Consider the following 72,089-nt stretch of genomic DNA (forward strand, 5'->3'; position numbering starts at 1 on the left):
TCAGGGTACTGGCGAAAATATCGCTCAGGCATCCACTTAGCATCCTCAACGGGGTGGTTCTTAAATGTAAGAAGATAAATAGGATACGAGTTTCCATGTCTCGTTTGAGTGATTTGTTGATCAATGATCTGGTCTGGCTGATCTGGTCTGGCTCTAAGAGCTGGGTCTCTCCTTGAAGCAATGGTGCATCGTCTAAAATAGGTCGAACTGGTGGGTCTCCATGGAAAAGTTTCAGGAGGTGCACATGAAAAGAATTATGAATTTTCCAATCGGGTGGTAATTCGAGCTGATAGGCATTGCCATTAATGTGCTTTAAAACTTTAAAGGGACCATAGGACTTAGGGGTAAACTTAACTACAAAGTGTGTCTCAATACTCTTAAGTCTGCGCTTCTCAATACGTAACATAACTAGGTCACCTTCAACAAATACAACTTTCTTTCTACCCTTGTTTGCACGTGTAGTATACACAACTTGAGCATGCTCGATATTCTTTTTGACAGTAGCCAAAATACTAGAGAAATCTTTAGTAAATCAATCAGCAACCTCTACTTGGTGCTTAAGGTGGGTCAATGGAGTAGGAATGGTCTTTCCACAGACAATTTGGAATGGAGATTTGCCTGTAGCAGAGTGCTTAGTGTTATTGTAGGCAAATTGTAATATGTGTATAAATTTGTCCCATTTGCCTGGCTGACCAGACACGTAAGCACGTAACATGTCACAAATAGTATTTTGTGTGACCTCAGTTTGGCCACTAGACTCGGGATGAAAAGCAGTGGAAAAATCTAACTTCGTACCAAGATTATCAAAGAGTGCGGTCCAGAAGTTACTACAAAATTTACTATCCCAGTCTGACACGATTACTTTTGGAAGGCCATGGTGTATAAAGATGTGCTTGATGAACAAATGAGCAGCCTGAACTACGATCAAGGTCTTCTTACAAGGAATAAAGTAAGCCTGCTTGCTAAATCTATCAATGATAATCCAAATCATATCAAAACCTGAGCTAGTCATAGGAAATCCAGTAATAAAGTCCATAGAAATCTGCTCCCATGGGCCATCAGGAATTGGTAAAGGCATAAGTAAACCTTGATATTTGCCCTTGTAGCTCTTGACTTTTTGACAAATAAGACATTGTGCAACAAAAGTTACAACATCAACTTTAAGCTTAGGCCAGAAAAAATCTTGAATTACAGTCTGATACGTAGCAACGACGCCTCTATGTCCCATGTAGGGTGGCTGATGTACCTCTTCTAGTACCAAGCGTTGAAATGGTGCAGTGACACACAAGCGCTTTTCGTAGAATAGATAGTCATTATGAATGGAATATGAGGCCATAGGGGTGCTATTAGCTTGCTTAATCTTATGCCAGATTTCTAAAAAGTCTCGATCAATAGGATAGTCCGCCTTCATAGGCTCAAAAGGGTCTCCCTCGATGACTGAGATATTATTTATGCTAGGTCGATGGCTCAGTGCATCGGCAACTACATTGTCTTTGCCTAGTTGATATTGGATCATAGGTTTAAAATTGTCAATAAAGGCAGCCCATTTAATGTGCCGATCTGAGATCACCGGCTGAGTAAGGAGATGTCCAAGACTCTGATGATCATTCTTAATGAGTAACTCGGAACCCATAAGATAGTGTTTCCAGAGTTTAAGGGCATGCACCACAGCGGCTAATTCTTTATCATATGTGGAATAGTTTAGCTTTGCTAGTTTTAATTTACGTGACTCGAATGCAATTGGATGGTTATCTTGCATGAGCACATCCCCAAAACCCTGTCCACTAGCATCAGTAACCATGACAAAGAAGGGTCTCGTAAAGTCCGGCATGGTCAAAACTAGTGTGTGTGTCATTGCACCCTTAAGTCGTTGAAAAGCTAGAGTGTGTTGCTCACCCCAAGAGAAAGCATGAGTCTTACGCAGTAGTTCGGTCAATGGATGTGCCTTGTGTGCAAAATTTCTAACAAATTTGCAATAGAAACTACACAGACCTAGAAAAGATCGTAACTCATGGTTATCTTTAGGCTGTGGCTAGTTTACTATCATTTCTACCTTCTTGGGATCTACTCGAATGCCTTCAATTGAAACAATGTGTCCAAGATATTCAATTTCAGGCTGGAAAAAAGAACTTTTCTCTGGGTTGGCATATAGTTGGTTCTCATGTAAGAGAGCGAAAACAAGATCCAAGTGCTTCTCATGTTCCTCTCGACTCTTGCTATAAATCATGATATCATCAAAGAAGACTACCACAAAGTCTTGATAGGGTAGGAAGATACGATTCATCATCCGACTAAATGTGGCAGGTGCATTGGTCAATCCAAAAGACATAACAAGAAATTCATAGTGACCAGTTTGGGTTCTAAAGGCAGTCTTAAAAATATCAGGCTCGATCACTCTCACTTGATGATATCCTGCTGACTTAAGATCGATCTTGCTAAAGATTGTAGATCCTTTCAACTTGTCGAGAGATCATCAACTCTCGGAATGGGGTATCAATTTTTCATTGTGATTTTATTTAAGGCACGATAATCGATGCACATTCAAAAAGTTCCATTTTTCTTCTTGACAAGAAGAACGGGTGCCTCAAATGGTGAGCTACTAGGTCGAATTAGGCCTCTAGCTAAAAGATCTTCTATTTGGGATTGAATCTCTTACTGCTCAATAGGATTGTGTCTATATGGTGATTTACACGGTGGTGCGCTACTTGGAATAAGGTCAATCTTATGATCCTCAGGTCTAGATTGAGGTAGGCCAAGGGGTAAGTCTTCCATAAAGCAATCGTCATAAGTAGCTAGAAAAGGATCCAAAGGCTCTTGCTTAGTTTTCTTAGTCTCACGACTAGCCTCAATCTTATTGACCATAACCAAATATGTCTTTTCATGTTTGCACAAAGCTCTTTTAGCTTGGGTATGTGACAATATAGGCCAAGAGGGAAGATTCTTGTCGCATTCTAGAGTCATAGTCTCAGTGCCTTGAGTCACAGTAATGGTGCGTTCAAGATAATCAAGTTTGGCATTATGATCGACATGCCAGGGCATCCCTAGAATGAGATCTTGCTCATGCAAAGGAGCGACTAAGAAATCGTGGCTCTCAACTAATGGCCCTAAAGTCACCTCAAGATCCTTAACCATTTGCAAACAATTATAATTTGATCCTTGAAAAGTTGATTTGACTTTATATTTTGTTTTGATGGTTGCGAGCCCTAACTTTTCAACTAAACGTTGCGAAATGAAATCATGGGTGCTTCCATCATCAAATAAGACACTATGTTCTTTTCCGTGCAATAGTGCAGTCATATGTAACAAAGAAGTATGAAAATAAGATGCACTTTTACCTGAATAACACTTGCCTGAAGGGGTGTAGTCGGCATCTTCAGTGTCATCGTCCTCATCCTTGCCCTCTTGCTTGAAAGATTTATCATGGGATCCATCATCAATGTAGTTGATCCGTGCAGAATTGTTGCGCTGACTATTACCATTGGTACATCCATTGGTTCTCCCTCCATTGCCTCAGTTGTTGTTGGTAGCATTATTTGCTTGGGTACCTGTCTTGTGTCTAGCAAATGGATTCTTTGGACATTCATAAGAGTAGTGTCCCTTCTCTTTGCATTCATAACATGTGACAAGTTCTTTGGTTCTTCGATTAATACGTGACTTAGCAGGTTTCCAATTAGACTTACCATTATATCTACCAACTTTACCACTTACACCCTCTTGCTTGAAGTATGAAGTATGCTTCTTTGCTCGAGGGGTGCGAGTAGCAAAGCTTCTTCCCTGCTTTCTTTCTGACTCTAATGCCAAATCCATAGCATCAAAAGCTGTAGATGGTCGAAGCATATGTACATCAGCATGAATAGTAGGGCGTAAATCCTCAACAAAGGTACGACATTGCTCCTTTCGGGACACTTTTTCAATGGTTTGCAATTAAGGTAGAGAGGAAAGATATTTCTCGGTGTATGTGTCCACACTCTCATTATCCAACTGCCTCAATCTTCGCCATTGCCTACGAGTATCCTCTTCAAATTGTGTAGGTAGGAAGTGCTTCTTGATTTTATCTTTGAATGCTTCCCATGTCTTTGGAACATGAGTGCTTTCGGCAACCACACTCCACCATAATTGTGCACTGCTTGACATGTGACTTGCAGCAAGTTTTACCTTCTCGATCTCTTCATACCGTTCTCCCAAAAAGTATTGATTGAAAGAACTAATCCATGCAAGCAAAGCTTGTCCATCTCTTTTACCATCATATTTCGGAAAAGAAAAAGTTTTGTGATTAATGAAGGAACGCAAATGGAGACAAGAAGTGAACACCAGTGAATGGATGTGCTCACACACGAAAGCTCCAACAGATGTTCAATAGATAAGAATACAAAGTACTTGGCATATATAGTGACCAAGTAGAACATAAAAATAAACCAAGTACTAGACTAGCCTACAAGGTCATATCTTTGTATATGTCTACAAATCCCCCCTCAAAGATATGACTGAAGTACTCTGGAAACGTGTCAGAAGTACCTAGGGCACCTAAAGTACCATGGTTGCACAAATTCATCCATCAGGATATAGCAACCTATGGGGTAACACATGAATAACAATGTCATTTTATAACCCCCCCTGACATTGTTGTTATATCTCGTATCCCCAAGCCGTGTCGGTGACGAGTAAAAAGTGGAGCTGACAGGCTTTTAGTGAAGATATCCGCCACATTATTCTCAGTAGGACAATAGATAAGATCAATGGAGCCATCCTGTATACAATCCCAAACATAATGATAATGATTCTCAATATGTTTCATGCGGGCATGAAAGACAGGATTTTTCCCAATGGCAATGCAACTCACACTGTCACACAAAATGGAAGTGGCCTCACCATGTTGTGCATGATGCAAATCAAACATAAGCTTCCGTAACCACATTGCTTCTGTAGTGGCTGCGTTTGCTGCTCTATACTCTGCTTCACTAGAGGAAAGAGAAACACGGTCTTGCTTTTTACTGAGCCAAGAAATGCAAGCTGAACCCAATGAAAAACAATAACCAGTGGTGGATTTTCTATCATCCATATCCCCTGACCAATCTGAGTCTGTGAAACCACTCAGAGAAATGTCACAATTTGCAGCATAGTGCAATCCATGAGTAAGAGTGCCCTGCAGATATCTGAGAACCCTCTTGGCTTCTTGCCAGTGTGTGACTGTTGTGTGACTGTAGGACAATGCATAAACTGACTTAGCAACCCAGTGGCATGTGCAATATCAGCCCTGGTAGAACACAGATAGATAAGACTACACACCAATTGTTTGTAAAGTGTGCCATCAAACTTCTCTGCTGTGTCATGCTTTGAAAGCTTGAGTCCTTTGGTCAATGGAGTGGCCACAGGTTTGCAATTTTCCATCTTAAATTTCTGCAAGAGACTCTTTGCATACTTTGTTTAGGACATACATATCCCTTCTTGGGTTTGCCAAAACTCAATACCAAGACAATAGTGCAAGAGACCCAAATCTGTCATATCAAATGTCTGACACAATGTTGTTTTGATGGTTGCAATTTGCTGATTACTACTGCCTGTGAGTAGTATATCATCCACATAAAGAACTAAAATCAGCAAATCTGATTTTTCTTGCAGAACATAGAGGTTGGACTCTGTATGTGTGTTCACAAAGCCTTGGGACAGCAAATACTGATGTATCTTGTGATACCAAGCACGGGGTGCTTGTTTTAACCCATACAATGCCTTGCGTAGCCTGCAAACCTTGTGTTCTTGTCCCGTAACTTCAAATCCTTGGGGTTGCTGCACATAAACTTCCTCTTGTAAATCACTGTTCAAGAAGGCAGTCTTGACATCCATCTGAAAGACGGGCCAGCCATAACTTGCAGCAAGAGAGATGACAGACTGAATGGTAGTCATCTTGGCTACTGGAGCAAATGTTTCCTCATAATCCACTCCCTCCTCTTGGGCATACCCCTTGGCAACTAGCCGGGCCTTGTGTTTTTCAATAGTGCCATCTACATGGTACTTAACTTTATAGATCCATTTGGTACCAACCACATTCTTCCCAATGGGCTTATCAACCAAATCCCATGTGGCATTCCTTTCAATGGAACTAATTTCAGATTTCATGGCTTCCTGCCATGCGGGATGTTTCATGGCATCCTCAAATCTTTGAGGTTCAGTTTCAGCTGCTATAACTGAAGCCATCAAAGCATAATTCACCTGTGATGATGCATTCCTTGTGGCTGTCCTGGTCCTCCCTAAAGTTGGCTGAACATTAGCCTCTTTGAGGGTCAACCGTGCCCATTTTGGGACTGAATTTGCAGTACCACCACTGGCTGGACCACTGTTGGTATGGCGAGGTAAAGGATTCCAAACATGTGGCTGTCCTGCCCCACTAGCTGGCTGCCCTTCTGGAACATTTGAGGGAAATCCCCCCTCAACATATGGGAACTGGGTGAGCAGGATAAAGACTCCATCTCATTACTATCAAACTGAACAATATCAAGAGGCACATCATCATATGGTGGCAAATCAACATTGACCGGTTGCATGGTTTCATTTTCAACAAAGACAACATCTCTACTGATAATAATCCTCCGAGTAACAGGATCATACAAACGAAAACCTTTACTCTCAATACTATACCCCACAAATATGCATTTGACACTCTTGTCATTAAGTTTAGTTCTATGTTGAGCAGGAATTAGAGCATAAGCAACTGACCCAAAAATTCTGAAGTGATTTACCTTGGGCTTGTACCCATAGTATGCCTCAAATGGTGTCCTGTTAACCAAAGCTTTTGTTGGGCATCTGTTCAAGATGTATGTGGCTGTAGTAATGGCTTCTCCCCAAAATCCTTTTGAGATTTTCTTGAATTTCAGCATGCATCTGGTCATTTCTACAAGAGTCCTATTCTTCCTTTCAGCAATAGGATTGTGCTGGGGTGTGTATGGCACAGTTAAATGATGTTTGATGCCATATTCTTGCAAATAGCTTGCAAATACCTGTGAAGTATACTCTCCCCCTCTATCTGTGTTGAGTGTTTGTATCTTGGAATTGGTCTGATTCTCAGCCATAGCCTTGAATATCTTGAACCAATAAAACACTTCGGATTTGTTCTTCATGAGGAAGAGCCATGTAAATCTGGAGTAGTCATCAATGAAGGTAACAAAGTACCTTGCCCCTCTATGAGTAGTAACATTCATGGGGCCACAAACATCACTGTGCACTATTTGCAATGCTCTTATTGCTTTCACATCACCTTTCCCATCCTTTTTGAAAGGTAAGCAGTGCAATTTGCCAAGGGCACACCCTTCACATACTTCATTAACTGGCTGCTGTAATTTTGGCATTCCAATAACCATGTTGTTGTTAAACAAATAGGTCAAAGCCCTGTGATGGATATGGCCAAACCTGGCATGCCATAAATCACCCTGAGATACACATGATACAGCCATAGCATGCTGATTATAAGGCTGAGCATCAAGCTTGTACAGCCCTTTTTCATAAGTGCCTATAGCCACAATAGCATAACCCTTTTTAGGATCCTTAATCCTGCATTGGCTGCCTTGAAACTCTACCAACATATGTTGATCATGAGCAATGGAGGAAACTGAAATCAGATTCTTCTTCAAATCTGGAACATACCAAACATCACGGATGTATTGTTTCTTTCCTGAACCATCCAAGAGAATAGGAACATGTCCCACTCCCGTGATATCCTGAGTGGCATCATTAGCACAAACAACATGTCTGCCATGGACTGGTATAATGTCCTCAAACCAATCTCTGTGAGGAGTCATATGCTTAGAAGCACCACTATCCAAGTACCAAGGATCAGTGGTGGCCAAAGATGCATCAATACCCTCTGACACTGGCTCAATAAGAGCATGAGCATGTGTAGCATGTGACATACTGGGCTCCCCCCCTGTGTCAATGATCTCATGATCCACAACACCAAAGGCAAAGTCCTTGTCATCCTGGGCATAATGTGCATGAGAAGAGGCATTTGAATTTTCAGCAGGTGCCACAAAATTACTGTTTGGAGTCCCCCTCTTCTTCTCATTAGCAATCCTCTTCTGACACTCGGCAATGTAATGACCAGGCTTTTTGCAATAGTTACATTTACCCTTTTTCTTAGAGGTGGGACTTGCCTGAGAACTTGCATTTGCCTCACTTTTGGGCTGAAATCCATTGCTGTTTTTTTTGTGAAAGTATCCTCCTTTTGACTGAAATTTGCCCTTTCCCTGCATAGCAAGAGCTTGCTCACCTTGGCGAGATGAATGAGCAAAATTAGAGGTTCTTTCCTCTCCTTGCAGGAGCAGCCCTACCAACTCATCAAATGAGACAGGTGCAGCTCTAAGCATGATAGACAAAGAGGTAACAAAAGTGCCAAATGACGGAGCCAGGCTATTGAGAGTGAGAGTGACCAACTTTTTGTCTTCTATCTCCTCATCAACGCCTGCTAATTGATCTCTAAGATCAGTAATCTTAGCAATATGCTCTGCAATTGTTTGCCCTTCTTCCATCTTCAACTCCTTGAGTTGATTTATCAAAGCTAGCACTCTAGCTTCATTTTTGACCTGATACATACATGCCAGTTTAGCCCAAGCATCTTTAGCATACCTGCAGGACTTGATAGTAGACATAATGTGCCTCTTCACTGAGAGGGATATCAAAGATAAAGCCTGGGCATTTCTTCTATCAAACCTCCTTTGCTCCTCCAATAGAGCAGGAGTAGGAGCTGTGGATGTAGATGTGATGGATGAAGATGAACTAATTGCAGCAGTAGCTGGCCTAGTTTCATCACCACTCACAATGTCCCACAAGCCCTTGCCAACCAAAATATTACGAAGCATAAATGACCACAAGGCATAGTTTGATCCTTCCAATTTATCCCCTTCAGTGATAGTGCCAAAGCCTTCAGAAAGAGACATTTTTCCTGACAAATAACTGACAAGAAGATTTGGGTGTCCAAGAAGCAGGAAAAGAGCGCTGAAGCAAATCGATTTGAAGTAGGAGCTTCCGAGGTGGATGTCAGTTTGATTCGGGGCTGGAAATTGCTGAGAAGAGCACCAATGTAGCAGTAGATGAACTCGTATTGAAGAAGATGGCGGCTGCTGCTGAGAAGAGCATCACTGCAACTATAGGAGACTGCTGTAGGCAGTAAAAACAGCAAGAGGAGATGCCGGAAAGTGCTGGAAATCAGGGCGACCTGAAGTAGAAGCCCTCGGGCTCAAGAGCGACCTCAAAAAGAGGGGCGAAGTGAAGGCGACCTGATCTGAAGCTGTTCGGGCTGAAGTCTGAAAATCAGCAACATTGGTTGTCGACCAAGTCCTGGAGAGAGGCGACCTGAAGAAGACTTCCCGGGGCAGCAAAAAAACTCAAGTTCTTCACGACAACTGACTGAAAAACGAGCTGGAAACTGAAGTGGGCTGAATGTAGGATTGAGAGCAACACGAGGACACGAGAGAACTTGCCACAAGACGGAAGGCAAGGCTGAATCTCGGTTCAAGTGACTGACGCTCTGATACCACTTGAAGGAACACAAATGGAGACAAGAAGTGAACACCAGTGAATGGATGTGCTCACACACGAAAGCTCCAACAGATGTTCAATAGATAAGAATACAAAGTACTTGGCATATATAGTGACCAAGTAGAACATAAAAATAAACCAAGTACTAGACTAGCCTACAAGGTCATATCTTTGTATATGTCTACAATTAATCTTACCAGACTTCTTCTTATCACGAAGCTTGAGTGCTTTCAAGATGGCCTTTCCCACGTTGTCTTCATTGTTGGACTCATGTGAAGGAGTAGTGTCATGATGTTGTCGTAGTGAAGTCTTCACATGTCGCTTCTTTTTCCTTTGATGTCTCGTCTTGCTTCTTCGATGCTCACTATCACTGGTGTCTGATGATTTGCTGCTTTCACTTTTTTCATCGTCTCTGTCCTTCATACGCTTCTTTGTGACTTCAGTCATCTCTTTTAGCACTCGATTTGCGCATTCTTCGTTGGCTTTATGCGTGTCGCACATGTTGCGCATGTACTCAAGTTCCTGCTCAAGGTCCCGTGCATGATGTTTCCTTGCATCTAGGAAATCTGATGCATGCATAGGTTCCTCGTCCTCAATCGATATAGGTGGCTTCCAAGTTGTCGTCACTTGGCGTAGAGCATCTTCAATTTCTTGACATTGTTGCTTCTCATACTGATAGCGTTCTCCCCATTCTTCCTTGATAAGTGTCATCGGTGTTGAACTTCTTCTTAATCGATGGTGATTGTTTTCTAGATCCTCATCATGATGTAGATCTTCAGGATAACTTATCTCTGATGGAATACGTCTTCCAGACATAGTTAAGTATGTGCATGGTGCAAAGAAGAAATCACTATGAAAGGAAATACACACAAACACAAGACTTATCTCAATTCAGTTTCCAAGCTTTGAAAGTAGCTATTTGTTGAATAGTATCTCTGTGGGCTCTCGAACTCACATGATTCCAACAAGTGAATCCACGTTGCAAGGTACAAAGCAAAGCTCATGTCTGAATAGCACTTGTAGACTACCTCCTACTCTTGTGAACACTTGCTTTTGAGATTCTCCTCTTCCAAAATCCGTTGGGTTGCTCCCTTGTTTGCACTTTTGCCTTGAAGGATATCTTTATGACTAGGAACTTCAAAGAATAGAGAAACAAAGTGACTTGACCTAGTGGATAGTCACCAATTGTTATGTAGACTTGAGCTAGAACAGTACTGGGTTGGGGGACCTCTCGGGAAGTTTTAAAAGCAATCTCCCAAGGCTTCCTCACATGCAGCCAACTGTGCCTTTAGTGCCAAGTATGCCAAGGACTATGCCTTGGTCATCGCCTTTGTCGTACGCTTGGAGGAGCTAAGGTGCAGGTCTGCATTCACAGACTTCGACATGTCTACGTATGGCCGACTTCTTTTGCTGTGATTTTTTTCTTTGCCGCACATTTTCTTGCCTGCAAGCTGTTCTGCGCTGTTCGCTTCTGCTACTTCAAACTTCGTTGCGCTCTTGTACGTGGTGTCTGCAATCTGATGCATGCTACAGTTTCTTGTTCGAGGACACGGGCTGCGTGTGCTTCCCGTGCTATGAACGATGAAACCTCTGCGTGTGTTTCCCGTGCTATGCGATGGGGAACGCTCGCAGAAATGTGCAAATCCTTGAAAAACACAGCAACACTCTTCAAAAATATGCACAAACTCTCAAAACTCACAAATGGAAGAGACAGAACAAGCGTGCTGGGTACAATCTCCCCCCATAGGAGTGGTGCTCTCCTTCCACCTCCTATGTATTTATGTATATTTCTCAAAAAAGCTTCCGAGCAAAAATCATACAAAAGCATCTGTGCTTTCCTCCATGCCCCCTTTTACAAAAAGCCCATCCACCTTCTAGAATGGCTGGCTTTTTTTTTTAAATAAAGCTTTTTCTAACTTTAGTTTATACACTTAGCCAAGCCACTAATATTCCAAAATTCAAATATGTACATAAGCTTTTGTAATATAAAAAATTAGGCATAAGCCTTATTCATCCCCACATCACTGGAGTTGTGCCTACGCACCCCAAATATGGCAGGATCATGCTTGCCAGATGCCATCGCCTGATCAATTACTCTTCACCTAGATTCACACGATCAATAGTAATGAAATATTTCAAGCATAAGATAACCTTGGAATTAATCACCACAATCAATCAACCTTTCAGTATTATAGCAATGCGAAATCAATAAATCATAGATGAATGGTGCACACATGCAACACATACCATCTCATGGTGCGCCTGATACTACACATGAATAAAATTGTATGGATGGTGCACACATGCTACACATACTGTCATCGTGTAAGTGGTGCACACAATGCTACACACTCATACAACCGCAGTCATATATCCAGCCATGTAGGAGCACACATGCATCACTATGGAACTAAATACTGAAGGATTAAATTAATGGGATAATTCCAATTCTCGTAACATCTACGACGGGAAACACTCGCGGGACCTGCAAATCCTTGAAAAACACAACAACACTCTTCGAAAATACGCACAAACTCTCAAAATTTACAAGCGAAAGAGACAAAACAAGCGTGCTGGGTACAATCTCCCCCCATAGAAGTGGTGCTCTCCTTCCAGCTCCTATGTATTTATGTACATTTCTCAAAAAAGCTTCTGAGCAAAAATCATACAAAAGCCTCTGTGCTTTCCTCCATGCCCCCTTTTACAAAAAACCCATCCACCTTCTAGAATAGCTGGCTTTTTTGAAAAAATAAAGCTTTTTCTAACTTTAGTTTATACACTTAGCCAAGCCACTAATATTTCAAAATTCAAATATGTACATAAGCTTTTGTAATATCAAAAATTAGGCATAAGCCTTATTCATCCCCGCATCACTGGAGTTGCACCTACGCGCCCAAAATATGGCGGGATCATGCTTTCCAGATGCCATCACTCGATCAATTACTCTTCCCCTGGATTCACATGATCAATAGTAATGAAATATTTCAAGCATAAGATAACCTTGGAATTAATCACCACAATCAATCAACCTTTTAGTATTATAGCAATGCAAAATCAATAAATCACAGATGAATGGTGCACACGTGACACATACCATCTCATGGTGCACCTGATGCTACACGAATAAAATCGTACGGATGGTGCACACATGCTACACATACCGTCATCGCGTAAGTGGTGCACACAATGCTACACACTCATACAGCCGCAGTCGTCTATCCAGCCATGTAGGAGCACACATGCATCACTATGGAACTAAGTACTGAAGGATCAAATTAATGGGATAATTCCAATTCTCGTAACATCTACGACAGGAAACACTCGCAGGACCTGCAAATCCTTGAAAAACACAGCAACACGCTTCGAAAATACGCACAAACTCTCAAAACTCACAAACGGAAGAGATAGAACAAGCGTGCTGGGTACAATCTCCCCCCATAGGAGTGGTGCTCTCCTTCCACCTCCTATGTATTTATGTACATTTCTCAAAAAAGCTTCCGAGCAAAAATCATACAAAAGCCTTTGTGCTTTCCTCCATGCCCCCTTTTACAAAAAGCCCATCCACCTTCTAGAATAGCTGGCTTTTTTTTTTTAATAAAGCTTTTTCTAACTTTAGTTTATACACTTAGCCAAGCCACTAATATTCCAAAATTCAAATATGTACATAAGCTTTTGTAATCTCAAAAATTAGGCATAAGCCTTATTCATCCCTGCATCACTGGAGTTGCACCTACGTGCCCAAAATATGGCGGGATCATGCTCGCTAGATGCCATCGCCCGATCAATTACTCTTCCCCTGGATTCACACGATCAATAGTAATGAAATATTTCAAGCATAAGATAACCTCACCACAATCAATCAACCTTTCAGTATTATAGCAACGCGAAATCAATAAATCATAGATGAATGGTGCACACATGCGACACATACCATCTCATGGTGCACCTGATGCTACACATGAATAAAATCGTACGAATGGTGCACACATGCTACACATACCATCATCGCGTAAGTGGTGCACACAATGCTACACACTCATATAGCCGCAGCCGTATATCTAGCCATGTAGGAGCACACATGCATCACTACGGAACTAAATTTACTGAAGGAAAAACTAGCTTTCGCCCTAAGGCCATCTCTGCCTTTCGAACCTCCGACGAGACGAAGGCCTTCCACACTATAACTAGCCCAAAGATGAGAGAAGCATAGCTATCATACCAACTGGGATAATGCCATGACCCCATCTGAGCACCCTTGCTAGTATCAACAACCCATTTAGTGATCTCCACCCAAGAAGCATGACATTGAAATAGCTTAAGAAGCTACTTACACAGTAAAGGAGTATTGCTGAGGACCACCCTGATTCTTGGGGACCTTCAAGGTATCCTTCTTCCCACATCCCCTAGAGGAATCTCTCAATAACTTTTTAAGCTCAACCCAATGGCTTTAAAAAAAATTCCACACAAAGGCCAGGTAAGTTGTAGTAGCAACAAACAACACTATTGCATGATCACGACATGAGCATTCCAACCTAGGCATCTTTCCTTCAATTTTTCTCGAAACCAAAACAAAGCATTGCTTCAGAGAGAGGTAAGCACAAAGGGGCACCCAAATATCTGACAATTGTTCCTCTCTGCACCTATTTAACCGACAGATCCTCAGCCCACCCTCAAAGCAAATGTTCTTTTCTAGCTGCAAACAAACCCTTCAACGCCTCAAACATATTCTCAACTTGCTCTTGATTTTCCTCTAATATCATCCAAATAACTAGGAGTCAAGTTGCTTTCTTAAGGGCAAGACCACCCCCATAATGCTCCTGTCCCCTACACCCTTCTTAAAGAAACCTATTAATGGGGTAGCACTTGTGGCAAGCAATAGGGGGATAATGGGCATCCCTACCTACAAAGATCAAACCTACCCACTACACCACCATTTAGAAACTAGGTCCGAGCAAGCAATCCTATCGAAAAGGAAGAGAGCATTGCATAGAAAAAGCAATGAAATACATCTACATGCATATTTGTACATGACGTATTTCTACAATATCAGTTTAGAAAATATCTTGAAAAAGCTCCATGGAGCTTGATCACCATGTAAATGTCAGGGTTATTGCTTCATTTTTCAGTTCATCTTGGCTCTTTGCAATCATCATATAGCACTTTGCAGTTTGTACATAGCACATTGCATTTAGTAATTAGTAGTTTGCACCTGAGTTGTTATCAAGCCGAAACTTGAGACCTCAATCAGGTACATCCAAAATTTTGGCTTCAAGAAGATCATCGCCTTACTCCCTATAGCCTTGCCGCTATGATGCCTTGCTTGCCAAAATACCTTTTTAGGCTTGCAAATCACTCTACAGTGGAATGCACCAGCTGTAAGAAAACAATACAACGTTTGTGCTCAATAGATAACAGGATCTCGTATGCAAGAGAGAAAAGCAGATAGTATGGAGAATCAAAAATTTGATTACTATAGAACTGATACAATAGATGGCACTGCCTCCCAGCCATGCGCTCCTGTGTGAGAAGCTTCGATGGTGTGTTGGAAACAGTAGAGGACGGAGGCTGGATGCTAAGGAATCAGGGTTGCTATAGCCAGTGATGATAATGGGCTTCACGGGCTTGCTCTTATATAGCCACCAGTCATAGTCGGTTAGACCCAATTGGGAGACCGACCCAGTTGGCCCAAAACGGCCGACTGGAGGTCGGTCCTGAAATAGGCCACCGACCACACGTTAGAACCGTGGCACAAAATAGAGCAACTGACCTATGATCGCCGTTTGGCCCAGAGCCATCCGGGATCATCATCTGGGGCTCCAAATGGGCCCCGCAACTCAAGAATGGGCTGCCTCAAGAATGCTCCATCTACCCTCAATGCGGTCAGTCATGGGATGCCTTCCCGCACTTGCATGTAACCTAGTTGGTAGTGTGCCAACTCTATTTGAAGCTGTCCAGCCATCAAGCCACACATGGCCCCCATATGGTGTCCAAACCAGGACCTACCGGATAACCGAGCTACTCAAATGCCTTCTCCTCATATGGGGGGCTTACAAGTAAAGTTAGCTGGCTCCCGCGTAGTTACATGAGAGTGGAGCATTATCTAACACCCCCCCTCAATGTCCACCCGCAAGTGAACTTACTTTTTCGGCCCATCTCCAGCAAGTCTCTTCCAAGAGCCTTCATGAAGATGTCTACAGCATTCTCTGTAGTCGGACAGTACACCAAGTCGACCTCTCCATCCCTGAAGAGCTTGCGTACAAAGTGATATTGAATCTCAATGTGTTTTGTGCGAGCGTGGAACACAGGGTTCTTGGCAATTTCCATGCAACTCTAATTGTCATATGATAACTGCGTAGGCTTGTTCTGCACTGCACCCATGTCCCCTAAAATCCTCCTCAACCACACTGCCTCACAAGAAGCAAAACATGCTGATTTGTACTCAGCCTCGGTAGAAGAAAGAGCAACTGTGGGTTGCTTCTTGCTGACCCATGACACAGCTCCAGATCCAAGTGAGAAATAGTAACCTATCACTTATCTCCTGTTGTCCACGTCTCCTGCCCAATCTGAGTCACAGAATCCAGTCAAGATGTTGCCCTTGGTATAGGTGATGCCATAATCAAGTGTGCCTTTGATGTATTTCAACACCCGCATCCCTGCCCTCCAATGGTTCTCACGGGGCTTATTGGAAAACCTGCTTAGTACACCAGTCGCAAAGCTGATGTCCGGCCGCGTGTTACACAAGTAAATCAAGCTGCCACAAGCCTTCTGTACTTCGCTTCGTCCACCAGTGGTGATGAATCCTCATTTGAGAGCTTCACATCAACCTCCATAGGGGTGCCAACTGTCTTGCACTCAACCATGCCAAATGCCTTTAGTATCTCGCCAGCATACTTCAGCTGTGAGATGAAGATCTGTTTTGGCTCTTGCCAAACTTCAATCCCCAAACAGAAATGCATCAGTCCGAGGTCTATCATTTCAAACTCTCTTCCTAGCAAATGCTTTGTCTGTGAGATCTTCTCTTCATGGTTCCCTGTTATGACAAGGTCGTCCACATAAGGGACCACGATCATACACCTACCTCCTTCTCTATAGTTATACAAATTTGCATCAGATGGGCTCCTCTTGAACCCGTTTTGCAGAAAGTAGGCATCAATCCGCTGGTACTGTGCATGTGGGGCCCGTTTCAGCCCGTAAAGTGCCTTCTTTAGTTTACAGACTTTACCTTCTAAACCGGGGATCACAAAACCTTGTATACCTCCTCCTTGAGATATTTTACATCCATCTGAAACACGGGCCAAGTTTCTTGTGATGTTAAAGCCAAACACTGCGAATTGTGGTTAGTCGAGCTATGGGAGCAAAAGTATCCTGATAATCAAAACCATGTACCTGTGCGAATCTTTTTGCCACGAGCCGAGCCTTGTACTTATCCAACATGCCGTTGGACTTGTACTTGGTCTTGTACATCCACTTGGTGCCGATTACCTTGTGTTTTGGTGGTCGATCCACAAGGTCCCAAGTGTTGTTCTTCATTATGGAGCCATACTCCGACTGCATAGCCTCCATCCACCTATCATCACCCTGTGCCTCTTCTTGGGTTCTTTAGCACGGATCACCTCTATCATCAAAGCGTAGTCGACCAAGTGTTCCTGCGCCCTTCTTTGCTCCTCTAATCTCTTGGACTGGTGGTGTTCGGATGGTTCCTCCTCAATGGCTGGAGGTTCTCTGCCGTCCAAAAGCTGCTTTACCCACTTCGGGAATGGCCGTTGCCATTGTGGTTCCACAGGCTCTTCTTCCTCTTCTTTATCTTGAATCCTCCCAAGCACCGTTGGGGGAGTTCAGTCTGCTGTTGGTGGTTGTACTGAATGGATATCCTAGTCCTGGTTGTCAAGGAAGGAAGCATCCTCCTCCAATTGATGCGGCTGTTTTGAGAAGACCACATTGCGACTTACTATTACCTTCTTGGTAACAGGGTTATCGAGACGGTAACCCTTCGCCTCTTCACTGTAGCCCAAGAAAATACACTTCCGGCTATTCGGTTCCCATTTGGTCCTATTAGCATCAGGGACATGCACAAAACAGTCACATCCAAAAACTCTGAAATGTGCAACTGAAGGTTTCTTACCAGAAAAGGCTTGCAGTGGAGTCATCCCATTCACAACCTTCGTGTAGCTACGATTCAGAATGTAAACTGCCATGTTACATGCTTCAGCCCAGAAAGTCTTTGGCAAATCTTTCCCTTTCATCATACTCCTGCCCATTTCGTAGATGACATGCATCTTGCGTTCTGCTACTCCATTTTGCTGTGATGTATGTGGCAGGGGTTTCTACCTCTTAATCCCGTGACTTTTGATGTGAACTCACCACCTCTGTCTGATCTTAACTTCTTCATCTTCCTTCCCGTTTCTTTCTCGACCATTACATGCCATTCTTTGAACTTACTAAAAGCCTCATCTTTAGTCTTCAGGAAGTATATCCATATCCTTCTACTGTAGTCGTCGATCAGCGTCATGAAGTAGTAGGAACCACCCAAAGCTTCCGTCTCCATCTTTCCGTAGAGGTCCGTGTGAACGAGCTCTAGAGGAGCCTTTGCCCTGCTGGTCTCTTTAGGAAAGGGCTGCTGATGCTTCTTGCCCATCATGCAAGCTTCACATACATCGAGCAGATCTGTAATTTCTGGTAGGTCTGCAATCATTCCACTTTTATGCATCTCCTTTAAAGAACTAAGGTTTAGATGACCAAACCTCTCATGCCACGGCTTAGTGTTCTTCACATCGGCTCGAGCACTGAAAGCTGAGAGTTCGTAGATGTTGTTGCGCCGCGTACCTTTACCAATGACCTTCCCTTGAAGATCCAAAATCTGTGCACCATTCTTATCGAATTGAACTTTGAGGTCCCGATCCGTGATCGCAGAAACGGACAACAAGTTCCTCTTGATATTTGGCACATAAAGAACATCGGACAATTGTTTTATAACTCCATCTGACTTGAGAGCAATCATACCTTTTCCTAAATTTACTGGACATTTTGCATCATTGCCGACTGCTACCAGGATGTCATTCCCTACCGGATGTAGAGAGGTATACCAATCCTTCCGACTGGTCATGTGGCATGATGCACCACTGCCAATAATCCAAGGTTCATCCGCAGGTACATGAACTGCCTCCGTGCAAATCTCCTCAATTGCTACGAACAGCTCTACTAGTACTGCCTGCGCGCTGTTGCTGGAAGCATCACACTGAAATCCTCAAAGTTGAGGGGTGGATTTTTGTTCTGCGTATTTAGCGCCGTAACAAGACCGTCGTACTTTGGTGGGAGAATTCGTATGCACCTTCGTGCTAGATTCTCACTGGTGATGATGATGCCAATTGCAGTCATCTGATCGTGCAAATTCTTCACCCTGGTAATGAACTTCTCTGCTGTTTCAGACTCAGACAGTTTCTTGTTCGCGAGTTGAGTCTCCAGATTCTGAATCCACGTCTGATTCGTGGTCTAGTACTGATTTTTCAAGACCGTCCATGCCTCCTCCGCTGTGGTGACATGTTGAATTAACGCCATGACAGAATCACTTACACTGCAGACAATAGAACACGGTGCATTTGCATTTCTTCTTGTCCACGCAAGAATCTCATCCGCAGTTGGTACTATTTGTTGTGCTGCATTGGCTGGACTCGGTCTCGCAACCGGCTTCAGGTCCACCCTAGTAGCAGTATCGCAAGGCTCGTATGCGCTTAGGATGGTCTTCATCTTGAACTTCCAGAGTGGATAGTTAGTGCCATCCAACTTTTTGCTTTTGCCGAACGGTGGGATTCGCAGTCTTGCGGGCTGGACCATCTCTCATAATCTGCTCGCAAACAGAAACACACTACCAAATCTTCTTGCTAGAGCCCAAGCTCTAATACCATGTAAGAAGACAATACAACGTCTGTGCTCAACAGATAACAGGATCTCGTATGCAAGAGAGAAAAGCAGATAGTATGGAGAATCAAAAATTTGATTACTACAGAATTGATACAATAGATGGCACTGCCTCGCCGCCGTGCGCTCCTGTGTGAGGAGCTTTGATGGCGTGCTGGAAACAGTAGAGGACGGAGGTTGGATGCTAAGGAATCAAGGTTGCTATAGCCAGTGATGATAATGGGCTTCACGGGCTTGCTCTTATATAGCCACCAGTCATAGTCGGTTAGACCCACTTGGGAGACCGACCCAGTCGGCCCAAAACGGCCGACTGGAGGTCGGTCCTGAAATAGGCCATCGACCACACGTTAGAACCGTGGTGCAAAATAAAGCAACTGACCTACGATTGCCGTTCGGCGCAGAGCCATCCAAGATCATCTGGGGCTCCAAACGGGCCCCGCAACCCGAGAGTGGGCTGCCCCAGGAAATGCTCCATCTACCCTCAGTGCGGTCAGTCATGGGATGCCTTTCTGCACTTGCATGTAGCCTAGTTGGCAGTGTGCCAACTCTATCTGAAGCCGTCCAGCCATCAGGCCACACATGGCTCCCATCTGGTGTCCAAACTAGGACCTATCAAATAACCGAGCTACTCAAATGCCTTCTCCTCATATGGGGGGCTTACAAGTAGAGTTAGCTGGTTCCCGCGTAGTTACACGAAAGTGGAGCATTGATATCTAACACCAGCATCATTTTTGCAGCATCTATTTCTTTCTTTCTTGGCACTTGTCTTCCTGCCCAAAATTCAAAAGGAAATGGTTGTAATTGTAGTCTATCTTTGCAAACTCGATGCAGACTACGCGCAATATCTTCTAGAAATTCTAGTGTATCTTGCATTGCCTTTGTTTCGTTAGTTCTAGTTTACATAGGCATTTGATCCCCTCATTTAAACACAATATGTATAATTAAGCTGGGGGGGAGATTTGGCGCATCTACTATTCACACCCACAGATCTGTTAACGAACACTCTTCTTGATCCATGGCTTCCTTCATATGTGATCCTGGCTATGATTTAGTGCACATATGACTATTCCTTGTCTAGTCGAATGATTTCCTGATGGGTTTTCTTTTCTATAGGAGTGATTCAATCATGTATTGGTAGTATACTCATAAGTGTGTGTGTAGTTACTCTCTTAGGAGCATGTGATCTTGAGATATACTATAGATGCTAGGCATGTCATGTTCATTACAGATCTGAGATGTCTATTTAAAAATGGCCTCGATTGAAAATTTCTAAAGCTTTTTCTAATGATGAATCCTTTGCCTTCAAGTGGCTATGTTGTTTGGTTCTATGATTTTTGAGGCAAAGACAAACACCCTGATCAGGCAAATTTTGATGTTGGATGTTTCTCTAAGGGTCCATGTTGATCGCTGGGTTCTCTACTTCAACCAATGTTAATTCTCCTTCAATTTTTTTCTCACGTAGGGTTCTATGTTGTCATCGTTGAATAGTCCATGATCATATTTCTCTTCTTACAATTGGCGACTCTTCTTTCTTGCTCATTCCAAATGCAATTTGCAATTTGTTAAACTCAATGTACAATCTACCCAAGGAAGGGCATGTTCCTTGGTCTTTAAATTTTTGAAGGAAGCGTGCCAACTCTCCCCCAACACAAATGTGTGGTTGTGTGATAAGTGCAAAGTGCTATGTGCCAAAGTTAAAGTGCTATATGTGAAATGCAATTTACAATGTGCTAAATGCAACATGCAATCTACCCAAGGAAGGGCACGTTTCTTGGTCTTATAATTTTTGGAGAGGAAGCGTGCTAGCTCTTTCCCCACACGAATGTGTGGTTATGTGTTGATTATTTCAACAATTGAATGTGTGGTTCTAAAAAAAGAAAAAAGTGCTATGTGTAGAGTGGAACTCATTGATTAGGCAGATGTCGTCAGGAAGGAAGATGAAAACTGCGAGAACTGCAAGGGCATTAATTAGATGTGCCTCGCTTACAAGAACCGCATTTTTTACAAGAGAGGGGGCCAAGGCGGACGCCTTTGCTACACACTTGTCACTGGCTTTACAAGAAAAGCTACCTAACATTGGAACGTGAATCAAGCAAGGTAAAGGCTTTGCGAATCAAGGCAAATGACTAGAGGAAAAGTAGAGGCTTGCACAAATAGCATGACACATGGCTGCACTAAGGCTCGAATTTTCACTTGATGGCACAATGTTGCCTGCCTAAATAATAGCCGAGGCATTGCCAAGAAGAGTCTTGACCATTCCAACAACGGTAGCACCAAATCCTAAATGACCCAAGACACAACAAACACAATCCCATTGAATCAAACCCAAACAGAATGCATTTTTTACCAGCAGCATAAGCATAATCTAGAGGAGTTGTGGCATTCAACACATTTCTCAAAGATATATCTCCCCCATTTTGTTCTTTATCCAGAATAAACATATATATTTCTCTCATCCTAAGAGCTAGAGCATTGGCCAAAATCTTATATGAAGTATTTAACATGGTAATCTCCAATCCAACCTACTTTGGCACTTTGGGAAGAGCTAGATCAAACCCAACAAAACAAAAGATTCGGAGATAGAGATTAGTGCCCTTGCTACCTACCTGTGCAACTAGATTGTAACTGCATGCTCTACTTCTTGTAGATCAAATAGCCCACTACGTGTCATGGCTCCTCATCTTTTATGCTATTTAAAGCTTGCTCCCACTTTCTCCATCTAACTTGTGAACCAAAAGACCATACTTTCCATAAACTTTACTAACCGCCGAACTCCTAATTGCCGTGTTTGATCCCCCTCTCATGATTGACTCTATCAATTCTAGTAAACTAAGAGAAACAATGCATAGGATGTTGACCAAGGAAGGATCACTCTTCTCTATTCCTTGATTAAGTTTATATATGAAGTAAGGCTAAAAAGAAATATCAAAGAAGCTCAATGATTAATTGATTTTATTTTTAGGGTAGTTGTGTGGTATTTGGGTGACAACTTGCTCTCTCTCTCTCTCTCTCTCTCTCTCTCTTTCTCTCTCTCTCTCTCTCACACACACACACACATGAATGAGGGGTGCACACACACATAAGTTAGACATGTATTCAAGCATGGGCATGCATGTGTGCACATATGAGTCTCTCTCTCTCTCTCTCTCTCCCTCTCTCTCTCTCTCTGTTACACACACACATACACATGCATGCATGCGTGCACGCGCACAAACACACGTAGTGCATGAAGTCCAAGGCCCTCTTTAGTAATCTTGCATCTGTGAAATTTCTTGGTGGACTCCACCTGTACGATGTTGAAGAAACGTCCAAGTTCAGAAGATGCTTAAGTGAAGGGTACATGCATTCACGTGCTAATTGATGATTAACAAAAGCACACACTCCCAAGAAGAAGGGACAGCTTGCAATCCCAAAGGAATTCATGGTGGGATGAAGGGAGCTCTACCACCACCATGCAGACTCTTTTGATGATGGGTTTTTGTAGCCCTTCTTCTCCCCATCTGTCACCCCCCATCACCCCCTTCACCTCTTCCCATCGTCCCCCCAGTGTCCTCTTCTCTGCTTCTGCCCTTTCCAACACTGACAGCGACGATGCTTTCCTCTCCCCTCCAGCCTTCAGGGAGCCTCATCTCCCCTCTCCTGAGGTCTTTATCTTACTGGGTTCTTCTGTTAGGATGCTGGGAAGGTGTTTGAACTGCCCTTTTGATCTGGGAAGGTGTCAAAGTGCCCTTTTGATCTCTGTGTGTGTGTGTGTGTGTGTGTGTGTGTGTGTGAGAGAGAGAGAGAGAGAGAGAGAGAGCGAGCTTATCTTACTCATGACAGATCAGATTTTCAAAGAGAGGAAGACAGAGACACACAGAGAGAGCGCTTATCTTACTTATGGCACATCAGGTTTCCAAAAGTATCCCTTCCGATCTTGTCCAACTGGATTCGCCCCCCTTGATGCTTTCTGACGCTCCTGGAGGCACTACTCGTGCGGGTCTTTTCCGGACGCCTATATCAGGTGGAGTCCAAAGTGCAACTCTAGCTCATCGCCTTCCCGATCCCACTGTGGCGGTACGAAATCTCATGGAGCAGGTAAGTTTGGACTAGGCCCTTACTGCCAGATTATCTGTCACTGGAATCAGAGTTGTGATGGTTTGGGATATAGCGATAGTGGTAGTTCATAAGCAATTGGAGCTGGTCCATTGGGTACAGGCCCGCTTTGCTCATCTGTCTACCATTGTTTCACGCATGCATCATCGACGTAGAGGGTATCCATACGGATCCTTTGTTGACTTTGCACCAGACGCCTCTGGACGTAAGGTGTTGATTCTTTTTTGAGGTTTTGGGTTTGTCTAATTTTCATTGCAAGGATGGGTGTATCCTCCAGGACCAGTGTCCGGTTTAATTTGATTTGCTTCGAAGGCTGCATGCACTGAGACGAATTATGTCTTTCGCAGACCCTATTTTCTCACTGTCACCTCTAGCAATACACACGAGGAACTTACTGGCCAATCCTCAGTGCTCCTTACTTGTACAGGTAATTTTTTATGTCTTGACTATTTCGCTACTTTTGCTTTGCTGAGTCTGAATCTTTATCACGCTTTATGCACCTGACTGTTTTCTATCGACAGAATTGTCTCGTGTGTACATTTTTTACCTTTGTTTCTGGCTTACCAGAATCCAGGCTGGAGTGGACTTGCCAATGCTAGGGTGACACTTTTTGGAGATGTTTACCCTTTGAGTGCTGAACAACAGGTGCATCCCAGGACTTGCATATGGTTTGATCATATTCTTTTCGTTTTTGGAAAAAAAGAAATGACGTGCGTTTAAACATGTTAGGAATGGGCTCACCGTCATTTTATGGACAAGCACAAACAGGCAGCCTCACAGCAATGGCGAAACTTTGACTACTTTAGAATGGAGGTGATCGGGTAACCTGTTTTTTCCTGGAGTCTCGGGTGGTTCTCATGGATGTCTGTACCTGATTATTGGTGTTGAATACTGATAGTGAAAGTGCCAGGCCCTATGCTGTTTTCTTTGAATATTCATGTGTAACTGTCTTTGCCAGTGATATCTACTTTATAGGGGGATTTGGAACAGTTGCCTGGGTAGATGTGAAGGCTTATGAATCTGCAGAGCCTGACGTCATTGCAAAACATGGCCCGGAGCATATTCTAAAGGTGCTTATTTTTGCATCCCTCTGATTCGTGATAACGTGTGCATGTTATTATTTTTAAAACCCATACTAAGTCTTGACGTAAGCTGAACTATCCTTTCTATCAGGATCTGAACAATATGTTCTCCGAGCGCCTTAAAAAAGTTATTTCAGCAGATGGGGATGTGGATGATGCTGCCTTCATTTCGATTGACAGCACGGGAACAGATGTGTGTGTGTCTCAGGGAGCTCAGGCAGGTTCATTTGACTTGATTATCAGGAGGGAATGTAGCTTTAGAGTGGTTACTGATCTTCCAGTCTCTCTGGCTTTGCCTTTTCCTTGTCTTTTTTTGTGTGTGTGGTTGCATTTATCTGCATGTGCTTCTCCTCAAGCAATCAATGGGCCATTATTTTTGCAGTACAATGTGCAAAGGTTGTCCTTCAGTAAGGGTCGTTCTGTGGAGAACTTGGAGCAGGCAGTTGAAGCTCTTGATATTCTATTGAAGAAAGGGATGATTGGTGGCAACGTTTGATAGTGCAGCTTTCTGATTTCATAGCGACAAATGGGATGCTTGTCTCTATTTAGAGCCCTTGAATAAGGGATCCCATTTTTCGTCAGTCATGTACATAAATATGCAGGGTGAGGACTCAGAATGCAGGTTTTACTTTGGGCAGGTGTGCTAATTGTTCCAGAGTGTCTTGGTACCATCTCACAGGGGCTTGTTCAACCTTCGCTCTGTCTGCTTCACGCTTTTCTATTGCATCTTGTACCTAATTAGGATAAAAACCTTGTCTACTATTTCTTTATAATGGAAATTTCCGCAGCTAAATTGTAACAGTAGACAAAATATAGTCTCGTCTTTCCGAAGTAGAGGCTTTGGGAGTGGTGATTGAATGCGAAGAGATGTATGATTTCAAATTCATTATAATAAGAAAGTTTTTTGAGTCTGGAATCCTGTGATTATGGATCAGTTGCCAACATTATGTTTGACTAGGCATGGAAATTTGCATCTACTTTTGGGTGCTGATCCCATAACTGAAGATCGCGCCGCATGGACACTTTGTGAGGAAGTCTATCAGCCATACGTTAGAGACTCCTAAAATAAAGACACTCGTTATTTGGGAAACACTGGGTTTTTATTGAGGGATCAAGCATGAGCAAGTCTAGTCAAGTCAAGTCCAACTTTGTTGCACAGTCTTGAATAAGAAGCTCTAACTAGGTAACGCTTTGGTCTCATAAAAAAAACTTCCATCTGCTAATTTGATTATATGCACATAGTCAAATGGACTGGTTTTTAGTTTTAGCCTCTTCACAAGCTTGGAGTTAATTAGATTGTGTGCTGATGCTAAGGCGAAAAACACAATGATATCAAGGTTGGCTATGTGCCATTTCATCTTAATTAACTCGTTTTATTAAAAGGTTGTATATTGAGTTGCTATAGATTGATAACATGTTATCATGTACATTACTAGCTTAGCAATAGAACACACAATAACAGAGGCATTGACCTCTGAGAAAGCTTCACTAGCTACAGCTACATCTAATCGACTTTGGGACTCTTGCATTTCCAAGCAACATTCTAAGACTACCATCTCAGCCATTCACCTGTCTTATTTTGTGGACAATCCTTCCACTAATGAGGTTGAAGGCATCCAAAGCATAGGCCCCATCTCTTATCGTCTTTTTTTTCTATTTTAGGATCAAAGAGGATTTCGACCAAGCCCATGTTTCCATCAAAGTCCTTTCCACTCCAATAGTGGCGACTTTTGGTCAACTTTGCTTGCTTGGTGTGGCCATTGGGCTATGGGGCACTATTCTTTCTAACCCACTTTTCTTTGGATACTCCTAGCGATACCTTGCTCCACTTGAGATAATATTGCAAAAATGCCCATTTTGAATAGACTAGAAAAGAAGATCACAACCATGAGTATAGAAGAAGTGGACAACTACAAGAAAGGATTAAAGCAAGCAACCAAGTTCTTTTACAAAGATCAATAAACGAGAATGCCCTACTAACTATAAGGATAAGAGAATGAAGCAAGCAATTATAAGGAGATGAGAGTGCTATTACAATAATCTTAATGAAGCAAGCAACTATAAGGAAATGAGAATGCTCTTGCAATGATGAGAACAGAATGCTTTAGGAAAAGATTAGGTACTTGAGTTTTCTTGAATGAAAGATTTCAATAAAGTGCTTGGGAGAAAAGGTGAGTATAATTATATTTCCAAGGATCGTCGTCATCATCATGCATTAGATATAATCATATTCCCAAGGATCTCATTATCACTCATGCATTGAATATATTTATATTCCCATGAATAATCATTGTCATCCAATATAACCATAATTCCATAAAACAATGAGTAATAATGCTAAAGCATGCATGGATATAATTGTATTTCTAAAAAATGGAGAATAAGGAAGAAACGGATCATCACCATTATCACTCATTGAATGTAATCATATTTTCCAAAAACAATGAGTAGACAATGAAACCAAATATATTTCGATAATGTTTCCTTCTAAATCGAACTTCTTGATTTATTCCAAAACTTTGCATAGAATTTGTTTTTATTACAAGAAATTTAGCCATTTTAGATTACAGCTATGCACATGCTCTAGAAGAGAACATTTGTTTGTATGAAATTCTAGCTGTACATTTGGTTTCCATACCTCTATTAGTCAAACTAAAATTAAATTTGACCTATTGGATTACAATGCCATGTTGCAACACGATCCTTGCTCAACAAGCTGGCCTATGCTATGGTCAACTTATCCTATTTAAAACATCTATGTTATCCCCAACTTTGATAACCTACAATACAAATATTTTTTAATAACTCTAAAGCATTTGTAGCTAAATAATGAATCTGATTCAATCAAATAAAAAATATTAGAATAAGAAGATAAAATGAATAAAACATGTAATAAATACTACACATGATTCGATGGCATGATCAAGATCTCAAGCTTACAATGCAATGAGCATGATGAATCTCCCAAGATAAGAACATTAACTTTTAAGAACTACTAAGTACAAAACTTACAATGGTAAATATTTCCATAAGGAGATAAATTACCATCATGTCATTCCATAGCAAATCAACACCTGGACTTTGCACTATAACTTCTCCATGCTCAAAGTATTGAACATCCTAAGACAAGAACATTATATTTATAAAAATCCATAATTATAATGCTTAGAATGGAAAATATTTTAATATGGAGATAGGATAATAAAACACGTAGATTCAATCAAATAGAAAATTTTAGAATAAGAAGATAAAATGAATAAAACATGTAGTGAGTTCAATAAATCTACTTTTATGCTCTAGCATATCATTGAAGAAAATAACATAATTGCATAAAAATATAAAATAATTTACCTTTTGGCTTGATATAGCTCTCTTTGATCTAGACAAAACATGCTTCAATAATTTTATTGCATTCCCTAGTATAATGAAGGCCTACAATGCAAGGGATTGTCATCCTTGATCTCCTTCAATGTGAACATCTTGTCATCATCTGCAGACTCCTCATTCTCCCCCTCATCATCCTTGTGTTTGCCATGATCCTTATTGTATCCTATTGTTACATGAGCTTGCAATTTAAAGTAATCCATGCAAGATTTTCTTTCAATAAATGAGGTATCCTTTCATGATAAATACTTTGAACAAATATCCCATTTAGCATAGTGTGACGTCCATAGAAATTTGTAGACATTCCATCATCCTACCTAAAAGACCACCACTTTTGCTTGGACTCTCATGGAAATTTGGTCTACGTTGAGGGGATTTAGGGACTTCCTACTCCACCATTAGATGCTATCTTTTGAAATTCCCTTTGATGTTGTTCTCTAGAGAGTGGCTAGGATATGTGCTCCGCAAACACAAGATAAGACATTTCAAGCGTTGAACCTTCAAAGCACCCTCACTCTTGCTTCTATTTGTCACACACACAGCATTGCAAAGCTTTAGTTCTCTATTATATTTCCTTTCTCAAGTGAAAAAAATAGATTCTTTGTCTTCTCTATCAATAAAAATGTCAATATTGCATATTCCCACTCTTGTAATTATGGTGTAAAGTATTGTATGAAACTATATTTTCAAACCTTAGCGTTTCATTAATGAAAATAATTGTGGCTTGTCCCATATCGATTCATCACTGAGGAAGTTCTCATATGAGACTCCCTTGCACTCCACAATATTTCCAAGTCATGTCCTTATCTCCAATCTATTCTTGAAGCATTTTTCTTGATATTCCCATTTGGTGTTGACTACCAATTTATTTGCATGTTTTAGCAATCATTGTGGGTTGTCCCTTCTAATGGTGAGGATAACATTATCACATCCATCTTCTAGTTTCTTTATCCACTCATGTCCACGATATGGGTAAAGATCCTATCTACTTCACAATATCCATGTCCATATTGCACCACCTAATCGGGAAGAGATACTTGGTTGCATTATCCACTACATCATGATTCACCTACACTCCCCCATGCAATGGTCTTCATCCTTGAAATCACCTCTCTTATCTCAAATTTGGTCTTCTATGTAAGAAATGATAGGGCTTCATATGTTAGATCTCCCCTTTCACATGCAATGCAAACACTTACTATTTGGTATACAATGGAAATAACTTATCAACTTGAAGGTTGCAATTACCTCTATTCTTTCCTTATTTTCCCTTGGTATAGTTCTTCTTAAGTAAGTATAGAAATTACAATCTTGCATTCATCAATTTTCTTGGATATTCTCTTTAAAGTGGTTATGGGAGAGTTTTATGTCTTCCATATAATCATTGCTTTCTTTAGAAGCTATGTGGTAGAGGTAATCTTATGCACCGCAATAATATCATGATTCAATCATTCAAATTAAATGAGATACTTAATTGGATGCTTAAAGATACATATATTTCCAAGGGAGTAATGGAAATGAGACATCTTCTTTAATATCTCCAGATCAATCTTTCCAATTCTCAATGCTTCTCTAGAAGCACATTACACATATATGTGAAGTTGACAAATTGAAATTTGCATTTAAGTAATAATTTTCTCCTTGTCTCCTTGTAATTTTTCTTAGAAGTTATGATGGCTTGAAGCCTTCAATTTTTTGGAAGTTATGGTTACTCAAAGCCTTCAATTTATTAGCTCTTGTAAAATTTCATTCCTCAATATGTTCAAAAAAATTCCCAAGGAGTTTGGTGAACTAAATATAGAAAATAATGGGCCCAAATTTTCTTTCTTTTGTAAGATAAAATAGAGCACCACATTTGGCATGGTTCACCAAAGCTATAGATATCTATTTTACATAAGATACATCAAGCATCTTGGATGTTTGATATACATTATATGTATTTATAGGATTCCATTATGACTATGCACACTGATTCAATCCCATGATGGTTCCCTATACTTTTCATTGTTAAGCATGGAGCAAAATACACCATAGACTATCTAGAGAGGACCATAAAAGGGGACATGGGAGAAACCTTAGGGGTAAATGTGTATATAAGAGTATTTGGTCTCCATTTTTCAATAGAATTGTATATTGCAGGTTTCTCTCTCACTCACTCTTACCCTATCTCATCTCTGATTTCAAATGGCATCATAGCCACTCACTCTTGTCCTATCTTGTCTCCACTTTCACATGTTATGATAGCCCAAGCACTAACAAGGTTATTCCCTTGACAAATGTTGGAAGGTATTATGGAAGATGATGAGTTTATATATGTGTTGCCTTTCAATGAGGAATTGCATACTCACGTCCCATCTCCATCTCTTTTGTAATTTACCCTAACTCATTCATGCCTCCTCAACCTTCTTATGAGCTAGATGGAGATGAGATTTTTTGAGATACTCTACCTCCTATTATTCCTACTTTCTTGAGCACCCATGGTATCTTGTGTTTTGCACCTACCTAAGTTATAGTCTTTCTCATGTTTAGCTTGAGCGGAGAGGTACATTTTTCCCATCTTGTAGCTTGAGAGGAGTGCTATAGTTTGCCTCCAGATAGTTGCATGTTATCTATCAAAATTTATGTGATTTGAAATCTTCAACTTTTTAGTTCCTAGAATTTTTTTAAATTTATGGTTCTGGTTGATCAGTTTGCAAAAGAGATCCATTTTCTATTTAGTTTATGGGAGATCACACATGGAGATTTCCATACTACACCTTATAATTTAGAGTACTCTTTCCATCATTGGCCTTTGGAAGAGTCAACACAAAAAGACTTGATCAATGATTATCTTGATGAGAACCATATCACCCACGGTCCCCTCCTAAGTATCAAGTAATGTTATCATTGGCTTCTATTGCTCTTCGCTCAAGTGTTGCATCGATAGCGGCCTCAATTTCCTCAATGTGTTCACTTGGTGACAACCTTAGATTCATGCTGTATCCCATGCCGAGCCATGCTTTCCCAAGCTATAGCTCTCTCAACCTTTATTGATGGCTTGCACATATCTCTATCATCTACTGTGCTTGCACTTTTTGATGGCCCAACATGATGTCGATTGTGTTTCATGTTGTAGCTCGCTCTCTATCATCGGCTACTCTACCGATTTCTTGGAGCCATACCCAGTGTGCATCCTATGTGCTGATCATGATGACCTCCATCACATTTAGTAATGCAATTTCCACTCTGCTACCATCTAACACTCTAGAGTCTATTCTCTACTGGTCAGAGCCCCAATCCTCTGTGCAAAGAAGCCCTTATACTCGTGGATTCATGTGGCCCTTGTGATAGTCTCTCAAGTAGCATTGCATCCCTTTTGACTATAGCTCTATCAAATTGCACACTTGCAATCCCTTGCCATTGTTCATGGCCAACACACTACCATGTGTTCTGTGCATCCCCCCATTTATGTGTGGTAGTCTCTCAAGTAGCGTTGCATCCCTTTTGCCTATAGCTGTATATCGAATTGCACATTTGCAGTCCCCCACCATTGTTCATGGCCAGTAGACTACCATGTGATATGTGCATCCCTACATTTATTGTGCCCCATGCTAGTGCTACTATTATAGATTCTTAGCATTCTTCCTAATTTACACACGCCATGTGCACTTTACATAGCCTTCCATCTGTCGCACATCGCATTACTACTAGTATCATAGATTCCAAGTGCTATCCCTAATTTCCACTTCGCTAGCTCCATTGCAATCATGCCTCCATGGCACCACACTAGCACATTAGTACCCTATCATGTATAGCTCTTGCTTTCCTATCTGCCATTGTGCCTAGGGATTGATCCACAATGCATTTCCTATTATTAGCATTGATTTGGATGTATTTCCTAGTGGGTCTTCTATTGTCATCTACACAAGCCATTAGTGGATCCACCTCGTGTGTGTGGGTTAGTGTGAAAGTGGAGAGGAGATAGAACAAGAGTGAGTGAGAAAGTGCACACTAAAAACTCATCACATACAATGCTATTGAAAAATGGAAACCAAATATTCCTATATACAAGTTTACCCCTTAGGGTTTGGGTTACGATTTCCCCATGCCCTTTTTGACTCCTCTCTAGACATTAGTCCATGGTGCAACTCCACCATTCTTAACACCCCCTTTTAAATTACACTACCTAAGTAGATGGTGCATTACCAAACCTATTTGTCTTTTGAAAATTTAAAATTTAAAATTGAAAGTGAAAATATCAAAGTAGCATGTGACTGACCGAATTGGTTATGCAACTAGAATTCTATGTATAACTTAGCCATATCCTCTTCATTTATAGTAGCATATTCCAAGTTTTTGTCAAAAGTATGAGAACTTGTTGAAAGAAAGTAACATTGCGAAGACATCTACACCTTGTTCTTGATTTCTTCATTGAGAAACTTTTCTTGAATAAAGTGATAATGTGCTTCAAAATGCTTTGCTTTGGCATGAAGTATTGGATTCTTTGCCAATTGCATGCTTGTCATATTGTTGGAATAGAGCACTATTGACTCTCTTAAAAGAAGTATTTTGAATCAAATTGCTTCACATGTTGCATGGTTGAATTTTGTAAGTTGCTTCTGTTGATGATAAGGAAACTACTAGTTGTTTCTTACTTTGCATGGCCAAAGCTGTTAAACTAAGGCTGAAACTGTATCCACTTTTGTAAATCTTTTATGATCTCAATTGCCTAGCTAATGAGCATCAAGGTATTCATAAAAGTTGAGATTTGTTAATTTTAGCTCCATAATCTTATGTACCTAATGAGTTTTGGGATTTTGCATGAAGTTATTGATGAGTCCACCAAGAATAAAAGATGTTTGACCTTATGATAATCAAATAACTTAAGCCTCCAATGAGTTTTCGATACTGATGAGAAGAATCTTGCCATATGCTAACAATATCATATTGCTACCATCAAAATTGGGAGTGGTTTGGAATAATTAAATGAAACTTTTGAAGAACATTTTAGGTATAATATGCACAATCTGAGGATGCTAGTATCATCTCTCCATATTTCTATGCTAAGAAAATGATGGAATTCTACCCAAATTGATACTGACTTCAGTGTCCATATCATTCATGTCAAATTATAATATGAGTTGGCCTTTGACTTGTGAAATAAGGTGTCCAATCGTATCGGTGATGATATTGAGAAGATAATGGAATTCTCCATTATCTAAATGAAACTGTTGAAGAACATTTAGGTATAATGTGCACTCTATGAACATGATGCTAATGTAATCTCTCCATATTTATATGCTGAGAAGATAATGGAATTCTCTCATATTATTCATGTTAAACTATAAAATGAGTTGGCCTTTGACTTGTGAAATAAGGTGTCCATTCGTATCGGTGTCCAGTTGTATTGGTGACGATTAGGTCAGCAACATGTTGATGTATAGACATTGCATATAAATGGACATAGAGTGAGTTGAGTAGTAGAGGATGACATGTAATTTTTAAGGGCATGGTGTAAATGGGGTTATCTCCTAGAATAAGGTTTTGTATGGAGATGATAATGGTGAGAAGAGTTTGAGCATCCTGTAATGTAAAAGGTTTTTTAATGAGTCTCTATCTCTCTCTCTCTTTCTATCAAGTGGTATCAAAGCCTCGTATCTAATTTTGACCTTGTGATGAAATACAAGTGCATTGGCTTGACGTATATATTTTCTTGTCGTCTATAGATTTAGACTGAGCTATGTCCTCGGTTGAAATGAATTTTGGCATCTTGAGGGGATAAATAATCCAGAGGGTGAGTGTGTTGGAAATGGGTAGTAACCAAAAAATGTATCCCATCAGCACAAAGAACTGCATTATCCCTAATCATTCATTTTAACTTTGATCATGATCATCATGAGTGTTGTCTCTTTTTTACCCAGGTGCAGGTTCCAAGGGTGTTGGTCACCTACAGTCGTGTCGTTGCTTGTTGTAGCATAGGTGTTCACAAGTGTAGCATAGTTCCTAGAGTCATGCTCCGGTGAGAGGTGTAGGCTAAAGCGTGGAAAGCAGATCTCATGCCTGCGTGAATGACAAAGAGGGCTTGATTATAACGATTGATGGAGGCTCGCCTCCACAGAAGTTCAAGGGCTTAGAAGGGGATTTCAGGGTTAGAAGTGGGGGTAGGGTCAAGAGAGTTAACTAGGAGTTCCAGGGTTTAGAGGGGGTTGCAGGGTTTAGGAGGAGTCCAAGGTTGATGAGTGGAGAGCTAGTCTCCTTCGCGGATTCGAGGGGTATGGGTTGAGGAGAAGGGAGGGAGGAGTAGGAGGGAGGAGGAGGAGGAAGTTTGCGGATTCGAGGGGTATTGGTTGAGGAGAAGGGAGGGAGGAGGAGGAGGAGGAGGGAGGAGGAGGAGGAAGGAGGAGGAGGAGGAGGAGGGAGGAGGAGGAGATGGAGGAGAAGGGAGGAGGAGGAGGAGGGAGTTCAAAGGAGGAAGGAAGGAGAAGGAAATGGGAGGAGGAGGAGGAGATGGAGGAGAAGGGAGGATGAGGAGGAAGGAGTTCAAGGGAGGGAGGAAGGAGGAGAAGGGAGGAGGAGGAGGAGGGAGTTCAAGGGAGGGAGGAAGGAGGAGATGGGAGGAGAAGGGAGGGAGGAAGAGGAGGTGAAGGAGAGGGGAGGAGGAGGAGGAGGGAGTTCAAGGGAGGGAGGAAGGAGGAGAAGGGAGGAGGAGGATGAGGAAGGGGGATGAGGAGGATGAAGTTCAAGGGTAGAGAGTGCAAGGGTAAGGGCATGCTAGAACTCGATAGTGTAAGAGAGCATGGATGCAATGAAAATCAATCGCATGAACACAATAGTGAGCTTGAACACTAAATCCCAAAGAGTGGGAGCTTCATTCCATTGAGAGATATTTATACATGTTGGTCTCTCCACTTTTGGGGGGGACCTTTTGGGTCTCTACACAAAGTGGAGGGACCTCCAAAAGTGTAGGCTTTTAGTCTTTCTCTCTCTATATTTAGTCTTTCTCTCTCTAGATCCTGATTTTGCAAGTATGATTGGATTTTTTCTAGAGAGGATTTCGGCTATCCTCATCCTTTAAGATTTATCATACTATCTTTGAGGCTCAAGATATTACAAGCGGAGCTTCGTCGGCTACTCTACACACATAATGCTCTCATAGTTGTTGTCCTATACTGCATTTCTGGCCCTTGTTGCCACAGGGTTAACAACTCCTCTGGACCGATTTGATTACCCATCCTCAGGTTATGGTTGGGTCTTCACACGATGTTGTGATGCGGTTGTCTTTACCCAATGAGTATGGTGAAGATGGTAGTAGTGGATAGATGGAGCTTCTTGTCGATTTTTTCCTTGTAATCCACGAACATTGTAGATTGCTTGCTCAGTTTTTAAGAAGCGAGTGTCAACTATTTCTTCAAACAAAAACACATAACGCCCTTGAAGAGATATGGCCCTTTGAAAGAGGCGACTTGTTGTTTGAGCATCTATCTATTGATTTGGATTTAAGCTGAGGTTGAGCAAATGGTCGTTGGTGAGGGACACCTCCAGGATGATTGCTAAGGCTTCACTGTATTTTGCACTTTCCTTGAGTGTTTGGTCATAATTGCTTTGCATAATTAATGCATGTCTGTTTAAGGCTTTAATGGGTGTTTTCGGGCTTGTCCATTTAATATTAGAGTTTCTATTGATTAACAGCCAATTGCAAGGAGCATCTACATTATCTGGATCATGATGATTGGCATCCCACCGGTAGCGATGGTGCACCGCATCAAATGTGGGATGCATGCGAAAGGAAGATGGAGCCTGCATATGTTCACGGAGGTATTTTTTATTAAGCAACTTTGGTCTACGACGCCAAGCAGGCTATCGCTCCAATTTCATGTTGAGGTTTAGAGTGATTTGTGCTTGGCGGATACTCATTGAAATTCCCGAGAGGTCCCATCCTCCTCTTGTCTGTATGTTTGGGTATTGCCTCCAAAAACCACCAAGAGGTCCCGTCCTCCTCTTGTCTGTATGTTTGGGTATCACCTCCAAAAACCACCAATGGGATTACCAGGCGTGGGAATCCTATCTGTATCTTGTTGCAACTCCCTTATGGGTGTGTGAATTGGATTATCCAATTCTTGAAGCTCATTGATGGAATCATTAATGGGTTCTTCCATAGAAAACTCAAGGGAGATTAGAGGGACATGTGGTCATTCATAATGTAGTATTGCATTAGCCTTTACCTGTATGAGATTTGCATGCACTAAGAGACAGAACACATTCCTCTCGCCTTCATCCATGTGCTGGCATAGATCTCGGAGATTCTTTGTGCTTACTGGTCTGGTCCAATCAAGACGAGATACTGCATGTAACATTTTAATTTGCAAGTGTTTTCAGAGTATGCGTATTCTTCCTTCAAGGTGGTCCTCTTGCTGGAGGGCTGCAACAAGCTCTTGGTATAATGTAGTGATGCCTTGTATCAAAAGATCTTGTGCTAACCCCTTTGCATCGTCATCGGCTTGACCCAGTAGTTGAATTTCCAACTTGGAAATTATAGCTTTTTGATTTTGCCACTCCATGCACTTATATTTATACTTACCCAATGTGGAGGTGTATGCAAGCTTTACACTATTGAATTGTTGAGCTACTTTTGGATGCCCTGGAACTTGATCATTAAGCATGCAGAGTTGGAGTATCTCTTGTTCTTGAGTGTCCAGTCTGCTTTGGTGTGCACAAGTATCTCCCTTGATTCCATGCCTTCCTTCTCTAGTGCTTAAATTTGATGTTCACCCTCTTTGAGGCTATTTTGCAACTCATTGTTTGTGTCTAATGTGGCATGGAGCTGCTGATCCTCTTTAAGTAATAATCTTTCATTTCATTGCAACAATTCCTTTTTGATATCATCACAAGTGGCTTGCATATGGGAGAGGGATAACTCGACCTTTTCCTTTTGGTTCAAGGCCTTAGATAGCTATAGGTGTTTATCTTGGAGAGAAACTATGGCTTGTAGGGCATCCTCTCTACTTTCTACTAGAGCATTGAGTGCAAGGAGTTGTTGCTACATTTGTTCTACCATGCTTTCCTTGAGCTTCATAATTTCAGTCTCAGCACTTTGCAACTTGGATTGGAGTGATGAGAGCATCTGTCTTTCCATTTCTCTTTCCTGCTCATCTCTGACACCATGGTAGCAAATAATTGAGACCATTGTAGTAACTGTTGGCTATGATGTATAATTTGGAATGTGCTATGGCCTTGCTTGTATTGGACATATAGTTGATTCCCATGTGCCCATGTGGAATTTTGATCTATGTCTTGAACAACAGTTTGTTGTATGGTGCCACTAGAGACATTTGGGGGTTGTGACTCTAGAGTCGTGGAGTCATCAACATTGGTGACTTGTGATTCTTGGAGAGGTATGCTATTTGGCTCTCTTGCAAAGTCATTATGTGGAATGGTATCCTCTTGGATTTCCATGCTTGAGTCCTTCTGTTGCGGGAGCAAGACTGAACTAAGTTATAGTATTCTTTGGCAGAGTTCCACATTGTCATTCTCTGGAGTCTGTTCGAATTGTTGCCCTTCCATGCTATCCTCATTGAGAGTAGGTGGAGGGTCTAATTCCCATTCTCGCAATTATATCAATGCTTCAAAGTCCTCTATATCTTGTGTTGAGAGGGGTGTAGAGTCATCCTCTTGCTCTATTACAAACCCAATTATTATGGCCAATAGATGGGCAATGTAGCTTTTGCCATTATGGGTAGTGGATACATAATTGGTTAGTAGCAAGGATATGTGTTGAGCCCAATCTTGTAGTTTTGCTCTACCAAGGAGTGTAAGAGTTTTTACTGACACATAGTTTTTTCTCACTCCTGAATGATTGAAAATGTCAGCCAAAAACTTAGCTGCCTCTTTACATATGGGGTCTAGAATCATATCATGGCGTATTCCCCCGCTTTGTGACTTTGTGTTAGGTGGGAATAAATCCTGAATATCAGAGAATCTTGCATCCAAATGTTTCTTTGGATATTCTTCTTGTGCATCTGGAAATGAGAAAGACTCTTGCATAGTGGATCTACTGAGGTAGATCTATAAGGTCTTTTCTTTATATGTTATTGTTCCATACTTATCTTTCTCCAACTCTCTGCTTTTATATGATGTTATGAATCGACAAATGTATTCGGTCATAGCAAGTGTTGGTGAGAAGGATTTTAGCTTCTTAAAAATACTACCTAGTCCCTTTGACTACAAGAAGCTATAAGCATTGGGTGACATGGCGAACGTTGAGACTCGTGGCCATACAAGCTGTATTGTTCCATCTATTACTAGCTCTTTGTTGGTCTGGTCCTCAAGGTGGTCTGCACCTGCATCTTGCATAGTCAATTGCTCTAGCTCAATTTCTCCTGCCTCTAGTATCCCTTGGTTATGTGGCATTTCTTCTTGGCATGTTGCATTTATTTGCTCTCATCGGTATCACTGTCCAAAACCACTAGCCATGGTCGTTTTGGTGGCTAACCTCTGGGTAGGTGAGTCTGCACCATGTCCTTCTTCAAGTTGGTGATTTGAGGAGGGCTGTTGAGGTTGAGGCTTAGGCCATTTGGCATGGTGTCGCTTTGTCGATGGCATTGTAGACCTTTTTCCCATCTTATTGGACTGTCTTCACCCTGGCATTGCACACATGAATTAGGTCCCAATTTGATAATGCCAATATAGTGTCATGTGCCAAGAGTGCATGTTTCTTTTGTGAGTGGCTAATGCATTTTACTCTTTTTGTGATGAGGGTGCTGTGTGTGTGGATTTACAACAAGTACCTCTTGGGGCTTTTATTTGTGCAATTTATTCATGGTGCTTGAAACGTGTGGGTGCGCTATGCATGACTAGTGAGATAGGCATTCCTCCTATATACTTAATTTGCTAAGGGAATCATAGGGCAACTAGGACACAGTCATCACCTCTGAGCCCTAGGTTGAAATCGATTGAAACTACCTATATGTGTGAAGGCGTACATATGCTAGTGACTGCTCATGAAACAATCTAGTCCTAACTATGGAAGACTTGGGACTCCCAAATCTTCATTATTGTCGGGGATGGCTTGCATATTGATGTAGTAGTGCTTCAGTTGGCTCCCGTTTATTGTTGTTGTGAACTACTCCATCCAGTGTTTCTAGTAGCACAGCTCCAATGGGATTCATTTTTTTGACTCTATGGGGTCCTTGACCTAGAAATTTGAGCTTGCCCTTATGGACTTTGGTATTGTATAGCAGAACCAAGTCACCTTCTTTGATGTCTTTGTCTTCGAGGTTTCTATCAAACCATGCCTTCCTTCTTTGTTTTTCTGTTGTCATGGCATTGTAGGCAACTAATCTAGTCTCTGTATGCTTCTCTAATTGGTAGTCTTTCTTTTAGCGATTCATGATCTCCCATGTGTTCTTGTACTGCTATGCGTAGACTACGTATTACAAATTCCAATGGGACCACAGCTTCAAGGCCGTACACTAATTGAAAAGGAGTATTTCCTGTATAGACCTTGAGTGTGGTTCTATATTATTTAGTTTCTCTACCTAATCAGAACACTTTGGTTCTACTCCCTTGATGAGGACAATACATAGAATTTTGTTGGTGGATTCGGCTTGTCCATTCCCTTGGGGATAGTAAGGTGCGCTCTTTCTATGGATCACCATAAAGCCAGACAAGACTTCTTGGATGACCTCATTGACAAAATGTGTGTATCTGACATAATTTCAATGGGACATCCAAAGAATCTTGCTATGCTTTTGGCATCTTCCTTTCTGATGGCTTTAGCTTCAACCCATTTAGTAAAGTAATCTGTGGCCACAATGATGTGTGTTCCTTTTGCTCTGCTGGATCAATGGGGCCCACAAAATCAATCCCCCATTTCTCAAAGGGTTTTCTTGCAATGACTGTTGTTAGGGGATTGAAGTCTTTGTGTTGTGGTTTTAGAAGTTCGTTGGCATACATCACACCTTTCGACATATTCATAGGCATCTGACCAAAGTGTTGGCCACCAGTATCCTGCGAGAAGGACTTTTCTTGTTGTTGCTTCCCCTTGGAAATGTCCACTTGCAATGCCTTCATGTGCTTCACTGAGGATTGGCATGATCTCATGTGGCATCATACATCTCCTTAAAACCTGGTCCTTGCCCATCTTGTATAGTTGTCCTACAATGAGTTGATAGGGTGCAGCTTTTAGAATTAGTTTCCTAGCATCCACTGCTTTCATTTTAGGAGGTGGTCTTCCTACCAATTAAATACCCAATGATGTCTGCACACCAATCAGGCATAGCATCTATTTGAAATAATGCGGCATCTAGCAGATCATCTTCTATTCCTTCCGGCTCTTCTTCTGTCCTTAATCGTGACATGTGATCGGCAATGAAATGTTGAGCTCCCTTTCTCACCATGATTTTGAAATTGAATTCTTGTAGCAATAGAAGCCATCAAGTGATCCGGTTTGTGGTACATGGCCGATTCATAAGATATAATAAGGCTTGATGATCTGTGTAGAAGATAAGTCAGTAGCCAATAGATAATGTCAAAATTTCTTCAGGCCATAGATCATTGCCAAGGCTTCTCTTTCTGTTGTGGTGTAATTCACCTCTACATCATTTAGTTGTCTACTTGTTGCAAAGTATACTAGGTAGTCTTTGTTGTGTTTGCCAGGTTGACATAACACACCCCCTACTGCATAATTGGAACACTCAGTATGTACATGAAAGTCTATGTCCCAATTTGGTGCCATTAGAACACGGGCTGTGATCAATCTCCACTTGAGGGTTTCGAATGCTTGTTCGCATTCATTTGTCCAGATGAATTTGACTAGGAGGTTGTATAGGGGCCTTGCAGTCATGGCATACCTCAATATGAATCTTCTATAGTATCCAGCATGTCCCATGAAGACTTGAATTCCCTTGGCATTTAGCAAGGGGGAAGTTCCATGATGATCTTTATTTTGTCCATGTCAGTTTGCAATCCCATGTCGAGAGACTATGTGTCCCAAGACTACTCCGTGTGTGACCAAGAATTGGCATTTTAGAGGATTCGAAGAGATTCCATACTCCCTACATTTTTTAAGCACTTCTTCAAGGCACTTCAAGTGATCCTTTTTTCCTAAGTGTATGCACAAGTCATTGAGGAAGACTTGTAGGAACTTGTTGAGAAATTCCTTGAAGGCAGTGTACGTTACCCTGTAGAATTGCCAAGTCATTGTCAGATACTTGGCCTTCCAAGGATGCATTATCAGCTTCTATTTCCAGATCCCACTCTATGTTGGCACCGTAGCCTTCTATTATGGACTCTTCAGGGTCACTGTCCCATTCGATGCCTATCATAAGACTGGCATTTCAACTACTTCTGATTCATCATCCCAGATTGGTGCTTCTAGTTGTATCATTTGGGCATCCACATCTGGCAACATTAGATGTATTGTTTTACAATTATCTATTGTAGCCAATGTTTGTATCCAATTGTTGATGTCACTTTGTGTATCCCCTTCTATGGGCTTTTGTGCATTGGTAGGTTCAGGGGATGCATGACTGGTGGCTGTAGTGGAAGAAGTGTCTTCAACATTTCTAGGAATAGTGGGTTTGATTTCCCCTGTTCTCAGATTTATCTTTACAGCCGTTTCTCTATTTTGGATAGTGATCCTATCAGTGCCCCAATCATGGAGTACCAACGCTTCTCAAAGCCATGGTCTTCCCAACAATATCTGGTATGCTGTGGTGCCCTTGGGAAGATCCAAGATAGTAAACTGGAGTGTAAATCTTACTCCAGCAATTTTTGTTGACACATTGTCAATGATACCTAATGGCTTCATTTTCATGTGGTTAGCTAGGCGGATGTTAAATGTGGCCTTCTGCATTGGAGGTAGACCCCATTCTTCATATAGCTTTCTTGCCAGAGTGTTTACTCCGGCTCCGCCGTCCCCACTATTACCGGGTATTGACCAAATGCTTTATGCTCCAATGGGATGGTTACATTTTTTATGTCATCTCGAGCACCGAATTTTATCGAAATTGTCTTTTCCTCTTCTTCAGGTGGGGGGAAGTATTGTGAAGATTCGATCCATCCCTTGAAACTTTCCCACATTGTAGGGCAATTTCTTAGTAAGGTCCCAATTGGCATCATGACTGGGTAGCTTATCAAGCTTGCTAGTGCGGTGCCATCCAATTGGGGATGTTTTGCATGTTGCTTTATTACCTCTTGGAAGTTGTTGGGATGAATCACTGTGTCAATGCTAGTGTTGATGGTGCTCTGTCCTCTGTTGCTGCCATCCTGTCTGCCTCAAATTTTTCTTGCTCTTGTTGAACCCATTGCTTCAAGGCTTGGTAGCGCATCTTTTCAATTTTAGCATTGGGGTATGCTTCCTTGGCTCCTTGGGTGGCACTTTCCGTGGATGTGCTAGGCATGGTCTCACTGTGTTGTGGGATTGGCATGGCTTGTTTTGCCAGAGGGCTCTTTGCTTTTTGAGCGGAAAGGAGTTTTTGTCGTGCCGCTTCTTTCTATTGTCTTGTTATGATCAAGATTGGCTGTGATGCCACACTTGGTGTTGCCACACTGTGATTTTCCACACTTATCATCCCCAGGGGTACTTTGAGTTTTACTTCCGTGGTTAGTTGAGGCTTTGTTCTTAGTGGGCAATCCATGCAAGCATGCCCAACTCCACATTCCCTACACACAGGTTGGAATGAAGTGGGGTTACCCTTGTGTGGGCATTCTGCTATGTAGTGGTCCTCTCCACAACCAAAACACTTGATGGGTGTTCGATATGTGGTGGGTCTTAGTTGATTTGCATATACCGAGATGAGTCCTTCAGCACCATCCATGTAGTACATAGGGTATTCTATTTCATACTCATAGTGAGGTTCCTACTCTTCAATTTTGGAGTTGTTGCACCAGAATTACTAGAGCAAGATTGGGAGCTCGTGGATATTGCGGGGGATTGGGATTCCTAATTAGTTGAGGCACTTGTGTTCTCACCGGGAGTGGGTTGAGACGTGGCACTTGTGCATTAGGTGCCAATCCTGGTTGTCTGTACACTAGGATTTGTGATGGTTGTTGGTATTGTTGGGGCCGGGGTTGTGCTACCCTCATATTGTAGAAGCAAGTATTTACATCATGCCCTGCAGCATTGCAAATGGGGCACCATAAGCGTGGGGGCTGAGCCACTTTTTGGTGGGTTGAGTCTATTCCTCAAGATTGGGCATTCATTAGCTGTATGGTTGGCCATACAATGTGGGCACCAAATATTTTCTCTCCGTGGGTACTATGGTGGCTAAGAGACATGCAACTTTTGCTCAATCACCTGCATCATTTCTTCTTGTACTCTTAGGGCCATGGCATCCACTCTGTCTTCGGTGGTGCGATCTTTGTGGGAAGTGCTTCCCTTCTTTGAAGATTTCTTGTCATGATGACTTGATTTATAGCCATCACTGTCGATGTCAGAATCGGTCATGTCGTCCTCAATGTCAATTGCAACTTCATGAGCATCATTGAAATGTGCATAGCTACTGACTTTTTTCATATCCTTGTGAATGGAATTTTTGAGGCCAGAGATGACCATGCTATGAGGTACTTGTCGTTCGGACGGGGACCACATTTTGCTATTAATATTTTCATTCTTCCCTGGTATGTTCTAACCTTTTCTTTCTTGCACATGTCTATATTGCTGAGTTGTAATGCGGGGTCATCTTGCAGCCTTTTGTTTTGGAATCTTCTTCTGAACTGGTCAGATAGCAATGCCCATGTGGCTCTCTCTCCACTCCTTTGTCGTAAATAAAATGTTTTGAAAACAACGAGCACGATATCGTTTCTGTGAAATGTGGCTATGCCAATGCCTTTTTCATCGAAAATGCAGTCATGCATTGGTAGCGAACATGTTGTGTTTTGGTTCAAGTGTACCTCTTCCAAGCAAAGTATGCAGGATGCGAGTATGCTAGATGTCTTGATTATTGTGTCACGGTGAGCTACGAAAGACCTTGTGTTCAGTGACTGTAGCGAGAGTGTACTAGGCGCTAATGTGCTGAAGTCAATTTGTTGTGTCTCCCATGCACGCGTTTCACTTAAACGAGCTAGTTCCTCGATGATTGATTTGTCTACTTTGATATGTGAGTTTTGTAGTGGTTGTAAGATATGCAAATTTGATGGGTCACGTACACAAGAGAGTGCTATGTACACAAGTCCATGGGACTTTATTCCGAAAGGATCGAATGCTAGGGAGTCCATGGATAGGCCTTGTGCACACGATGAATTGTTCTTGCAGTAGCTAGTTGAATAGGGAATTGACCCTTCACACAATGTTGAGTTGGTTCTTGCCTACTTGAAATTCGCGCGATATTTGGAAGTTTTTTTTTTTGCAAAAAGAGACTTCTATTAAGTATTAAAGAAAAACCGTTAGAGCAAGCTCCATACGGGATATATCATGCAATGCACGAAAAGCTCAAGAGCCAAAAAGAAAGGATTGAGGCTGATAGTGCCATCTCAATCTAGTAGAAACCTCTGAGAAAAAGGGAGAACCTCTCCAAACTCGAAGAAATATAGTCCTTCTAGAAGAGGCTGCCCATGAAGGGCCCTGCATGCTAGCCCATATGGCTATCAAAGTGTGAACCGTGTCAGACCAAATACTCGTGAACACCTGTAATGGGTGTATCTGGGTGCCATCCAAGGCCTCAGTACATCTGGCTCTCCAAATGTGCCAAGAGGAAACGCTAGCCAAAATCTCCAAAGAGGTGTCCACTGAAACATGAGAAGCTCTGAAGGGAGTAAGTGGTACATCCTGTAGAGAGCAGGGCTCTATCACCTGCCGGTGGACCGAGAGTGCCCAAGAAGAAGGCTCACCCTCATAAAACACCTGCGGCCCGGTAAGAGATAACCATGCGACCGAGCCCCAAGTCATGAAGAAAGGGGAAGTGTGAAAGATGCTGTGTATCCAAGCAACCCCTTTCCAAATAGTCCTCGCCTGACTGCAATCCCAAAGGCAATGTCACACTGACTCCTCTGTAGAATGGCATCAAGGACAAGTGGGATCAGCCCCAAATCATGATCTCCATAGGTTCACTGCAATCCCTCCATGAATAGAAAGCCAAAAGAAAAGAGTGATCTTTCTATTTCTAAGGGATTTCCAGAGCCTCCTCCAGAAATTTCTATGCAAGTCTGCGGTGATGAAGAAGCTTTCCCAATGGGGGGGCTCTGGAGGGAATCCAACCCCTACTGTTCAGCCGAAACCCCCTGGCATTACCAACTGTGAAACGAAAGAAGGGAATCCCCCTCTCTCGGTGCCCATGATCTATCCATTCCCACTCTCCTGGGTCCCACTGCAAGCACCTGATAGGTGCACCTCCATATAACCACAACCTCCAGGATCCCAAGGCCAAGAGCAGAGGGTCGGGGTCTAAGTACCACTGCAAGCCCGCTCCAAGGTCCACAAAACCAGCAATCCTGACAGACTGAAAGGCAACCTCAAGAAGAATGCCATCCTTGGATGTAGAAAGTAAACCTCCATCCCCAACATCAAAGACCAGTGCGTCTTCCCCGAGACCTCGGAGAGCGATCACCTATAAAGGAACTGATGTCCTTGAAAAAGCCCCCATCCAAATGGTGGAAGTAATAGGCAGCTCAACTGTCCATTCTACCAGGAGGGCTGCATCTATCTGCTGAATCCTGCGTGCTACCCCTCTGAGGTGACTCACGGACTGCAATCTCTGAACCACAGGTAGCCTGATAAAAGATTTCCAAGTGCCTACCGTGTAGGCAGGGCCTCTCTCCCATTTAGACCACTGCATGTAATGGGAAGTGCCCAGTGGTCTGGCATGCTCGTCAAGAATACTATCATTCCAAATGATCGGCTGCCTATCAATCTCTTCGATGGTAGAAGGTGGAATCCTTCGGAGAGTGATATTTGGAAGATTGGTGTCCATGTTTTTTGAATTTCTTCTCCGTACAAATGGAAATAAGAAGCTCTTGTTTGTACTCCTGCTTGTGGGTTTGCAAACTCTGTCCACATAATTGGAGGTGTTTTATTTATGGTTGGACCCTTGAATATGGTGTCAGCGCCATTTACTAGTCCATCAAATATGTTAAGGTTGCCACCACATATCTCAACTATCATATCGAGCTTTAAGAGTAGTACTTTGTGCAATCCTCCGGTCGATTTTGCATCCAATGGTAGTTTTATTATTTTGCTACATGTTTTGTGCCTGATGTCCCTTGCTTTGATGCAAAACAGAGTCGTTGGTAGTTGTGTGAAGATACCATGATCATGTGTGTCTTTGGCCATCTGTGTAAAATAGGTGGGGCACTTTTGTTGGGTCAGCCAACGATCGGCAATATAGAGAGTTGAGAGTCTTTATGTCGTCCAAGGTATGTGGCGTAGTTCTTATTCGGTTCAATTGGTTAAGGAATTGAGTATTGTTTTGGTGCATGGGCATGTCGAGCTTGTAGTATAGTACATTGTCTCTCCAAACAGATGGTGAAATTGCTAGCATTGATGGCTTGCATGAGAATATCCAATTGTCCTTTATCGAGCTTGCTTGGCATAGGTCCCCACACAATATCACATCTACTCCTCCAAAAGGTTGAAGATGGTTGTGCTTAATTTCTCGCATATGCATGTCCGCTGCAATAAAAGTGTTTTGACCAACTAGTGAAATCTCGTCAATCACAATTAATTGTACGTCTTTATACATTTGCGATAGTGTTTCTATCTTTTCTATAGCTAGGCTTTTATACATGGATGCAAGAAGTATGCAGTGCATAGTGGATGGTAGTTCCGCCTATGTTGTACGCTATATGCTAAGAGCAAGACTTTTGGTAACTCAACAGCCATCACTTGCTCGTGTGAATAATGGCAAACCAAAGCTTGTACCAAGAGTAGCAGTGTGAATGTTTTGCCTGTACCAGCGTTACCAAATAGGAAAAGGTGAATAGGTGTTGTGTTTCACAAATCATTTCTTAAGCAGTATGTCTTTGAGAAGCAAACATTGTTTGCTGTTCAGTCTACCCAGATCATTGAAGTATTGGTCATTCGGCATGTAGATAAATGTGAAATCGGTTGCCTTGTTGTGGTGAGTTGAATGGTGGAGACCATCAATTTCAACGCGTAGGTCGAAACCATTGCCAAGAGTTTGTTCGATCACTGGGGAGCTTGATGATGTAGTGATCATTGTTCGATTCTTCAACCAGTTTTTTGGGATAATGTTTCGATTAAACTTGCCTGTTAGTATCTATTGTTTGTTGTTCGTGCAAGTACAAATCATGCCATGTGGGTGTAGCATCATTGAGTTCAGGCTCTCTGTCAACGAATGGCAAATATAGTAAGCATAATTCTCTATAGTGGTTTTTAGGGTCTTTAATGTTGCTATAGTTGTTGAAGCGGATGATCCTCATGTGTTTTCTTTTTTTGGCTAATTGAGCAGTTGTAGTGTACAAACTCGCAGACTCCGCAAGACATATGTTCATCAGCTGGGAGGATTTGTTTGCATACTTGTTGACTATGTCTGGCGAGAAGATGTCAGTGCTTTGTGGATCCATTTTTTCAAGTTGAAAACGGCATTTAAGCAACAATGTGCGTTCTTCAACTGGACTTGTATTAATGTAATAGACCTCCCTTGATGAGCTTGTTAGTGGCAGTGACAATGTTAAGTAAGCAGCTTGCTATGAACTTATATGTTATGTGTTCAAGATTGCATTTCCTATCTTTCGGATGCGCTCATTCGCTGGCACTCCTACTTTGCAAACTTTGTTGGAGGTCTTGCTTGACAGCTTCAGAAGTAGCATGATCAACTTTTGTCATGTATGAAGTACAATAGGATGTTGCTCCATGCGGGTTCATTACGGACTGCACATCCATGTTAACAGTCCACAATTTGGTGATATCTACATTGAAATTGTTTGTATATATGTCTTTTGGGTGCTTGCGTAGAAATAGGGTAGGCTGTGTGATGCTTGATTGCAAAGCTCCTATGTACTCATCTTCTGATAGCACGAGAGACTCTAAGAGTTTGTCATAATCCAAAGTCTCGACATGGCCTTCTTCTAGAAAAGAGATGATTTTTTTGTAGTTGTGTTTGTGTGTTCTAACAGATGTTGTATCTTGGAGCGGATCTAGAATCTTTGTTATTCGCATAGGTGGTTGTGGGAAATGGAAGCGACAACTACCACCATTCTTCCTGCATGTTTTCCTGTGCCTATGCCTTTAAATATCCTTGTTGTCTATTTGTGATGTCCGTGCATATATATTTATCGACAAAGTCTTCGATTGTGGTGTTGGGAGATTTGCCATATGTGGGGGCATTCTTGATCCATAAAAGCCCATGGCCATGCTGGCTTCCTCTATTTTGAAACTCCATCCACAAAAAAAAAATCAATCACCTTGCCGATGATCAACAGATGTTGCCTAAGCAAAGTTTTCATTGCTTGAAATTTGTGAACGTAGTACCTTGCAGTTGTTAGGTTTGATTGAATTAAATCATGCAAACTTGTGTTCGTTGATGGATGAGTGGGCGTCAATCCTTGTTGCTTGACCTTGAGCAAGCACTATACTAATGGGGCCAAATGTCTTTCTGCAGTAGAAAAAGTGAGGAAAAAAGTTGGTGGTCCTAATTGGCATAGCATAGCAAACAAATTTTGTTTTAGCTTGTGCTTGTAGTCAGCGAAGGTTCGAAGGCAAACAAAGTCACGGAATCCGGTATTCGATCGTAACAGTTGCTCAATGTTTGTGTCTTGCGAAAGGCAAACAAAGTCATGGAATCCGGTATTCGATCGTAACAGTTGCTCGATGTTTGTGTCTTGTGCAACGTCTTTTGCTTGTATTCTTTGCCCACGAAGCTAGCCTTTGCGCATTCGCACCCATGAAGAGGAGAGGACTTGTGCGACAAGCACTTTCATTGTTTTGAAGAATAAATTTTCGATGCACATTGCAAAATGCATATCTTTGTTTAATAGCCGCCATCGTATGATGTCCTGGTCGCTAGTGCATTCAAGTACGATGTAGTTTCTTGGGTGGCCAAAGAAAAGATTTGGGAATGCAAGCTCTTCACATTGTTTGTCTTTGCAGATACTTTGTGGAGAGAATCCTTAACAAGGAGCAATGCTGATTGTTTTGTCCTCAAAATCAACTTGTTGTGTTGAGTAAATTCCATGAACCAAAGTATCAATTGAAACATCATCTTCATTTTCTTGGTCATGGTGCTCACTAATGTTGTCTGATATTGCATTGTACTTTACCTCTGCGATGTGTTCATCCCATGCATGATTTAACGAGACATTATGTTCTCTATACAAAGGTGTGCTTAGGAGTTCATTGAGTGCATGCAAGGTGAGTGTGGGTCACACAAGCCCACTCATGTAGCTATGCACATATTCTAGTTTTCATTTCAAGCGACCATGACCGTCGAGCAGTCATTTAAAAAGCAAGGCAACACACGCTGTGCTTTGTCAACATCAGCAAACACATTTACAACTACACTGTGAAGGCCAAATTGCCTTTTGTATGTGAGCTCACAAATCTGGGAAAAGGGTATTCTAATTGAAATCAATCGTGCTTCTAATGTTGTCAGCATGCTTGTATATTGTGTTTGCGTATTTAACATCATGTTCTTGCATGAAAATTTAGGTACTTTAGCTTTGCGAATGTGAGTGTAGCATATGTTGCAAAGAAGGTAGGCAGAGTTGTTGTTAGCCTCCATAATTTCTTGTTGGACCATGAAGCTTGTTGTTGTGGAACTTCCTCTTCACATCCTTCTTTTAAAGCCAAGTATTCCGCAACACTTGCAAGGAAAAGAGGGCGTATCTATGATGGTTCTTAAGTACCTTGCAGTGGCCTTGTTTTCACTACATTCACCTTGCACATGAATACCATCATCTACAAGTTGCGACATGCCCTCATTGTTTTGTTGAGCTTGTAGTTGATTTGTGTGGACTACGGCCACCATTGCTAGGGTGTAGTCCCTTTTCCTTTTGTATGTTCATTTCACAATTGCTTGCAATGAATGTCAACTTTGTGGAAATTTTTCTAGTTGTCATTCTACAATCGTCTTTGCTGTTGCACCTAGCATGTCTAGTATTAGAGACAGCAAATGTGCATCTTCAACTGTGTCCCACACATTGTATTTGCGCTTTCGCATTTGCTTGTGGAGTGGAGATATTTCGGCTGGACAAACCACTTCATCAACAATCAAGGCATGTGTTGTGCCTCCACTGTTACTCAACAGTAAAAGCTTCGCATAGGCCAAAGAAATCTTGCCAAAGAACTTTGAATGAGCACTATAACTCTATGGCTAATTGCTTAAGGCAATCATGCAATATTACACGTGAGTTGCAAGATTTTTTTATAGTAGTTTTGATGAGGAAGTTGTTCCAATAACTCTTTCCAAGGAGGTGAAATAGGCATTTAAAGAGCAATGGAGTCGTGCAGTAGCTACGCTAGTTGGTCGTATGTGTGGAGTGGGAAAAAATCAAGTAAACATACCAATACATCGTAATTGTTTGGATGAGACTTTTTAAAGGCATATCGCTACGCTCGTTGTCGTAGTCATGTATGTCTACTTCATTAGCCATCTTAGAAAGGGTGAAAGTTTTTTTCCAAAAGCCCAAGCACAAATTAGGAAACTCACATAGATAGAAACTCAAATCCACTTCGTGGACACACGAAGACAAACTAGCAACTTCATATTAAAGAGAACTTGTGAAAAGATTACAACATTTGCATGTCATGCATTTGGCTCAAATGCAACCAGATGGCCCGAGCTATTGATTGTGAAACTGCCACTGGGTCGCATGCCAAGCAACATCGATCAAACACTCAACACACTCTCACTGTACAAATCCAAGAAAGGCGTGGGCATCCCAAGCAATGCATCCACGTGTGACCGACGGATAGTCAATGCTACGTCTGGATTGTCACGAAGCTGGATGTGGCCCTTGAGAAGAGGAATCTACTCAATGTACTAAACACTTGCATAGGTGTAGCAATAGGGATAGGCTAAGTCACGGCTAACACGTGATCCACCACAAGCTCCGCACTGATATTCAACGAGCTGTGTGTTGAGATTTGTAAAGTGCAAGATTCCATGAACCTACATCAAAGAAGGGAAAAACCGTCATAAATTTTTAAATACGTGACAAAGTGTAAGGTATGAAAGCTTACTTTGCTGGCCATATCCAAGCTTCGAAACGTGAGTAACAAATGCTTGTTGCATCTCCGATTTCTTTTCTCCATTTGGGATCTCAGCAAGTATAGGTGAAGTCATAGAATCCTAGTGCATTCTTTGCCATCATGTAGGAAACAATCTTAAGCCTGTACATAACAACACCATGGTCATTGTACTCTTGCACTATGCGTGTAAGCACAGCCTTCCGCTCCACCACAAATGAAAGCTGCAACTAAACTATGTAAGGCAAAATGCAAAGAGCACTTGCTCCAAGAAAACCAAAAGAAAAAAAGTAGCACTTACAATAGCGCGATCTTCATCGCGTGGACCATCAGCAATGACCACCTGGTCCACAACTCCTGCACCATCTTCTACTTTTATGACAACAACACTTATGGTGACAACTAAGGTCGAGATTGAGCCTTGTTTCATGCGAATCACCCAAGATGCTTGAGGTGCGAAATCAGCTATCAAATGCTCAAACACAAAGTGTATAGTTCCATCAAACTCTTCGGCTTTCACCACTTGCGTTGTAGCATCAGCATGCAAGGAAAAATAACAACTACCTCCCTCGCCTGGACCCTTTTCCTGAGGAATAGCTCCTTCAATTCTATAGAAAGAATCGAGGACTAACGAAGCGTTGTATTGTTGAACAAAAGCATTAGGGACAACCAATGTCACAGTCTCACAATTACTACGATCAATGAAATCAGCACACAAGCGAGTCACATATGTGCCTTTCTTGTCTTTGTAGGTTCCATATTTAACAAGAAGCTTCCCCTCAAAAGCAAACCTATGGGTGATTGCATCAGTTGGCTTATGTGAAGCAAAGGCAAGCTATTGCCTCCCCGTACAAATTTCCCTTGAGCTAGCGCTAAAGCTTTGAGTTGGATGCACATATCATGCCCGTTGCTTGAATTTACTTCGTTTTAATTGAAAGGTTCTTGGAGGTCTTTGCTTCTAGCTTTCTTTAAGAAAGATGCCTTGCTCACTGCAATGATTGATTGGCTATACACTACATCAAAGTAGATTTATTTATAGATGACAACAAAGATTGCTCTTTCTTATTTTCTTTCGCTAAAAGTGTTGCCATGTGCCAAATTCTTTGTAATTTATTTGTCATACGTTTCTTCTTATGTGATTTAGAAGATGTTTTAAAATAGAAAATTCATTTTTTATGTGGTTCTTCTTATGTTACAACACTTTAAAAAACAATGAAATTGTTGAACACACACACAACCAAAAAAAAATTACTACATACAAAACGTATTTATTAAAACTATTGATGGATTTTTGCATTGCATTATTGAAACCAAAAACAATGAAAACTTCACAATAAACGAAAAGTAATTAAAAGGAAACCAACACTACCATGCAAAAATTATTTAATTCACTAACAAACAACTAATGACAACAAAGATTATGATTGCTAGTAAGCATTATGGATTGCAATCACACTTTCACTCAATTTGCAAAACAAATGACTACATGCACGCTCCATTTTAGGATCTCTATTCTAGGATTGTAGGAAGGTGCTCCAAGGTCTCGCACTCACTCTCTGTCTTGTAATTTTGTCCGTCGCAGTTTGTGTCCAGCAACATAAACGTGAAGCAAATCAACGCGAAATCTAAGCTCAAAGAAGAGGACGGGAAAGGGGAAGGCTTGAATCAGAAGCTTGCCAGTAACGATTGGAGGTTGGGGAACTTGGGACAGAAAATGAGTGTGAAGTGGAATCCGACAGCGCAGTCATAAATTGCAGCTAGCACTGACAAGCGATTCAAGTGTCTACCTCCTGCGGAGACACTTCCTAGAAATGAAATGTTGGGGTTTAAATGCACCAGATCATAGCCATCTTGCATCAACAGCACTCGGAGTTCACACAGAGTAGAACGTTATGAAACTAAAAACACTTCACACATAACAGGACTCAGAGTGAATGATTGGGAAGGCGTTAAGACTTCTCAATTGAACATAAAGTGGCTGCCAAAAAAACAATTCACAATTTGCCAAAGACCATTTCATCAAAATGTCGCAAATCTACATAAATCATTTGCCAAATATCCTTTTATCCCAATGTCGCAAATCCGCAAAATACTCTAAGGAACCATCGCTTGTAATAGTTTACTGTTTTTGTACTTTAAACAAAAGTGCTATACGTGCAACATTAGTGGCGGAGCCTATCAAATGAATGTGTAGGACCAGATACTCACGCACAACAACACCAGATACTATCTAAGTCTCTTCTCAATGATTATGTATTCACCCACAATGGCACCTATCGTATCTTAAATGATTGACTGACTACACAAGTCTTCTGGCAGAGGTTGAAAGAGATCCAGGTGGAGCTCCTTCCTATTACGCACGAGGGAGGAGATGTGGTGAGCCCTTTTTACAAGCAATTAACTCCATGCAGATAAATTTGAACCAAATCTATAAGAACAAGCTCACCTTCAGCGTAAGCCTCGCAAGCCACGGCCTCAAACGCTTGATGAAGAGAACGCTTGCTGTCTTTCTTTATTATCCCAGAATTTTTCAACAACTTTGATTACTTTGGAGGTTTACTTGCAGAAGACACCATGACAGGAGAATTAACAAGTGATGGCAACCCTGGCATATCCAATTTCTTCTTTTCGTATGTCTCTGTACATGCAAAAAGATTGTCAAGAAATTGAAAGAGAGGCAAAAAACGTTTGACAAAAAACAATCACTTCGACTAACCTTTCATAATTGACATCGCATCATCTTCTCCTTCCATTGCGATTTTCCCACTAACATGCTTCACCATTTCTGTATATCAACCCAAATTCATCAATAAATCTCCTCAAATCACGCATGCAAATACAAAGTTGCGCACATAATCTAATTCATCTGTAAGTCTCCTCAAATCACGCATGCAAATACAAAGTTGCGCACAGAATCTGAATAAAGAATTGAACGACGAATACGATAAGGCCAAAGCTACAAATGAATGTCGTTCGGACCCCTGTGAAAGGTATTGCCAGTGTCCATCGATACAGGAGAGCCTCGTTCTCTAGAGAGCGCCTTCTTTCCGATATTATGATCAGGGTAAGACTCATCAACAAACTCACGATTTGCCATGCATGAAACTATAGAAGAACCCGCACAGATAAGAAGTACAACATCTTCACTAATACTACTATCAGCTTTATAAGTACCACACAATCGTAGAGTAACCATGAAGCGTGCTCTCTCCTGCACACAGGTCAACATATCCCACACTGCCAATCGCGATATGCTCGCGTTGAAATCATTGACCCATGCACAGTGAATGCTCATGCACCGTCTTTGGCAACCTCCCACCATCCTATCCCAAACTTCGACGGGTACGGTGCTTTTGTGCACTGCACCATCTTCGATAGGTGCGACGCTTCAGGCGAGCGTATCTCTCCTGCACAAAAGACAAATCCAGAGAAAAACATACAAACTGAATTTGGTGGATTAAACCCATGCAAGACCACGTGGCACCAGCTAAAACCACGCTTATACCTACCACGTGGACCAATCAGTTTTTTCCTCAAAAAAACCCAAAAAACAACGATTTTTGCCCATCTCCAAAGCTTAAGCCTTCACTAAGGCCTCCCCACAGCAGGGCAGGCCCAAAAACTGACTGATTATCAGTAGGCTCTACGCGTGCGTGGAGATCGGAAGGCGCTTGATCTGATATTGCTCAGTTTGGATCTCAAAGAATGGACCCAATTGCGTACAAGCGTCTTAAGGAGGAGTTTGTAAGCAATCTTCCTGGAACAACTATGGTAGAAATAGCTGCCCTCTCGGCTTTGTTTCCTGCATTTGTTCTTCTTCGTCAATGCAGCGTTTGCATTTTCTCGTCTGGTTCAGCAAGCCCTGCAGGGCTGCAGCATCAGGACTTTTGGACTACTACTCTGTGGACTTTGGCCCTGGATTTTACTTTTGTTATCGTACCCACACTGGCTTGTTTAACAATTCTAGCAGACAAGATCTATTTGTGCACTGTGGGCGTTCTTTGCAGTTTAGCAGTAGCATTCTTACTCGTGAGAAGAAAACCCTCCGTGCAGAAATCTTTGGTTACCCCTAAAGCACACGTCAAGGGTTCTCATCTGCAATCTATTGCATCCTATCGATTTATCATGATGCTGGTGACTTGTATGTCTATTCTTGCCGTGGATTTCAATGTGTACCCTAGGAGATATGCCAAGACAGAGACATATGGCACAGGTTTGATGGATGTGGGTGTTGGATCATTTGTGGTTGCAAATGCTTTGGTGTCCAGGCAAGCACGTAATCTACCACCAACCAAGCAGAGTGGTGTATTTCGGAGCACAGGCCCACTGCTTCTTCTGGGTTTTGTGAGACTGGTACTTACAAAGGGAGTCGACTATCAGATTCATGTGGGAGAGTATGGTGTGCACTGGAATTTCTTTTTAACTTTGGCAGCAGTTGCTCTGCTGACAAGCTTATTTCACATTCCTGCTCGCTATTGTGGGATTCTTGGAGCATTCATTCTTTTTGTTTATCAAGTGCTCTTGCTTGGTGGCCTGAACAAGTACCTTAATTCCACGGAAAGGGGAACCAGTCTTTTCAGTCAAAACAAAGAGGGCATATTTAGTTTGTTTGGGTACTGGGGTCTTTACCTTCTCGGCGTACAGCTTGGTTACTACATCTTTCAGCCTGGCAAAATCTTTTCTAAAAACAGCATTTATGATAAATCTTATGATCAAAGGCTCGGTGCAGCTATGATATGGATTTTAGGTGCTTTCTTCTGGGCGTTAACATTATGTTTTGATTACTTCATTGAGAGGGTATCTCGTCGTACCTGCAACTTTGCATATGTCACGTTTGTTCTTGCTGTAAACCTTGAGGGCCTTGGAATCGTGCTACTTTCTGATTTTGTTCCTGGATCCAAGCAGCTCCTACTCGAAGAAATTCTCAATAAAAACCTCCTGGCAACTTTTCTTCTTGCAAATGTATTGACAGGGTTGATTAATTTAAGCATGGATACCATGTTTGCCCCTGCTGTTGTAGCATACACAACACTTATGCTATATCTTGTGCTTTTAGTGGCGGGAATGTCTCTGTTGAAGGCTTCAAACGTGAAGATCAAGTTTTGATTAGTATTCAACAAGGACGTTCCTGGTTCTTCTGTTTATATCATATTTATTTGGATATTTGTGTCCTTTTGAATTTGTTGACGAGATGGTTTCCATGCCTGTGCTGTGGAAATTCTGATTCACTGTACTTAGATTCTTTGCTTTCATTGCAGGACACTTTCTGTCTATATGATAAACAAAAAGTTAACGGCTGTGAGATAGATACATGAAGATCCATCCAGTTTCATACATCAGCGGATGTAGTGTCTTTCGTTGTGTATGTGCAAAACTATGTATGAGACACTTTCTGGTATTGCAATAAATTATTAGTGGTACGTTGCCTTATGAGTGTCAGTTAAGTGGTTTCCACAATTTACTAGTTTCCTCTACAAGTTCATCAAAGATTTCTACCCAATTGACACATCTTCAGAAGGATGTGAAGTAAAAAGGCAAGCCAAGTCCACCAATGTAGTGGAGTGAGGAACTAAATATGTTTTTGAAACTCTAATTTGGAGCGGAAGCAGATTCTACTGACTACACTATTGTGGCAAACTTGTTCCCAGATGGCAGGCCATTGGTGTTGGAAAGAAGGAAGCTTTCGAATACCCAAACTAGGTATCATGCCCAAGAAAGATTGTTGTTCATGAAATGAAAGTATGAAATCCTTACCTTATACGAGGCCAAATACATTGTATGGTCTGATCACAATTTGCTTAGATATATTCTAATCTTCTTGGTTAAAAGGCTTGATGAGTCAAACTCATGCAATTGAAATTTGTCACTGCAAAGGAACTTTCAATAGGATTGTCAATGCCCTAAGCAAAATTTCGGAGGTGAATGCTCTTTCCTTATGGAAATATCATCATAACTCTTCCTTCTAGAGGACTTGCCAAACTAATACATATAATCAACAATAGGTCCAGGCTGGAGAACCCCTTGAACATTTGAGATAGCCCCAAATCCAAATCAATGGTAGAGAGAGCAAGACAGCGAAATATGAAATGGATTATTGTGTAAAGCTGGCAAGGTATGTGTGCCTGCTATGGAGGATATTCAGTGTCATACATCTTGAGGTTCCAAGTGTTGGGCATCCAGGCTTGCATCATACGTTGGATTTGGTCAAACGGCAATTGATTGGCTCAAAATGAAATTATTTGTGGAGGATATGTGACCCCAAGTGCAAGCATTGCTAGGTCAACAGAGCTGATTGCCACTGTAAAGCTGATGTTATGTTGCTTCCACTTGAGATTCCTGATGGAGAGAGTATTCCCATGGATTTGTTGCGGAATCACCGTGCAGTATGAAAGGGCATGATGCAATTTGGGTAGTCATGAATCAGCTCACTAAAATGGCTTGATTTATTCCCAACATACTCAGGATTATTAGCGATCTTACACATGTTCTTGAAGAAGAGTTCCTTAAACTCTATGGGTTTCCCAAAGATATTTGGATTAAAAATTCACTGCATAATTTTTGCAATGTGTCTTGAATCTTAAAACTACGTAAGTTTGAGTTCAATAGATCATCTTGAATCAAAGGGTCAAATAGAGTGAAGTAATATTTAAATTTTCTACCCCTTTGGAGCCATCTTTCACCAGATTAGCTAGAAAGGAAGGGTGACTGAGTGTGCAAGTCACATGGTCCTCTAGAGTTCCTTGTTCCTAGTCTGAGCATCAGCTTGGAGAACCAGAAGCCATCGGTAAATGCCTATAGCAGCTCATAGAGTTGGACAACCTTAGAACCCGAGTAGCTTGCTCACAACGCGTCACTCAACGGCATCAAAAAGCTTGGCAGGACATGCACATTGTTCCAAAGAATTTGAAAAAGGCGATGCTTGTTATATTGCATAACACTAAGGGTGGTTGCTCTCAAACCCAATCTCAAACACACATGGAACAGACCTTGTTGGCTCATCAAAGTCTGCAACAATAGGATGGTACGACTCGCTAGTTTATAGGGCCAAGTGATACTCCAAATTAAATGGAAGCAACGTGGTCATACTAGGCACTCAGTTACCATGTATCAGTGTTAAGCTCTGCTATGCATGGGATCTGTCCATGATTGGATAGCCAAATCAAGCGACGATGGAGAGAGATCATGACGATAACTTGCACTTTTCTTTATTCCAAAGCATCACATGCACCATTAATTCTAATGGTGGACCAATCCCAACAAGTTGTTTCTCCATGCTCAAACTCTATTGCACCTCACCTTATACTATGTTTCTAGCTCTCTTATGGCCTTGCAGTGCTTATCCTTGCTCTCAAACTTCCATCGTTGATTCCACCATGATGGCTTTCACATTTTTCCGCTTCACACATATGTTCCACAAGACAACCTAAGTCGAAATGGTCTCTCCCACTAATTGAGTTCGTGTATATTAGTAATAAGCATTTCACCACATGATTCAACCCCTTATGCGTGGGTATCAATCAAGATCACCTATCACAGTTTGCTTAAACAATATAGAAATTAAGGTGGTGGTTGATTTTTTGCAAGGCATCCAAGAAATGCTTCAACAAGCAAAAGATAGTTGTGGTAGACAATGAAGTATTTTGAGATTAAGCATACTGAGAAACATATTAAGGTATATTCTCATTTTGGTGGTTTTTACTTGATTATAAAGAAGATAAATGTTGTTGCTTACAAGTTGCAACTTCCCAAAAGAATTAAAGTCCATTTAGAATTTCACGAAGGCCGATTGAAATAAACCCTTGCTATGTAGAACAACTAGGTCTTTGAGGAGCAGCTAGTTTGATTGGAAAATTTGACCGCCTATGTTCCATTAGAACTTGAAATGGTTCTAGACCCCATAGTTAAACATCTTCGTAATTATATTCATTATGAGTACTTCATCCAATGGAAAGCTAGGTCTAAGGACGAGGATTCTTAGGAGAATTTGGATAGGCTTAAGAAGCAATTCTTGACATTAGATTTATGAAGACATAATCCTCATTTCTGGGGAAGTAATTTTATGCCCTAAACTAACCCTAGCTACTCTCTACCTAACATGGATGACATGTCTCACCGTGTTGTAATAGGTATGAGCAAGGGTGAATAACCCTCATGGCCAAGGATGTGGACAATAGTCTTAAGGGAAGTCTAAGGTGGTTAAGTAAAGCCCCACTAAATACGTAAGGGGCTTTGCTCTCATTATTTGAGAATTGCTCATTCTGAGCCTTGCGCTCCTCAATGATAACCTATAGAGTTTGGCAGTGGCACAACACCCTCAAGGTTGGTGACCGTGGTATGGGATGTTGTAGCTTCCTATCACTAGCTAAGGCTTCAGAGTGGAACCCTAAACAGTGGGACTCGAAAAAGAGAAGGTTCAAGCAGCCAAAGACTTTCTTGAATATATGAATCAAACACTTAAGTTAGCTAAAGATAGCATAAGAAGAGCTCAAGATAGAGCACGAAGTTATGCAAACCCCCACCGTAGAAAGTTGGAGTTTGAAGTAAATGAGAAAGTCTATCTTAAGGTACCTAAATCTTCAGAATCTCTAAAGACAAGTAAATGTCTGAAGTTGTCTCCTAGGTATTGTGGACCATTCACAATACTTAAGAGGATTGGAGAACTTGCTTACAAATCAGCCTTACCTGAGGGATGTAGAGTACATCCAGTTTTTCATGTTAGTAGGCTAAAAAGAAAGTTAGGAGATGATGATAATCTCATTGGAAATAAAGTCCTAGTTGAACTCAACCCATAGTGTAAAAATGCGACCCTTCCAAGGAATGCCCTCAGCCCATCTGGCCTCATAGAATTGGGGGGGGGGGCGCCAGGCGGGTCGATGAAACAAGTTCTATATGTGTAACTGTGCGAGATCTCAGTCGTGATCTTGCATATCTCTAGATCTATCTATGGCTAGGAGGTGAGCCTAATGCTTGGCTACTATTTGTTATCTATTTTCTAACCCTATGTCTTCTCTAGATGGAGCTTTACCAAGGTGGTTACATAGGTTTAGGACTTAACATTTATGTTTGTTGATAACATGCTATGAATCATGGTTGTTACGTATGCCAAGATGAGATGTTCCAAATATTTTAGGTTCGATTACGTATGGTCTTAAATTCAAAGAAATGTTAGAAACATTTTTGTTTTAGAAAAATACACATAAGTATATACATATACATAAGCATCTCTATGGAGCTATGTATATCTGTCTTTTTCATCTTATGGTGGAGCAAAAGTATGTAGCTTATTTATGTCAATCTTTGTGGGATCCACCTACAAATAAGTTTCATTTTACAATGCAAGATTATGTCTTCTAGTCAAGTTTTAATGGTCACATATGTAACAACTTATAAGTCATAGTGTTGATTGGAGTTTCTTGAATGTGATATTCTCAAATTTAAAGTGCATTATTTTTCTTTCCAAGGTCTCAACTTTTGGTTGATTTTCATGAAAGAACTCTAGTTACTCACATGTGATTCTTATAGCATTGCACACAACCATCATAGCATTATAGAAACTCGAAAGATCTAATGGCTATAGTTGACATGTGGGGCCATCCAATATAATCCTCACTCTGACTTAAAAAAAGTACCAAGCATAAGGGGTGAGATTGATAAAATAGAAACAATTACACATTAGTTTAATTGAAACTTGTCAAGAGGAACTATCCAATTGAATGTGCATACTATTCCATGTTAGACCACAACATTCTTGTCAAGACATATTATATCTAATAAAGGGCTACTCTTGAGGATCTAGCATCACATCATCATATATGAGATCCAAATGAGATATCAGTTCATGGTTAGATAATGCTATGGCTCAATAAGGATATCAAACCAAATCTACACACATGTCCCATACATGCAAGTTTGTTGACTTAATGGATACCATTTTCTTCTTTTTGATGTGTAAAACTCCTATAATTGCAGGTTCCATGGCCTCTTAAGAGCTAAGGATTTAGTTGTACATACATTTGAGGATATCCTTGCAATCCTTGAATTTATTTGACAGTCATTTCTAAGTATTAATTTTTACGAATAGGTACAATTTGTAGAACCGTTTGATGTAGGATTTGGTTGATTCTTCGTGAGTTCATTCATTCATATCATTTACATATTCACATGTCAACAATGAAAAGAGAAACCAAAATAACAAAGACCTCTCGTTTAAGATCATCTCAAGAATCAACATCAGCCCTATGTCCTTCCTATGTTTTGATACCCTAATGGAGGCATGTATTGTCAAACAATGCTCTCATTCAATTTTGTCTTGTTTTTTCCAATTCAAACATCAAATCCATTATTTCAATTACCATCAACCGCATGCAAGAAATGCTCCAATCTTGTATCAAATATTATACCTTAACTTTTACATAGCTGGAAATACAGGCATTTGCATGCACACTTGAATGAAATATTATACCTGAAATTATTCCCATCAACTACAATGTAAAAATATTATACCTGAAGTTGTATGCCTTTTATACCCACCAAGGAGACTCCAAACCATAGCTCTATTTCTCTTACTAGTGTATTACTTTCCCAATGAGTGTAGGTGTTGGGTGCATCTAGTCAAAGATCATCTTATATCAAGCTATATTGGAGCTCTAAAGCAAAATTAGCCCAATGCAGTGTAGGTGATTTGTGTATTAATCATGAATGTTTCACTTGTCCAGTGCAAATTCAACCATCATTAACAGTTCCTCCTCATCCAATAACACTTTTCCAAGCCTACACAAATTATTTTTAGTCCTACCTCAATTGCTTTTGCAACCCTAACTCCATGTCTCACAAGTTTCTCCCCTTATATCCTCTTTCCTAACAGCAGCTATCAAAACAATGCATGTTGATTCTTCTCTATACATACACCAACGAAGAATTTTACACCGAGGGATCCATCCACCTTAATATCAAAGATGTCTTAATATTATACCTGTAAAACTGTGACCAAAAAAAGCTTTGCACCACAAGATGCATCCTTCAAGGTGGACTCAATTTTGAGTGTCCAATTACAATAAAGGATAAAATATTGGTGCTACATCACCCACTCTAGCGCATAATGTGATAAATGTATGTCTAGCTCCATAGGACGGGCATATCCAATCTTACAAATAGATAATTTTTAATAAATGTGGCCCTGATCCTGAAGATGAAATTCAGTATCAAGGTGTGACAGGTTTTTTGAGCCCATTTTCCCGAGGAGGAACTTTCAACCAGCTCTTCAAACCATCATAGGTGGCAAAGCCTATTGCTACTGAAGGCACCAGCTGCATAATTACAAACCAATGAGAAGCATATGATTAGTATCCTCATGTTTACAAAAGGTTAGGAACTAAAAGAGCAATCAAAGGATGATTACACGCATTCTATAAACAGAGTGTGCATGTGCGCACGTGCACATGCACACATGGTCCTGCACAAACACATCCAAAAGAAGAGCTCTAACTTTACCTTGATATAATTGATACTTAGACCAGCAAATAGCTGTCTCACACCTTGTGTGCGGGCTATAGAAACAAGCCCATTAAAGGTGCCTGAGTATCCCTGCTCACAAAGCACTGTTTGTACCTGGGAAAACAAACAGTGAATTTATAAAGAGAAGCGAAACTAAACTGCATTCTTTCTTGAAAAACTAGATAGATTCTCAAGCAGACAAGAGTTCAGAACCAGCAGAGTAGCCAACAGATGACCTTTAAATGTCATTTAGAAACTTACTTGCATTTGCCGTCTCACCACATCAAGAGGGTACATAACAGTCTGTCCTATCAGCCCTGCTGCAGCTCCACAAGCAAGCTTTGAAGAGATAGAACTTTGAAACTCACTGGGCAGAGAACCCTTCAACTTCTCATAAATATAGAACTTGAGTCCTGCATAAGGTAAGATCCCATATAGAGTAGGACCTGCAGGCACCACGGGAATGAAGCTTAGCAATTTCCAAGAAACAGATGCATTGAAGCAGTTCAAGCATCAGAAAGTGAAACACGGGTTCATAAATGAACATCAACAGTGCCATATTAAAACCAGAAACAATTTTAAACCCCGAACTCTAGACACGATCTTCAATACCAACAAAGCCATCCTACTATCCACTTCTCATGCAAATTTCTAACAGAAAAATCCATGCAGAATGGAGTGTGACTTGCAATCAGCTCAAATGTTTGTAAAAATTAGTAAAAAGCATTCTTTGTGGCCATGGCATGGGATCTATCGGTGTCACGACAGGTCTCTCCTTTTAACACTGACAGCCAAAGGTAATAATTCTTACCCATTTCTCTTCCAAATTATTTTATGGACTTCCCATATGGCAAAGTCCCCACATCTAAGTTTTATTCAATGGGGAGAGAAAATAGGTATATTCAATGGAGAGAAAGAAAGCGAAGGAGCCAACACAACACCACTTTCTCCACTTGACTATCGTCATTGGAAACCCGCAGGTTGAAAATGGGAATGCATATTGGCAATTTGCAAATTGCAGGTTGCAGGAAGTAGGATAAAGCACCAACTCATCTAGAAAAGAAAGCAACCAAGCTTGCAAAAGTCAGAGAAAAAGATTGGGAAATAAATCTAAACAGGAAGTATGGTAACTATCAGAGAGTTCTGATTGAGAGTTAAATTATGCGGACAGAGCAGCGGAATAGACAGGGCTGGCCTCATGATTGCGAAGCTTTTAATGAAAACTTGGAGAAAGCATTAGAGACTCCACTTTGTAGTTTTTTCTAGGGTGCTGGACCAGTCCTTACAAACTATAGGACAATAATGGCTAGAAAGTGCGCAAGGACAAGTGTGTTTCAGACCTCTACATAGTATCTTGTCACCATTCGAGTACATATGGGAGCAGCTACTTGTGGGAGCAGCAGTAGCTCACCTTTATGAGATCAGATGTGTTCAGTGTCTCGTCTAGGGTGAAATACTTGAGTTTGCGTCTCTTTATGCTCCTCAATCTTCTCATCAAAGAGCCTTAATTTGGGAGGATATGCAATAGTATCCTTGGAGGCAGCAGCATGCATTTCTTTGTGGGGATTTCAATAATGCTACTGCTTCAAGGGGAGAATACGTCGGGTAATACTCACATGCTAGCATTAAAAGGTCAACATTGGTCTCCAGCTTGATCTTGTAGATCTTTGATCAGAGTTGAAACCCATGCTTTCAGGATACACATTTCAGCATAATGCTCACTCTGCATATCGGGCCAGGTTGTACCTGTTAGTACATGCTAAATGCGCAGCAGTATATGATGCTTTTAGTTGTCAAATGTGGGGGGATTATGCCTTCCCTCATTCTGACCATGCTCCATTACGGCTAAGGATATTTTTTCATGAGACTAATATGACAAGCTGGCCGATAAAAGACTTCTTATAGTCAACAATAGTTATTTGGCACGTGATGAGTATAAGCAAATGGTTAGTTATGCCATTGCACTCCTTCGAAAACAGTGCCAGATTGGGCTTGATTATGCTTGGTGCTTTTTGCATGCAACCTGTTATTTGTGCATATGGCAAGTATTATCTGCATGACTTGAGAGAAGCGGTTGCAGATGCTAAAGCCCACTGTCAAAAGTTTAAAAAACTCAGCCATGTTAGGGATTTAACGCAGCCTGAGCTTGATTGCTTGGGTCATGCTAAATATTTATTACTAAGGGAAGATCATAGGAAAATTGTCAAAAGGGAAATCAGGGCCAGGTAGAAAGCTTTTTTTGTTCTTCTAAAGAGTTCTTTAAAAGCAGACTCAAAATATCTCTCAGGTGACATCTAAAGATTTTTGGACTTCATCACGAGCACTTGCTCAAGCTGATCATTGTTCCCAACAGTATGGGAGTCTGGAGTCCTCTTCGCAAGAGGTTTTGTTGGCAAGAAGGCATTACTACAGCATGTTTCTCCCATTCTTGCTCCTGATCAGGCTCATCAACTTGAGATACCTTTTACAGAAAGGGAGTTTGTTGATGCTTTGAAGTCATGTGCTCCAATCAGGCACTCTTCAACTTGTGATGCCTTTTACAATAGAGTTCTTTCTAGCCTACTGGGATGCCCATTGTTACAAATGATTAATACTGCCAAGCAAAATCAGCAATTGCCACATTCTTGGAAGAAAGGGTAGTTAATTTGATTCTCAAGAAGCATCTTTGTGAATCATTTGCTGATTAAAGGCCTATTACACTCAGGCCAGTCATTTATAAAATGATTGCCAAAATGGTCATTGATAGATTAAAAGGTTTCCTGCATGATGGTCGACATCCTACCCAATATGTTTTTCTTCCTCGCAGACACATCAGTGATAATATTGCAAAGGCTTATGTTGGGATAGAATATGCAAAGTACACCCATTAGGATGTACCCGCTGCAAGTGGACATTGCTAAAGCATTTGATACTGTGTAGTGGGATTTCATCTCGCAAACTATGCAATCCTTGGGTTTTGGGCATCGAATGCAACATGTTATTTAGATGAGGATGCTCTATTAGTGTTTTGCTTTAATGCCATAGCTACTCATTTGATGCTCTGCTATATTGATCTTCTTATGGCTATAGATGTCTTGCATGGACTACAGATACATGGAAGAAAGCCCATGATTGCACAAGCTTATGCTGATGAATCGTTCTTCACTCCCATGAACACAAAATCCGCATCTTTCGCAACTCATGAAGACTATGACCTTGTAAGGAATAGCTGCTGGTTTGCAGGTGAAGGATTGGCATAGATTATTGTGGTTGAGAGAAATTGTCAACCCCAATCAGCCTGTTCGATCTCTTGGATATCCTTTGGGATAGAACATCACTCGCCATCAGCAAACAGATTGGGTGCTTACAAAGCTCAAGAAGAAACTGGAATATTGGGAATTAGCCACTTGGCCTCTTCATGTTCAGCTTCGAATTGTGCAATCAATTTTAGTGGCTTATATAGTTTTTCTTGCCTTTGATAATGTTTGATAAAAAAGACATTTCTTCTTACATGTCCACTATTATGGAAACTTTCTGGTGCTCAAAGCATTGCCATAAGAGTATCAAATTACTCTCTATGCAGCATCCATGTTCCCCAAAGATGCATGGTGGCTTGAACATATTGAATATTCTTATTCATATTTTGGCTCACAAGGGAAAAATGACGCTGCATTGTTTACAGGGTGATGAGCCTTGGGCTGCTATGATGTCTCATTTACTTTTGCAATTGAATACTCCTGCTTTTGGGCACTCCATAGGACTTCATTCTAGGTTATATTGATGGCACAATGAAAGGCTTTCCTTTTGATTCTAAAATGCTATTAGCTTGGAAGGAGATTCTCTCATCTGAAATGGAATGGTGTGACTGTCTACATGCAGAGAACATGCACTCGTCAAGGGTGTTTGATCAAGCCCTTGCTTTGTGCGAACCTAAGCACTTGTATTTTATTTCATTTGAAGGCATCACTATTGTTGGTGATGTACTTTATGATGATGATACTTTATTGCCTTTTGACGGACAGACAATATGGATAGGGGATGCATTAACGACCCCTCTAGCACTCTCTTGCATGCTTCATTCTTTTTTACCAGTGCCCAGGTTGGAGCTTACGACTAATCGGTCCTTACATCGTCAGGGTTCTTCTTCCCGCTCGTTACACTTGGCGGATATCTCAATGGCTGATCTATACAGGGTTTTGATGCCGCCTCCTTGGATATCGCATCATGCGAATCAGCTTTGGTCTTTGAACGACTAGCCCAATGGTGGCACAAAAGATTGCAATAGCTTTGGTCTCACAAGCTACCAATTTGTCAACAGGTTTTGTTATTTCCTTTGGCCTTCTCTTGACCCAAAGACATATTGCTCATGCTTTAAGCCACAAATGTTTGACTCCCTTCGAATCCTTGCTCCATCTTTTTTGGCTTTGTCCTGTCAATCATGACTTCTTGTTATTTCTTCAACAACGCCTCCAGTATCAATTTTCATCTCCTTCCTTTGGCAAGCTTTTCTCGATCTTTGGCCTTCACTGCCCAGAGTATGATCTATTTTTCATGTGAGTTCGTTATTGGACATTGGAAAGACAGAAACCAAGCAATCTTTCAAGAGTCTACTTCTTCGATGTTCTACTTTTTCTTGATGTCACTCAAGCAATCCTTTTATGATTGCATGTCTATTCATCAGTTAGATTATACTATCTACTTGTCCTACAATGAAATTTTCTGATCTTGTATTTGTTGATCTCCACTTTGGAGACAAACCTTTTGTAACATAAAGACACATGGATTTCACCCCCCCAAAAAAATGTGTGTGTGTAGAGATAGATAGATAGATAGATATACATATAGATATTTATATTTATATTTTTTTTAATATGTATCTTTGTAAGACTAGAAAATGTCTCATCATACATATTCAGATTTTTGTTCTAAAGACCAAATTTATACAATGAAAACAAAGAGAAAACGAAAGAGAATAAAAATAAGCCAACAAAAGAAAAATAAATAGCTAAACAAATAACAAAAGCTAGACATACCAAGTAAGCAATGCAATGCATATATATATCCACCAAAATTCTAGGAAGGGATAATCGATTGGCTTTCGGTATTTATATGAGTCGTCTAAAACACAGTTACAACATTTAGAACAATGCGAGCCTCCTACAACATATTTCTGGTATTGTAGGTCCTGCTAATAGTGAAGAGCTTCCCAAAGTTCGTCCTTCAAGGAATCCATCTCACAAAACAAATCTTGAGGTTTGCGAGGAATGTTCTTAGATGTAGCCTCGTCCTCCATCACGATAAAGCAATAATCCAACGATGGCGTCTGATTGCTATGATGGCCTTCCATTGGAATGGCGAACGAGAGATAGGAAGCTGCCAGTTGATTTCTATGCACCAAGTGGGCAAAAGAGAGAAGATATGGACTGCCTGCAAATCAAGAAGGGCAACGAGGAGATTGAAGGAGTACACAAGGTAGGAATGGCAAGAGAGGGAGTCTTATAAACGTGGAGCTATGCTTTTAATTAGTGCTTTTAACAAAAGCCAATCCACACTTTTCCAAAAAAACATGCTGCCCAAAAATCTCGGGGACCACGCCCCCCAAGATAGAATGACATACGTCCTCGCATCTCATAGGAGACACACCGTGGCACCTGGATATGCTTTCTGAGTCTCTAAGCTCCCTATGTGTACTAGTTCTGAGTTATGTTTTTCTATGAGATTTCTCAATACTCTTCAGTGGTCTTAGTGAACCCCTTGCTTCAGCCCACAGCAGCTTGTATGGGTTACTTTGAGATTGTACTTTGTCTCATAGGCCCACGAGGCCTTCAGAAGACGTTAATACATCTTATTTTTTCTTTATTTTATATTATTACTTTGTATTTTGTTTTATTTTTTGGGAGGGAGGAGAGGGCAGAAAGAGAGGAGTAGGGAGAATGCAGAGTTTCAACAAATTGCAGAAGGGTTGCTTACCAATCCCACGATACAGGCCTTTGAATCCATTCTCTTTCACAACCTTAGAAAACACATCCCCAATGCCTTTGTAAACTGTGGTGCTGGCTGATACATCTTTTACCTGCCCGAGAACCAATCTTAAAATTTACTGCACATTCCAAACCTAGCAATATTGCTCCAGAATCATTCAAAAACCTGAATACAAGGTAATCACATTAAAAGTCCAACCTGATAAGCAAGCCTAGTTCGCGCCAGATCTAACGGATATGTGCACAAAACAGCAGTCCCTCCAGCCGCAGATCCAGCGAGTAAGTCAGCAACTGCACCTGGAGAAGCATTGGGATAATAATCTATAATCCATCGTCTGTATTGTTCATATGCCATAAAGTGCAACGCTGCATATGGTACCACCCTTATCACGCTGGCTCCATTCCCTCTGCAGTAAACAAAAATCAACTGTCATATGGCAGATAACATGCCCAAAGCCCAAATATATATTCTCAGAATCCATTCTCTAAACGCCATAATCACATTTAAAAACTCACTTGTAAAAGCCTGGGAAACCCTCTTTATTGAAGATGAATTGCAATGCTCGCATCACACCTAAAGATTGGAATTTTCCACAGCTGGTCTGCAAGTACAAAACAAACGACTCACACCCTTCAGAGCTTGGAGAGAAGCTCCTGCGACTTATTCACCACAGATACATCACAACACAAATCCAAGTTACCCGGAGTCTTCCTAGAATCTAGGGTGTACTACAAAGTCCCACAAAGAGAGGTCTCAAAATCCCTTCCATGAGCCATATCAGGCACAGCATCTGGGGTCCTCGCCTTTGGCAGGAGGTAAAAACGACCTTACAGCCGGTGGACAATCTGAATACGTAATTCGGCTGCAGGCAGTATCGCAAATACCCTGCAGACAGGGTTGTCAAAGGCGGAACTGAAGCCGTCCACCTACATAGGAGTATTAAGGAGTAAGCAGTTTTCACCTGATAGAGAATCTTTGTACGCTCGAGAGGGGCAACGACGGTTTTTGCGAACCCTCCTGCTGCACCTCCAGCAATTAGCTCCTTCACATACGTTGGCATCATATCACGAACAGACACCACGCCACAACTTCTGCTTTCTTCATGAGATATCAACGCTGTGGAATTGAATTCTGGGGCTGTGATCGTGCGCCCGTGTCCAGAATCCATTTTCTCTACACTGTCGTAGAGTGCTCAAAGAATAAAACGCTCAGCTAAGGAAAAAAACGAATTAGCAGCCGCAAATCGGCAAAGGTAGCGCCGAAAAGCGAGCTAGGGATCTGCCGGGGCGATCTCAACCCATCTCCAGCTTCGCAAATTCCTTATCCCATCGATCGCGAGCCAGGCAGTAGCAGCAATGGATGTTGAAGATTGGAAGTCTGCAAGCGACTTCGAAAAACATCCAACGTCCGACCTTGATTGTCGTGAACGAGAGAGACATCCAAAAACGCTAATCCAAGTAAGAATAGATGATTGGGAGAAAGCGAACGGCTTCCCTGATCGAGACGAAGAATCAACAGATCAACTGCCGGCACCTCCTAGAAAAATGTCGCCTTTCTGCGGGCTTGAGTTGATCAACCTCATGCTGGAGACCAAGACAGAAGAGGCAGTTCTCACGAGAGGCGGTGGCCGATCTGCAGATTGAAGAAGAATGTGTCAATCTTTCAATTATGCTTTGTGCTCTCCCCCTCCCTGTCTTCCCAGGCCGCTGCTCCTCCCATCCCCTGTCCTTCCTTCATCTCTTCCCACAGGGCAGCGAACGTCCCCCGCCCCCGCCCCCCTCTCCTCTCTTTCCACCGCGCCTTCCCAACAAAAAAGGCTCAAAGCATCTCTACAACATACACACGCAGATCTTCGTTTCCGGCAAAATCCCTCTCTCTCACAACATACACAAGGAAAACTCTCTCACTCTCCCTCTTTCTCCTCAACATACACACGCAGATCTTCGTCTCCGGCAAAATCCTCTCTCTCTCTCTCTCTCTCTCTCTCTCTCTCTCTCTCTCTCAATGTGCAAACATTCCCTGGAAACAAACACATCAAGCACGTGTTCCCTGCAAACAAACGCATGAATCATGAAGGTGTCGAAGCACTGACCGGGTGAGATGGAGGCAGGGGATCGCGAGATCGAGCAGCACCGAGGGCTCGCTGTAACGAACTTGCCTCCGCTGAAATGGTCTGCGATAGCGTGTTGCTTGAGGAGGAAAAAGAGAAAGAGGAGGGAAAAGCCACAAAATTTGCACTTCTTAAAATGCTTAAAACAAGACGATGTGCCCTAGAAAACTTTTGCAACGAGGCCAAAAATTGTTAGGGGTTGCCCCAGAATCCAATCTTTTTCTCTCTTGAATGCTATATGATGCAAGAGACTCAGTGCCGGAAGAGCTATTGGTAGCTAGTGGTTCCTACAGGAAGAGCTATTGGCAACTAGTGGTTCCTGCAGGAAGAGCTATTGGCAAGGATAGGCCCGACCTAGTCCCATCCACTTGTGCAACCTCCACTCCACAAAAGTTGGAATGCAAACTCGACATCACCACCTCACCCAGACTAGGTAGCTAGATGTGCACAATTTTTGAGCACATGCCACAGTGATGAAATGAGTCCAGGTCAAAGTGTCACGTGTCTACAAAAGAACAATGCATTGCTCTTTTCAAACCTAGCACAAATTAGGTAGCTAGATGTGCACAATTTGAGGACATGCAAGCGTGACGAAATGCAATTCAATTCAAAGTTTGTGCATGTACCAGAATATTACATCGCTCCGTTATTAGATTTTTGAGTTTTATATGACTTAACAATAGTGGTACTACCACAAAGATGTACTATGCTATGTGGCTAGAGGCATTAAGAGTTATATTGGTGCTACTAGAGATCACACTTATAGTAATAGATATCTACTTTCTTTTCTCTTTGTCCACACATGCATTGTTTGATAGAGTCCCCATGTATAAAAGCCATGAAACTGAGCCACTCAATTTATACCTAGAAGCTTTGAATTCGTCCCCACTCTACCCCTACTAAAATGCAAATATTGAGCACATAAAGCTGAGCCACTCAATTACTCTACCCCTACTAAAATGCAAATATTGAACACATAAAACTGAGTCACTCAATTCATGGAGTCAAACCTTGAATTCGTCCCCACTCTATCCCTACTGAAATGCAAATGTTGAACACATAGGGCCTAAGTTATGTGTTCGCCATGCCAACTATTTTGCCATCAAAGCAAATAATGGGACCATGCCCATATGGGCATTGTTGCTCCTTCACATTTTGCACACATGGTCATCCAAGTGGGCAAAGGTCTGAAGTATGTGTTGTGAAGTCTCAACCATAGCTCAATCTAGGAGGGAGATTGGCGAGACAGGGAGTAATGGATGACCTCTTTGATGTTCCCCCTTTCCCAAGCACCCATCTCCTCTTCTGTTGGAAATGTTTTGTTGCATGCTTGTTGCCCATGTCCCCTACGTAATTACTTGAATATGTGTTTTTTAAAATCTAGAGTCCCATAATCCAATATTGG

General features: G+C 41.5%; 3 protein-coding genes across 4 annotated transcripts; 2 read left to right on the forward strand and 1 right to left on the reverse strand.

Moving 5' to 3' along the window:
- The first annotated feature begins 22,818 nt into the window (after positions 1–22,818).
- On the forward strand, positions 22,819–25,526 carry LOC147884812 (uncharacterized). The gene is made up of 9 exons (XM_087397355.1): positions 22,819–23,084; positions 23,332–23,517; positions 23,638–23,740; positions 23,883–23,962; positions 24,103–24,180; positions 24,265–24,356; positions 24,494–24,605; positions 24,709–24,834; positions 25,000–25,526. Exons 1-9 carry the CDS (start codon positions 22,893–22,895, stop codon positions 25,111–25,113), a joined length of 1,083 nt encoding a protein of 360 aa, XP_087253481.1. The 5' UTR covers positions 22,819–22,892; the 3' UTR covers positions 25,114–25,526.
- A 29,183-nt stretch (positions 25,527–54,709) lies between these two features.
- Positions 54,710–56,426, forward strand: LOC147884813 (transferases, transferring acyl groups). Its single transcript, XM_087397632.1, has one exon. The coding sequence runs from the start codon at positions 54,826–54,828 to the stop codon at positions 56,224–56,226; it is 1,401 nt and encodes a 466-aa protein (XP_087253758.1). The 5' UTR covers positions 54,710–54,825; the 3' UTR covers positions 56,227–56,426.
- Positions 56,427–62,040: 5,614 nt separating this feature from the next.
- LOC147884814 (mitochondrial carrier protein CoAc1-like) lies at positions 62,041–71,030 on the reverse strand. 2 transcript variants are annotated; one of them, XM_087397470.1, is made up of 8 exons: positions 70,667–71,030; positions 69,536–70,206; positions 69,090–69,175; positions 68,773–68,980; positions 68,563–68,665; positions 62,875–63,059; positions 62,611–62,727; positions 62,041–62,426 (listed from the first exon to the last, which is right to left on the reverse strand). In XM_087397470.1, the coding sequence occupies exons 2-8, from the start codon at positions 69,740–69,742 to the stop codon at positions 62,322–62,324; spliced, it is 1,011 nt and encodes a 336-aa protein (XP_087253596.1). In that variant the 5' UTR covers positions 69,743–70,206; positions 70,667–71,030; the 3' UTR covers positions 62,041–62,321. The 2 variants fall into 2 exon arrangements, with proteins under 2 accessions (XP_087253596.1, XP_087253597.1); XM_087397471.1 differs by lacking the exons at positions 69,536–70,206; positions 70,667–71,030 and adding an exon at positions 69,275–69,529 and having other exon boundaries at positions 62,042–62,426.
- Between the last annotated feature and the right edge of the window lie 1,059 nt (positions 71,031–72,089).

The sequence above is a fragment of the Dipteris shenzhenensis genome, chromosome 26, assembly GCF_047967505.1.
Source record: "Dipteris shenzhenensis isolate YYH24624 ecotype China chromosome 26, Dip_SZ_1.0, whole genome shotgun sequence".
Classification (NCBI taxonomy): Eukaryota; Viridiplantae; Streptophyta; class Polypodiopsida; order Gleicheniales; family Dipteridaceae; genus Dipteris; species Dipteris shenzhenensis.

Coding starts and splice junctions, on each gene's coding strand:
- LOC147884813 (XM_087397632.1), top strand. CDS start 54,826: ATGGACCCAATTGCGTACAAGCGTCTTAAGGAGGAGTTTGTAAGCAAT.
- LOC147884812 (XM_087397355.1), top strand. CDS start 22,893: ATGCAGACTCTTTTGATGATGGGTTTTTGTAGCCCTTCTTCTCCCCAT. Junction 23,518..23,637: donor TACGAAATCTCATGGAGCAG/GTAAGTTTGGAC, acceptor CATTGGGTACAG/GCCCGCTTTGCTCATCTGTC. Junction 23,741..23,882: donor TGCACCAGACGCCTCTGGAC/GTAAGGTGTTGA, acceptor TGTCTTTCGCAG/ACCCTATTTTCTCACTGTCA.
- LOC147884814 (XM_087397470.1), bottom strand. CDS start 69,742: ATGGATTCTGGACACGGGCGCACGATCACAGCCCCAGAATTCAATTCC. Junction 68,981..69,089: donor GGTTTCCCAGGCTTTTACAA/GTGAGTTTTTAA, acceptor TGTTTACTGCAG/AGGGAATGGAGCCAGCGTGA. Junction 68,666..68,772: donor GAACTAGGCTTGCTTATCAG/GTTGGACTTTTA, acceptor GTTCTCGGGCAG/GTAAAAGATGTATCAGCCAG.